This window comes from Sorex fumeus, unplaced genomic scaffold (assembly GCF_029834395.1).
Source record: "Sorex fumeus unplaced genomic scaffold, SorFum_2.1 ptg000006l, whole genome shotgun sequence".
In the NCBI taxonomy this organism is placed as follows: domain Eukaryota; kingdom Metazoa; phylum Chordata; class Mammalia; order Eulipotyphla; family Soricidae; genus Sorex; species Sorex fumeus.
This window is the reverse complement of record NW_026606063.1, coordinates 53,916,943-53,989,031: the sequence shown is the minus strand read 5'-3', so window position 1 is coordinate 53,989,031 and position 72,089 is coordinate 53,916,943. Positions and strand designations below refer to the sequence as shown.

General features: G+C 36.7%; 1 pseudogene; it reads left to right on the top strand.

Annotated features, from left to right (window-relative positions):
- The first annotated feature begins 35,642 nt into the window (after positions 1–35,642).
- LOC130038519 (uncharacterized) lies at positions 35,643–35,788 on the top strand (annotated as a pseudogene).
- Positions 35,789–72,089: the final 36,301 nt, after the last annotated feature.

Genomic DNA, 72,089 nt, shown 5'->3' with positions numbered 1-72,089 from the left:
TCTTCTGGGAATATGATGATGGTCACAAGGAGGAATTAGTACAGTACTGGTCAAGGAAGAGAGGCAAGAATGGGATGTGTGCATTATCTAGGTATGTGGATAGGTAATTTAAACTCCTGAAGGACTGAAATTTAACTATGAATGTTAAAAATAAATAATTATTCTAATCCTTACACAGCATCTGTTATGGTATTAATTATAATGAAAAACTATTCTGAAAAGGGTCAACTCAAGGAATTTACATTCTAGATGAAAAGAAGATATGTTTATGAATAATGACAATTTTAAGCATTACTTGAAATATGCTATGGCAGGGACAAACTACGAGGATTTAGAGAAGTCAGTATTTACTTTTGGTTCACTGTGTCTGAAGTTTATGGAAATAATGGATGAATTCAAAAAGTAGGGTAGGTTTCAGTTTAGAGGTAAGTTGGTAGAGAAAACATATTCAGGGTCAAACTTTTCGTGCAATGCTTATACATATAAATCCCTTAAATAGGTTTTCATAGACTCTGTTAAGAATCTACCTGTTCTTTCACTTGTTTTGCCATTGATCACATCTTGTTTCAGAGGCTTTCTAACCAGATGTATGTTTCATTTTTAATGCATTCTCTTGAGATAAGTAATCTGAGTCTATTTTGTTATTGTTGTTCTGCAGAAAATAAAAAAATCCCCCATCACTTTTTTGGGGGGGAGAGCATGGTGTGGTTGTAGCAAAGGACGTTAAGGAGAGGGTAAGATCTGGCAATAAGAAATCAATGCAGAAATATAATGTATTGGAAGTAAATTCTCACATTTCTCGCAAATATATGTAATAATACTTCTATGACTGTTTATATCTCCCAATTATAAGAGACATAAATCTAAGTTAATGACTATATGATGACACTAAGAGTTTCCACCTTGTTCCTTTCTCATCTTTCTTAGAATTCTCTGAAATCGACTGAGGTGGTTCATATTCTTCTGAAACATTTTTGTCACAGTGATACCCTACAAGGGGTTATACTTTCCAGTTTATTTACTGACAGAGAATAAACTTGGTTGTTTTTGTCTTTGCTGCCTATGAGAATAATGTAGAGAGATTAAGCACAATTCTGATGTGGATAACTGCTTTGCAGCTAAAGACAATAACAGCATCAGAGCTACATAGCATCTTTTCTCCCAAGCCTAAGACAAAAAAGGAGCATCTTGATCATGTTTTATAATACGGTCTTTCATTCTTTATTTACACAATAAAATGATTGGATTGGGCACTTGTTTCTAAACACTACTTTGTTAAAACATGAAACCTGTCATGGTGTTGTTGATGAAAGTAGGAATGACAAAATTAAAACGAAAAAAGTTTTTTATGATTTTTTTGGTAAATGATTTTGATACCTATTTTATATACCTACAAATTTAGAAAAGTATGAGTAAAATTTAATCAAGCACAAAGAAGTTGTGAGTAGAAAATTGCTAAGATGTGCTATATTTTAGATTGTAGAGACAGCATAGCAGATAAGACACTTGCCTTGCATACATCCTATCTAGGTTGATCCCTGAAACCACATACAGGCTTTTGAAAACTGCAGAAGTGATCCTTGATCACAGCCAAAGGTGGCCCCAACACCTTTACTAAAAGAAACAGAGATGCTACTCTCAGCAATGGTGTTTCTAAAAAAGAGTTACACATATCTATCTGGGTATAAAAGTGAGTGAAGAAGTGGGAATGATATGTTTGGAAGATGGTGGGTGCCAGAGATTATGCAAAATTCCTTTTCAAATTTTCATTTTATAAAAAGAAAACTTGCAAATTATAAATTAGAAAATGAATTTCACTTTTGTAAATTGTTTTTTGCTATTGGCATAAGGTATATATTGAATGATTTGCAAGTTTTGAGTGTATAGTACAGATTGTGAAAAGTAGCGCCCATGTAACCCACACTCTCATAAAAACAGAACATTTTTTATTTCCAATAGACACAATTCCCCATCACAAAGGTTAACACCATTTGGAATTTCTTTCAGAATAGATTAGACTTGCCTATTTCAAAGCTTCATAAAAATAGAATCATAAAATATGTACTCTTGTGTCTGTCTTCTTTCACTTAGCATAAATTTATATTCATCTCAGTTGCTGCAAATATCACTAGTTCTTCCCATTCTATTGTTGGATACTATTCTAGTTTAAGAAAACAACTTAATTTTATATCTATTTTTCAGGTGATAGAATTTTGCATCGCACCCAGTTTGGGATACTATGAAAAGTCTTTATGAAGATTCCTATGTAAGTTGAAGTTTTTGTTTTGTTTTTAGGCCACAAAGAGCTCTCATACCTGCAAAGCTTACTCCTGGTTCTATGCTCAGAGGTTTATAATACAAATACTGAGGGGTTATCATATTTGTTCCTTTACCAACTTTCAACACACAGTACTTTATCTGGAGTGATCATTTCCAATTATCTTTGTCATAGTGGTCCCTTCTCTATCCCACCTGTCCTCTTCCCCAGCACTTGTGGCAGGCTTCCAATTGTGGACCAATCCTCCTGGCCCTTTCTACTGTCCTTGGGTTTTAATGTATTTTTTTATATTCCACAAATGAGTGCAGTCATTCTGTCTGTTCCTCTCTTTCTGACTCATTTTACTCAGCTCAATACTCTCCATGTTTATCCATTTATAAGCAAAATTTATAACTTCATTTTACCTAATAGCTCCCATAATATTTTATTATATAGATGTACCATGTTTCTTTAACCACTATTCTGTTCTAGGACCCTCGGGTTGTTTTCAGGTTCTGGCTATTGTGAATACCGTTGTAGTAAACATAAAAGTGCAGATGGCATTTCTGATGTGTAATTTTGGGCCCCCGTGGGGTATACCCAGAAGTGATATCCCTGGGTCTTATGGAAGCTCCATTTCTAGCTTTTTGAGGAATACCCATATTGTTTTCCAAAAGGGGTGGACCAGTTGGCATTCCCACCAACAATGAAGAAAAGTCCCTTTCTCCCTGTATCCAGGCCAGCACTGGTTGCTTTTGTTCTTTATGATGTGTGCCAGTTTCTGTGGTCTGAGTTGATATCTTATTGTTGTTTTGATTTGCATCTCCCTGATGATTAGCGATGTAGAGCATTTTCTTTTCATGTGTCTTTTGGCCATTTGTTTTTCTTCTTTGAGGAAGTTTCTGTTTATTTCTTTTCCCCAATTTTGATGGGTTGTATGTTTTCTTTTTTTTTTTTTTGCAAAATTCTACCAGTTCCCTATATATCTTGAATACTAACTTCTTATCAGATGGGTTTTGTGTTAATAATTTTTCCCAATCTGTAGATTATATCTGTATCATGGTCACTGTTTCTTTTGAGGTGCAGAAGCTTTATAGTTTAATGTAGACTTTTGTTTATCTTTGCTTCCACTCGCTTGGTCAGTCATATTTTATCTTTGAAGATGCCTTTAGCTTCAAAGTCATGGAGTGTTCTGACCAAATTTTCCTTCATGTACCTTGTGGATTCAGGGTCTGATATTGAGGTCTTTAATCCACTCTGATCTGACTTTTGTGCCTGGAATTAGAAAGAGATTGAGTTCAAATTTTCTTCTTTTTTTTTCTTTTCCTGTATAACTATTATAGCTACATTTAAAATTAATTTTATTGCTTCTGATTTCAAATAATTCTTCCAATTCAAATGTGTTATTTAGATTGATGGCATATTTAAAACTAATTCTTCACTTAGTATGATTTTCTTATTAAAATTTAGAATTTTATCTCCCTTTTATATTTCCCTGATATTCATATTTCTTTGTAATACTTTATTTTTCTCACTAGGTATATGGAGCCCTATGTTTATAAGGTTTAAGTCTAGTTTAAAAGTATCTTATCCTCTTCCTTATCCTTCATTTCTTTCTTTTTCTCCTTCATTGTCTCTTGTTTCAGGGGTTCTTTAATTTCTTTCATATAGCTATGATATTTTTTAACTTATACACAAATTTACTAACTTTATCGGGGAAAATAAACAGTTTAAAATATTTATATCTTCCTCTAAACCATTTTACCTCTATCGATTTTGTTCATATTTGCTTATATTACTAGCCAGTAATATTAATGTATTTTTACTACATTTTATATTTAGTGCTTTTTATCTCCTTTGTTGACTGGTGATACACTCACTATGTAGGATCTCCTCTGGTAAGTTGTTTCTCTTATTTGCAACTTATCCTCAAACGTATATTACTTTATAATATATCGAGGAAACACACAATTATCATGAAGACAGTCACTCTGAATCTTTTATTACACAACTCCCTAGATAGACTTTTCCTGATTCATTTAATTTTTCCTGATTTTCTGTGATTCATTTGTGCATTTATTTCATTAAAAATACAATTCATGCTGAGTGAAACTTGTCAGAAGATGAGAGACAGATAAAGAATTATTTTTCTAATCTGTGGGATAAAAAGAAGCATAGTAAGAAAGTAACAAGTGACCAAAAGGAATGGAACCTAAAATCTGGTCTATTTAGCTGAGCTCACCACTGTATTGAGATATAGGTGAGTAGGAGGGGAGGAAAGGGGATCCCAGGGACAATGGTAAAAAAAAAAAAAAAACAACTAATTTACTAGTGGTTGGTGTGGTGGTGGAATATTGTATACATGCTACCTCATTATTGACAGTAGTGTAAAATTTTAAAACTCAATGACTTAAAAATATATGAAAATAAGAATATAGGAAATCTGACACTTTGTTGCAGGGTGTGGTTCATCACTGTTCACATGAAAACCTGTAAATCGCCGAGAATTTTCTGGACCCCCTACTGAGCCGATATCACTCGGAGGTCCCAGATGGGGTAGGTGCTGTCTCCCTGCCTGATCCTGATGGAATCCCAGTGACCATGAGCTTCTACAAGCATGGCTCTGGTATGAGGGCACCAGGACTATTTTCCGAATCACACAGCCATTTACATGACATTTTCTGATATGCAAAGTGATCAATGGAAAGTAAATGATCTAGAGTTTGTCCCTGTAAAACAGGCTTGAATGGTGGTGCAAAAATCTGAGCAAAATATAATGCCCGACCGAAGTACATCTGGACTATGCATCTAACTATCGTGCTATTCCTCCTTGGGAGTGGAAGGGTGTCTGTCCCTCCGCCTGTCCCCCCTTGTGGCAGCAACATAGTGGCCTGCATCTTTTAGAGCCTAATGAACAGCAAGGTATGAGACTGCATTGACAAGGCACGTGGGGCCTCATGGGATGAGGGATGGAATCGGCCCTGCTCCCCACCACAACAATGCTCCTGGTTGCCACTCTCAAATGCCTCCTCCGGTTTCTGAACGACCATGATCCCAGAGGCACACAAACCAACTTCGGAACCCAGGGACTTTTGGCAGTAATCCCTCTAGGTTTATTACTAAAATATTAGAAATTCAAATTTGCATGGCCGCTATTGTGGCCACACGATATCATATACTCTTTATAATTAGCAATAGAAAACAAATTATCTTATGATGTCTTTTTGGCAGGTCTGAATGTTGGGGAAAATTCCAAATAATAATGTTGGGTCATTTGTCATAATATTGAATGTACTCAACGTAGAGAGAGAGAATAAAGTGGAAATCTGCCACACAGGCGGTGGGGGGTGGGGGTGGGTGGGAGAGGTATATATTGGGGTTCTTGGTGGTGGAAAATGTGCACTGGTGAAGGGAGAGGTGTTTGAACATTGTATGACCGACTGAGACTTGAACTGAAAGGCTTTGTGACTGTTCTCACAGTGATTCAATAAAAAATAAAAAAATAAATAAAACCTGTAAATCAAAACACTTACGTTTTAAAAATTTGCCAAATTACTTTTAAAGGATATGAAGAATGTTATCACTGATAAGCACCAACTTCCAGATTATATTATAAGCAACAAGAGCAGAAGAGCAATTTCAGAACTTCTTCACTTTTACATTAAAAGAAAACAGACATAAAACAGTTCACAATGTGTGCTTCAATTTACATATGAATTACATATGAGAAATTCAGACAAAGCAAGTCTACAGTGGAACACATATGCTATTGTTTGAGATAAGGTGTGGGAGAAGGAACTGATATCAAACTGACACTTGGAAACTTATAAGAATGATAAAAATGTCATAAGACTGCCTTGTGGCAATGCAAAAGTTGTTAATAACTTACCAAAATCATTGAACTATGTTCATGGAATGGGGTGCGTTTTGTGGGATTTAAATTATGTTAATAGAGATATCAAAATAGAACTAGAAGGTTCAGAGAGGAAAATAAGTTGGAATATATTGGTAAGTATTGCAAGTATATCATGGTATTATGCTATTCTTCGCATTTGTGTACCTTTTAAATTATTTATAATGAAAATATTCTTTAATTTAACATTTGGTAGCACTTACAACACTAGCATCCAGTTTAATTGACAGTAATTCTCGAACATATACTATTCAAGAGGCATAAGGAGGTTTTAAAAAAATTTAACATATAGTAGCAACAACATTGGTAGCATTATACTACAAAGATTTTATAAAACTTATACATATTGATAGGAAAAATAGAGCATAATTAAACAACCAAAGAAATATTTATAGTAATATATTACTCAAATGTGGATTATTAAGGCAACTGATGTGACAATTTAAAGGCTCAATTATGGCAAGTGATAACATCGAGTTTAGACAAAAGCATGGAGAGATAAACATGAAGGACAATAAATAAGGACCTATCAAAGCACAGCTCCTGGTTCCCTGCTTGCTGTTCCACCATTCCGGGTGAAACCTGCAGCTGGCTGACGTTACTGTGCCTACTCTGAACAGGAGGTAGAGCCCCACCCTTCCAGCCAGGTCCCAGAAGCCTCCACACCTGACCTGTTGCATACATGGCTGTGCAGACAGACCTACCTGGCAAATGACAGCTTGCTCACAATTACATTTCTGTCATTTGGTGAAAATAGAAAGAGAAGAAAGAAAGCAACCTCCAGCTTACTCCTTTAATATTTCCAGGGAATCTGGAAAGATTACAAAGACTTGCACAAAACAGCACAGCATGAACATTAGAAAACCAACTGGGAAACAAATAGAAACACTTTCAGTTCAATGAGTAAAACACAAAAACAATCACCAAAGAGATAAATACTAAACAATTCAGTAAATCCTCAGACAGTGTCCTTAGTTTTATCATGAGGATGTTCAATAGGATCAAAGAAACAGTGGCACAGAGAGTCAGAAAAGCACAGGGGCTGGAGCAATAGTACAGCAGGTAGGGTGTTGCCTTGCACATGGCTGATCGGGGTTCAATTCCCAGCATCCCACCATATAGTTTCCCGAGCACCACCAGTAGTAATTCCTGAGTGCAGAGCCAGGAGTAATCCCTGTTCATCACTGGGTGTGACCCAAGTGCAGAAGAAAGAAAGAAAGAAAGAAAGAAAGAAAGAAAGAAAGAAAGAAAGAAAGAAAGGAAGGAAGGAAGAAAGAAGAGAGGGAGGGAGGGAGGGAGGGAGGGAGAGAGAGAGGAAGGAAGGAAGGAAGACAGAAAATATGAATATAAATGAGAAAACTACTACAATCAGAAATTACAAAAATGAGGAGCATGGTAAGTGCTATAAAATGAATAGAAAAATAACAGCAGCTGTGCAAAAGATCAAGGAATTCCTAGATGAGGAGGAAACCACTAAGGAGGAAACCACTAACAGAAGGCAGGCCTGGGGGACAATACACTGGATTGGGCACTTGCCTTTCACATGGCTGACCCAGGTTCAAAACCTGGTTCCTAGCACACCATCAGGAATAAGTCCTGAGTATCACCTCATAATTGCCCAAAACCAAATAAGCAACAACAACAGAAAACTAAGTATAAAATATTGTTTAAAAAAGCAGAAGGTGGGGGACGGGCACGGAGGCCCAGCTCTGGGCAACAAAGCTGATCGGCTCCAATTCCAACCAGGTACAGCCTGCCCCCAAGGGCCTGGGACCCTCTCTGGGCATGTGCAGCTAGATCCATCTCCTAGAAAGCCGGTTTTCTCCCCTGATCTGCGCGGAACTGGCACGGAGGCCCAGCTCTGGGCAACAAAGCTGAACGGCTCCTCATTCCAACCAGGAGACGTTCCCAACTCCTTGTCCAGTGCCAGGGATTCTTTCTGGAGCCGCGGGCGCATTAGCGCCCGCGAAATATTTTCCCACTGCATATGCCATAGGAACCATAAGCTACCTTCTTAGATGGAAACTTCTCTATTTTAGCTCAGCCACTAGAAACACAGTAGCCAATAACTCATAAGCCTATCTTAACTCACACTGCATATCAAGCAGAATAGTAACAGTGAACGTGAAGGACTAAACCACACTTGTCACAATGGTAAAGCAACGCAAAAGCCCACCAAACTTTCTTATTGAAGAGTCTAGCCCAGATGACACCAACAGTACTGTAGTGTTAGACAACCTCTCTGACAGGGAATTCAGAAGGGAGCTACTTAGGATGCTTAGGGAACTAAAAGAAACAATGGAAAGCAATGCCAATAGAAGACAAGAGGATTTGAAGGCAGAAATGAGGAAAATGCAATCGGAAATGTCAGACCTGAAAAACCTCATAGGCAAATTGAAAAACTCAGTGGAAGGCCTCAGCAGCAGAGTAAGAGCGGCTGAGAACAGAATCAGTGAGCTCAAAGATGAAGTTCAGAGACTCTCCAGAAAAGAGCAGAAAATGGAAAAGAGACTCACAATTCGGGAACAGATGGCAAGAGAAGATCGTGATGAAGCCAAGAGGGGTAACATAAGAATTATTGGAGTCCCAGAGGTACAGGAAGAAAACCTTGATGAAGAAGAAACTGTCAAAGACATCATTGCTACAATGTTTCCAGAGCTGAAGAAAACTTGTGACCACATTCAGGAGGCCCGAAGGGTACCAGCTAGAAGAAATCCGAATAAAAATACCCCAAGACACATTCTGATCAAAATGACCAAAACCTTAGACAGACAAAATTCTGAAAGCAGCAAAATCAAAGAAAGAAATCTCTTACAAAGGAGCATCTTTAAAATTCACAGCTGATTTTTCTGATGAAACCCTCATGGCCCAAAAACAGTGGTGGGACATAGTGAAAAAACTCAATGAAATAAATGCCTCCCCAAAAATACTTTACCCAGCGAGATTCTCATTCATAATAGAAGGAACAACACACAGTTTCACAGACAAACAACACCTCAGGAACTTCATAGACTCAAATCCATGGTTACAAGAACAACTAAATGGGCTAATTTAAGGCAAGACAGGCCCCTCAAATACACCAAATTTCAACAGAACAATGGGACAAAAACCCATAACAATAATCTGTCTCAATGTCAATGGGCTAAACGCACCAATTAAAAGACATAGATTGGCAGGATGGATTCGACAATTGAACCCAACATTCTGCTGCCTGCAAGAAACACATCTCAATAGTCAAAGCAAACACAGACTCAGAGTCAAAGGCTGGAAAACAATCCTACAGGCAAACAGCTCCCATAAAAAAGCTGGGGTAGCCATCCTAATATCAGACCACATCAATTTCAGAGTGAAGAAGGTCATAAGAGACAGTGAAGGCCATTTCTTATTGGTCAAAGGTTCTGTACACAGGAAAAACTTACAATAATAAATGTATATGCACCTAATGAGAGACCAGCAAAGTACTTAAAACAACTACTCATAGATTTGGAAAAAGACATCAATAGCAACACAATACTAGTGGGAGACTTCAACATTGCTTTGTCACCTCTTGATAGATCAACCAGAATCAAGCTTAGCAAGGACATAGTTCATCTGAGGGAAACAATGGAAGAAAGGGACTTAGTAGATATATACAGGACACTTCATCCACAAAAAGCTGAATACACATTCTTCTCAAGCGTACATGGAAGATTCTCTAAGATAGACCACATGCTGAGCCACAAAACATGCCTCCATAAAATTAAGAAGATAGAGATTGTATCAACAATCTTCTCAGACCATAATGCGCTGAAATTAGAAGTAAATCACACACAAAATCAGAAAACTAAATCAAACACCTGGAAATTGAACAGTGCGCTATTGAACAACGAGTGGATTAGACAGGAAATCAAAGAGGAAATCAAAAGATTCCTAGAAACGAATGAAAATGAAGACACGAGTTACCAAAACTTATGGGACACAGCAAAGACTGTGTTAAGAGGAAAGTTTATAGCTCTAAAAGCATTCCTCAGGAAGGAGGAGCGAGCACACATAAGTAACCTAACCTCACAGCTTAAGAGCTTGGAGAAGGACCAAAAAAAGGAGCACAACCCGAACAGGAGAAAGGAAATAATAAAACTCAGAGCAGAGATTAACGAGATGGAAACCCAGAAAACAATCCGAAAGATCAATGAAACCAAGAGCTGGTTCTTCGAGAAAATTAACAAGATCGATAAGCCTCTAGCAAAACTCACAAAGAAAGGGAGAGAGAAAACCCTAATAAACCGAATCAGAAATGAAAAGGGGGTCATTACAACAGAAACCACAGAAATTCAGAGGATCCTCAGGGAGTACTTTGAGAAGCTTTATGCCACGGAACATCAAAACCTCGAGGAAATGGATAAATTCCTAGACTCCTACAGACTCCCAAGGCTGAACCAAGAAGACCTGGAATACCTGAACCGACCTATCACCATCAAGGAAATTGAAATGGTAATAAAAAGTCTCCCCAAGCACAAAAGTCCTGGCCCGGATGGATTCACTAGTGAATTCTTCCAAATCTTTAAAGAGGACTTACTCCCGATGCTCTTTAAGCTTTTCCACGAAATTGAAATATCAAAAACACTTCTGAACAGTTTCTACGAAGCAAATATCACATTGATACCAAAAGCAGACAGAGATACCACAAAGAAAGAGAATTACAGGCCGATATCCCTGATGAACACAGATGCAAAGATCCTCAACAAACTACTAGCAAATAGAATCCAACTACTCATCAAAAAGATCATACACCATGACCAAGTAGGATTCATCCCAGGGATGCAAGGATGGTTTAACATTCGGAAATCAATCAACATAATCCACCATATCAACAAAAGAAAAGATAAAAAGCATATGATCATATCAATAGATGCAGAGAAAGCATTTGATAAGATCCAGCACCCCTTTATGATGAAAACCCTAGCCAAAATGGGTATAGAGGGGACCTTCCTCAACATAATTAAAGCCATCTACCACAAGCCTACAGCAAGCATCATCCTCAATGGGGAAAAACTGAGAGCCTTCCCTCTAAGATCAGGGACGAGACAGGGATGCCCACTCTCTCCACTGCTGTTCAATATAGTACTGGAAGTACTTGCAATAGCGATTAGGCAGGAAAAAGATATTAAGGGCATTCAGGTAGGAAAGGAAGAAATCAAGCTCTCACTATTCGCAGATGATATGATACTCTACTTAGAGAACCCAATAACTTCCACCAAAAAACTCCTAGAAACAATAGACTCGTATAGTAAAGTTGCAGGTTATAAAATCAATACCCAAAAGTCCATGGCTTTCCTATACGCAAACAGTGAGAGAGAAGAAAGCAACATGAAAAAAACAATCCCGTTCACAATTGTGCCCCAGAAAATCAAGTACCTAGGAATCAGCTTAACTAAGGAAGTAAAGGACCTGTACAAAGAAAACTACAAAACGCTACTTCAGGAAATAAAAGAGGACATGAGGAAATGGAAAGATATCTCCTGCTCATGGGTCAGGAGACTTAACATAGTCAAAATGGCAATACTACTGAAAGCATTGTATAAATTCAATGCAATCCCTATAAGGATACCCATGACATTCTTCAAAGAAATGGAGCAAACACTCCTGAAATTTATATGGAACAATAAGCCCCCACGAATAGCTAAAGCAATTCTTGGGAAAAAGAAAATGGGAGGAATCAACCTCCCGAACTTCAAACTGTACTACAAAGCAGTAATAATTAAAACAGCATGGTACTGGAACAAAGGCAGAACTGCAGACCAATGGAACAGGGTTGAATACACTGACATCTCTCCTCAATCATATGCTCATCTAATCTTTGATAAAGGTGCAAGTAATGTGAAGTGGAGTAAGGAATGCCTCTTTAATAAATTGTGTTGGCATCACTGGACGGCTACATGAAAAAAAATAGGCTCAGAACTCTGCCTAACACCATGTACAACAGTAAGATCAAAATGGATTAAAGACCTCAACATCAGACCAGAATCCATAATGTTTATTGAAGACAAAGTCGGCAAAACCCTCCATGACATTGAAGCTAATGGTATCTTCAAAGATGCCACGCCACTGGCCGAGTAAGAGAAAACAGAGATAGATAAATGGGACTATCTTAAACTAAGAAGCTTCTGCACCTCCAAAGAAACAGTGACCAAAATACAAAGACAGTCTACAGAATGGGAAAGGATATTCGCCGTATACACATCTGACAAGGGGTTGATATCCAGGATATACAAAATACTGGTTAAAATCCACAAGAAGAAAACATCCAACCCCATCAAAAAATGGAGCAATGAAATGAACAGAGACTTTCTCAAGGAAGAAATCCGAATGGCAAAAAAGCACATGAGAAAATGCTCTACATCATTAATCATCAGGGAGATGCAGATCAAAACCACAATGAGATACCATCTCACACCTCAGAGACTGGCACACATTCAAAAGAACAAAAGCAACCTATGCTGGCGCGGATGTGGTGAGAAAGGGACACTCCTTCACTGTTGGTGGGAATGTCGACTGGTTCAGCCCTTCTGGAAAACAGTATGGACGATTCTCAAAAAATTAGAAATTGAGCTCCCATTTGACCCAGCAATACCACTCCTGGGAATATATCCCAGAGAGCAAAAATGTATAGTCGAAGTGACATCTGCACTTGTTTGTTCATTGCAGCACTCTTTACAATAGCCAGAAACTGGAAGAAACCTGAATGCCCAAGAACAGATGACTGGTTAAAGATACTTTGGTACATCTACACAATGGAGTACTATGTACCTGTTAGAAAAGATGAAGTCATGAAATTTACATACAAGTGGTACAACATGGAAAGTATCATGCTAAGCAAAATGAGTCAGAAAGAGAGGGATAGACATAGAAAGATTGCATTCATCTGGGGGATATAAAGTAACAAAATATGAGATTAATACCCAAGAATAGCTGAGATCAGCACCAGGAGGATTACTCCATAACTGCTATAGAGGCCAGTCGGGTATTCTAGGGGAAAGGGCATTTCAATAGATAAGGGAGCACCAAATAAAGGGTGTTTGGAGGATCCTCCCAGGAGGGGAGATGCATGTCGAAAGTAGACTATGGACTGAACATGTTTGCCACTCAATGCCTCTTTTGCAGACCACAACACCCAAAAGGAGAGAGAGAACACAGGGGATTGCCCTGCCACAGAGGGAGGGGGGATGGGGGATGGGGGTGGGGGGAGTATTATCCATGGTGGTGGAAAATGGGCACTGGTGGAGGGATGGGTATCTGATCATTGTATAATCGAAACCCAAGCACAAAAAATTGTAAATCTACAACTGTACCTCATGGTGTTTCACTAATAAAAAAAAAAATTAAAATTTAAAAAAAAGCAGAAGGTGGAAAAGTGTCTAGAAAATGAACTGTATTCTGCAGAATATTTAAGGATGAATTTAAAAGGAATAATATGAGAAATATCAGTGTTCTTGAAGAATAGGAAGGGAAATTTGATGAAGAAATAATAGATAAAGAAATGATAGGTAAAACTTTTTCGGAGCCGTAGAATGCTAGAATTTCCTGGAGCTGAAGAATTTGGAGTTTCAAGAGGTTCAAAAAGTACCAGCAAAAATAGACTCAACAAGGAAAACTTTAAGACAGGTCAAAGATAGAGAATACTGAAAGCAGATAGATCAAAATAGGAACTTACAAAGGAAAGCTCATCAGATATACAGATATACATATATAAAATGAGATTAACAGCCAGGAAAGTATGGAAGAATACAGCACAAAAACTCAACAAAAGATAACCTCACAAAAAAATTCTCAATTTAATTTGATTATCTTTCAGATTTGAAGGAACGATACAGAGCTTCATGGATAGGAAATAGCTTAGGGAATTTATAGCCTTGAAACTAATTTTGTAAGAAGCATTAAAAGAGATTATGTATTTTATATTTTCAAAGGAGTTTCTTTTTAACGGATAGGACGAACTTCTCAACATGTGGCATTGAGTCTCACTCTCACTAATGGTCCATATGGCTGCCCAGTACTAGATTAAGAAAGGTACATTTACTCCTAGCTCGCTAAGAAATTTTATACATTTTCTTTTTCTTTCTTTCTTTTTTTTTTTTGCTCTTTGGGTCACACCTGGAGATGCACAGGGGTTACTCCTGGCTCTTCACTCAGGTATTACTCCTGGCGGTGCTCAGGGGACCATATGGGATGCCGGGAATTGAACTAGGTCGGCCATGTGCAAGGCAAACGCCCTACCTGCTGTTTTATTGCTCCAGCCCTATACATTTTTCTTAGATAAATTAATGCCTCATTTGTATTGATTGTTCTACTACTGATCAGCTGTTTTTTTTACATCTAGAGATTTTTCATCATAATCTTTTAATTACTAAGGCAGATACTTATGCAATATCTATAAAATAACATTTTCTGACATAAAAATATTACTTCCTTTCTCAGGATAAAACACTTTGTACTATTGTAGGCCTTTTATATTTTCCCATTCAATTTTCTAAGTTCTTCACTTGTACTAAATTTCACATGGATTTGCATATTTTATAAAAGCTCTAAAAGATATTAGCACAAACATTTCTTTTTTAAAAAAGGAAGCTTTATTTTTGACAGGGAAAGGCATAAAAATTACCACATAAGATTAAAGTATGAAGTAAAATTTAGTGCAATGTATTTTAGATGCAATGTATTTTATTTAGTGATGTTAATGAGAATAGGCAGTATTAAATATTGTATTAAATGATTTGAATTTCTTTATGTAGGTTAAATTAATAAAGCAATTATTCACCACAAATTTACTCTATTGAGTTATTTTCTGTTAATTTCATTTGCTCTCTAAATCTTGTTTGACCAACTAAGAAGAAACAAATTTGTTATATGCCTGCCAATGGGGGAGGGTGGGTGTGGGAGGGAACCTGGAACATGGGTGGAAAAAAGGGGAAGATTCGTGTTATGTCTGAAACAACTCTATTATGAACAATGTTGTAAATCATAGTGTCAGTGAAGGGCTGGAGTGATAACACAGAGGGTAGGGCTTTTGCCTTGCACACAGCCGACCTGGGTGTGATTCCTCCGCCCCTCTTAGAGAGACTGGCAAGTTACCAAGAGTATCTCGCCCGCATGGCAATGCCTGGCAAGCTCCCCATGACATTATTCGATATGTCAAAAACAGTAACTGTCACTGTCCTCACTGTCCTCCCGTTGTTCATTGATTTTGCTTGAGCGGGTCTAGTAAGTCTTCATTGTGACACTTGTTACTGTCTTTGGCATATCTAATATACTCTCGGTAGCTTGCTGGGCTCTCCGAGAGGGGCGGAGGAATCGAACTCGGGTTGGCCATGTTGGCTGCTTGCAGGGCAAAAGTCCTACCCGCTGTGCTAACAAGTCTCACAATTTGTTGTGAGACATTACTGGTGCCCACTCGAGCAAATTGATGAACAACAGGAGGACAGTGACAGTGTTAGTGAAAATTGAAATAAGATAAAATGACTCCAAAATTTTTAAAAAAATAAATAAAAGTCTATTTCATAGAAACCTTAATAAAATATATAAAAATTATATGGGCTGGAGCGATAGCACAGCGGGTAGGGCGTCTGCCTTGCACGCAGCCAACATGGCCGACCCGAGTTCGATTCCTCCGCCCCTCTCGGAGAGCCCGGCAAGCTACCGAGAGTATTCGATATGCCAGACACAGTAACAACAAAGTCTCCAATGGAGACGTTACTGGGCCCGCTCGAGCAAATCGACGATCAACGGGAGGGCCTTTACTTACTTACTTACTTTACTTATACTCTGAAGGTATTTGAAGTGTAGAAATAAACACATAAAAATAAAGTAGAATAACTATGTTCAAGATATTTTAATTGTTTAACTAGAGTCAAACTTAGTAAAGCTAAAAAATACCCACATGTGGAAAAGTGATTGAATTCTCTGTGCCAACAGGAAGAAATAAACTTGTTACTCTTTCCAATTAATGGAATTATGTGGAGTAGAATAAATGACACCCTGACTGATTTTATTCCTTGTGTTTCTTCCCAAAGATACTAAATGTGAATATTCATTCAGTGGAATGTTCATGAAAGTGATTAACATTTAAATAATGTAAAGGTCTTTAAAAGTATACATGTCTTAAAGTAAATGTCAACTTAGGTAGTGAGATTTCTTTCCTAGGTACCTCTATGATTATTTTTAAGAGTTTTTCCACTTTTAATTTTAAAGATAATATTCTCAATTTTGTATAATCATGTTCTACTTGCCTGATACTTAACTTTTCTAAGCCATTTTGATTATTTTTTTCACTATTCATACCATAATCCACTAAAAGTGAATTTTTTTACTTGGTCTTCTGAGTTTTGGAGGATTTTGTGGACATAGAGCTATAGCTTCTAATAATAATTTTATTATGTCTTCATTAATAAGTAAGAGGTATATTTTAATTCATTTTATTCTTCTAATTTCTTTAATAATAAAAAAGAAACCAATATAATAATGACATTACACATTGAATTGTTAACGTAAGTATTAGTACAGGTTTCTCAAAATATGTAGGCTGCTATCAAACATAGAAAACAATGTAGAAGCTTTCCTAATTCACCATTGGTTCTCCATTGCTTTTTTTCATTTCCTTTTTGTGCCCCATAATCTTTCTTTGATGTTTAATATTTTCTTTCAGATAAGCTTCATGAAAAACACTGAGCTAAATCTCAAAATAAGTAAACTAAATATATTTATTGGAAATAGATAAGTGATTGAAAGAATACTATGCAAAGGGCACATTTAAAAGGTCTAATAAAAATAAATAGCTTGCCTTAAACAAGAGTGATATCCATTTATTTTTCTCAGTATTAAGGTTATTGAAATACCAGAATACGTAGAGTCCTCTAATATATTTTTCTTTCTTGAAGTTTTCTGAAATATTTACACCATTTCTAAATCTCCAGAAGTCTGTTAACCACATACATTCCCTAAGTAAGTGAGAAATCACTTCATCATGGTAGTAATCCACTGATTCTTTCAATGTACAATCTTCACGAAATCCCTAATATTATATGAATGTAGTTTATTTAATTATTTACATTCATTTATAATAATATTCCTTAAAGCATGACATTTTAAATGAGCTGACTATAAAATTAGTCAGTGGAAATGAAGAAAAGGAAGTAATGATTGTTAGGCATCAATCTGTACCTAGCATAGTATATCCAGCACTATGCTGGGTGCTTTAAGTTATTTTACTTACTCTAAAAGTTAGGGATTATTTATAGGTATGCATAGTTAATATCAAACTTTTAAAAGTAAAATGACTGTATTCATTTAAAAGTTAGATTCAAATAATTTAATGAGAAGATTAAGACAGAGGTAGCATCTGTTAAAATACCTAAAAGAAACATTATTTTTAAATGGGAAGTAAGTTAAAGGTAGTATTAAGTGATGGATAATTACATGACCATTATAGGTTGATAGACCAATAGTGAAATCCAGTCTCTGCATATTCTGGTAGATTAATCTTGAAAAAGTTATTTAATTTGTCTCACGATGGGAGTCCAAATTTATAAAATAGATAATATGACATCAACTATAAAATCTATAAATCTCAAGCAAAGTAATATCTACAAAATTCTAACAAAGAATCTAGAATAGAATAAATGATATTATTAGGGGGCTAGAGTGATAGCACAGCAGGTAGGGCATATTTGATAGGGCATGGCCGACTAGAGTTCGATTCCTTCTCCCCTCTCGAAGAGCCCGGCAATCTACCGAGAGTATCACATCTGTATGGCAAAGTCTGGCAAGCTACCCATGACGTATTTGATATGCCAGACACAGTAACAATTGTCACAATGGAGACGTTACTGGGCCCGCTCGAGCAAATGGTTGAACAATGGGAGAACAGTGACAGTGACAGTGATATTATTAGTGCTGTCATCCTGTTGATCATCCATTTGCTCAAGTGGACACCAGTAACGTCTCCATTGTGAGACTCATTCTTACTGTTTTTGGCATATCTAATAGGCCATGGGGTAGTATATTCAGAAAAAAATGTACTTAAAATACCTTAATATTTTTATCTATCAGTCTTATTCCAAAGCAATAATCTAAAATATTCTCTGTGACTGTTTAACTTGAATTTGAATTCTCGTAGTTACAGGGCATTCAGAAACAGATTTGTCCATAATGTTTTGGAATACCAATAATAGTAATATATTCTTTCTTGTGTTGGAATTGAAATTATTTTTCTCTAAATAGCCTCAAAGACTAAGGGTGGCTTAGTTTCATTTCCAACATTTCTAGAACCTAGGGTTAAAAACAATTGATAATCCCATACTTTTTATCTTTAACTCACAATCAAAGTAGAATAATTGATAGTTACTACATTTTTTGTCTTGTTCTGGAAAATATGTATGTGTATTGGAAAAAATTATTAATATATCATTTATTAATAACTGGAGGATGTCAAAATATAAACTAAAACATTTCATTCTGTTTAATATCTAGCTTGAATGGCTTATTAATTTTTATATTATTAGTATTTTAATATTTATATTATTAGTAAATTAATATTGACATTTAAAATATTTTAAAATGACCAATATTAATGAAATTATTTGGTATTTCTCTAATTATAAGTTTTCACATGCTCCTTTTCAGACTGACAAATCCCATTCCTCAATAATCTTATTGAGTTATTATAGAGTTCTTAATTATTTAGTTATTTCAACATGAAAAATTATTTCCTACTGAGGTACTAGTACAACAATTGTCAATAACATTATTAATTACAAGTAAGAATAAAAAATAAATTATAGTTTTTATATAATGTGCCCAGATTTTATAATGAGTAAAATAGTCAAGTTACAAAGCATTTTAATTTCGCCTGTAAATTGCTATCAGATTGCTATTTTCACAATCCCATAAGAAATACACACAGTTCTATAGATTATTACATTCCTTTTTATTTTAATTTTTTCAATGTTAGAATATTATAAAAAAAAGTAACAGCATAGTGCCCAATTTGTTCTAATTTCTCTTAATATACGTTGATGTATGATTGTCAGAAAATGTTGTTCTCTATGGAAAACACTGTTGTGATTATTTGTTCATGAATCTTATCCCTCACAGCTAGTATTATGTTGTTCATTTCCTTGTTCTAATTGTCTTACTTTTACTGAAATTTTATTTATGATGTTTATAAGCTAAACTTTATAGATAGAAACAAAAAATTAATTTTTCAAAAAGCAACTCTTGAATATGGTATTTTTCTTATTTGCCATGCTTTCTAGATACAGCCCCTGTAGTATTAAAACGTTAATATTTACTCTTAAAAATGAGCTTTCCAGAGCCCAAGCAATTTCAGACACTAAAATTTCAGACATTGAGGTAAATTTTCTCTATTTCCTTGGTCTAGGTTACTGATTTTGAAATCTCCGAACAAATTAGCATAATGGAAATAGCAATTCCCTATTTCTATTATTTTAAGAATTGTAAATTACAAAAACTGGTAAGATATTTTCACATTTTATACACTTTCTTGTTCAAATAGAAGTATTAATTAAAATTTGGGGTGATCAATACAAGAATGTATGCAAAGCATGGTGAAAATGATTGAACACAAATGAAAATATAGATGTGTGCTAATAAAACTGTATATTCAGAGAAGAAAATAAGATATATTTTACCAGACTCCCAACAAAAGATAAGCATTTGTTAATATGAAGTGAGGTAAGGTGAGTTTACAGACTACTTAAAGAAGAAAGAAAAGATATAGGGGGAATTTGTGTATAATGAAGAAAGGCATTCTTGGGAGGAATGTAACTCAGACTTGAATAGTAAGTAGATACAAAGAGATAAGAAAACAAGACAGAAAGGGAAACTTTGGAAGAATCCAAGGTCCAGTGTGATTTTTACCTTAGGTTGGGGTACTAGAAAATTAAGAGGAAGGCTAATTACAACAGAAATAATATCAAGAAGGGAGGTACTTTTGAATAAACTTTTATATAAACTTTTGAAGAAACTTTTGAAATAAACCATTTCAACAGTCTATGGTAAAATGAAAATATTTTATATGCTCATTTATACCATATTTGCAATAGAGAATAATTAAGTCAACCCTTAATCAATATAAAATTTCATGTGAAATTCTACACTAAAGTATTTCATCTATAGATTTTGGGACCACACTCTGTGGTGCCTATGATCAAACTCTGGTTGGCCACATAAGAGGCAAAAACCTTACTCGCTCTGCTATCTCTCTAGTACCCCAAATTCTTTGGTAATATCGATGTTTATTATTATATCATTTCAAAAGGTGGGTAGATGTGTCAATTTTTATTTCATATTAAGCTTTATAGTATTTTTAATTTTGTCAAGATAATGTCACATAGGAATGAGGAAATAAAAGATGATAAAATAAAAAAAGTATTAAAATTATTCTAAACAGTATTGGTGATAGAGTGCATAAGACTTAAAACCACAACAAAGGAGACTGAGTATGATGACTAAGTACTTACCCTCTCTCCCCCTCTCCCCCCCTTCCTCCCTTCCTCCTCACCCCCTTCTTGGTTCTGCACCCAGGAATTATGCCTATTGGTGCTGGGGAGACCACATGGGATGCTGGCAATTGAACCCTGGTTTGGACATGTGCAAGGCTAACACCCTATCCACTGTACTATTGCTCCAGCCCCAAGTACTCCTGCATAATAGACTAGCCCCTTTTTTCCTATTTATACGCAGAAGGAAAATATATGCTTATTAGTGTTTCCTGTTACCCATGCAATGATACAACAGAGATAATTCAATAATCCATATGCAATTGAAAGGAAGAGCAATTTGGTTATTAAAAATAGACAATGGTGGTCTGTTGGAACATATTTTCCTAGTCAAAATAGGGGCTTTTTAATACTGGGACAGAAGAGTCTTCTTTCTAGTTCCATTGTATAGGATTGCAGCTATTTGTATTCACCACACGTCTTCCTATGTCTAGTCTCTAGAGTTTTAAATGATGCTACTTAAGTGTTTTCCTGTCAGATGGCACAAAAACTCATTCGTCAACAAAAAGAAAATAAACTACCTCTGCTCTGCCAAATACCAGGACATTCATCTAAATCCACTTCATAGAATATCTGTTCCTAATAATATATATAGTGGTAAAGATCTAGATATTATTAACATGTAAGCCAAAGAGGGCTTCTATGTTTTCAGGGAAAATAGAATCTCATAAACGGGGTTATAAATTAAAAAATTCAAATATCCATTTTACACTACCTAACACCTATTAGAATCTTATTCATTCATCCTGAATCTCTTTGAGAATTGTACTCTCCTTTTTGATATTTAAATATCATAAAAACTTTTTAAAAGGAAATATTTTATTTTAGTAAAGAAAATATTTTTTTTCTTTTTTTATTAGTGAAACACCATGAGGTACAGTTATAGGCTTACAATTTTTGTGCTTGGGTATCAGTTATACAATGATCAAGTGCCTATCCCTCCACCAGTGCCTGTCATCCATCACCACGGGTCCCAGCATCCCCCCACCCCCGTCCCATCCTGCCTCTGTGGCAGGGCATTCCCCCTTGTTCTCTCTCTCTTCTTTTGGGTACTGTGTTTTGCAAGAGAGGCATTGAGTGGCAATCATGTTTGGTCTATAGACTACTTTTAGCATGCTTCTCCCACCCTGGGAGGGTCCTCACAACACCCTTCATTTGGTGCTCTCTTCTCTATCTGAGCTTCCTTTTCACCTAGAACGTGTGGCTGGCCTTCCATTCATGGAGCAAAATTCCTGGTACTAATCTCAGCCATTCCTGGGTGTTAGTCTCCCTTTTCGTTGCTTTATGTTCCCCAGATGAATGCAATCTTTCTGTGTCTATCCTGCTCTTTCTGACTCATTTCGCTTAACATGATACTTTCCATGTAGTACCACTTGTATGTAAATTTCATAACTTCATCTTTTCTAACAGCTACATAGTACTCCATTGTGTAAATGTACCAAAGTTTCTTTAACCAGTCATTTTCTCTTGGGGCACTCAGGTTTTTTCCAGATTCTGGCTATCGTAAAGAGTGCTGCAATGAACAAACAATTGCAGATGTCACTTCGACTATACCTTTTTGCCTCTCTGGGATATATTCCCAGGAGTGCTATAGCTGGGTCAAATGGCAGATCAAATTCTAATTTTTTGAGAGTTGTTCATACTGTTTTCCAAAGGGGTTGGACCAGCCTGCATTCCCACCAGCAGTGAAGGAGGGTCCCTTTCTCGCCACATCCGCACCAGCACCTGTTGTGGATGTGGGCCAGTCTCTGTGGTGTGAAATGATATCTCATTGTGGTTTTGATCTGCATCTCTCTGATGATTAGTGATGTAGAGCATTTTCTCATGTGCCTTTTTGCCATTCGAATTTCTTCTTTGGGAAAGTTTCTGTTCATTTCCTCACCCCATTTTTTGATGGGGTTGGGTGATTTCTTCTTGTGGAGTTTAACCAGTATTTTGTATATCCTTGATATCAACCCCTTGTCGGATGTGTATTTGGTGAATATCCTTTCCCATTCTGTAGTCTGTCTTTGTATTTTGGTCACTGTTTCTTTTGAGGTGCAGAAACTTCTTAGTTTAAGATAGTCCCATTTGTCTATCTCTGTTTTCACTTGCTCGGCCAGTGGCGTGATATCTTTGAAGATACCATTAGCTTCAATATCATGGAGAGTTTTGCCGACTTTGTCTTCAATAAACATTATGGATTCTGGTCTGATGTTGAGGTCATAAATCCATTTTGATCTTACTTTTGTGCAGGGTGTTAGGCAGAGATCTGAGCCCACTTTTAAGCAAAATATTTTTTACTGAAAGAAATTTAGAGAACTGTGAGTGGAGAGGAAAAGAGAAATACAAAAGAGAACACAGGCTTCTCCAGGGTTGAAAAAAGTCTAAAAAGGAAATTTTATTCTGCCTTAGAGTATATGAGTCAACTAATGGCTTTATGTTCATATTCCAGCTACTACATATGGTATCCCAAAGACTACTGATCACAGAGTGTGCATAATCCCTAAGTACCATTGGGTATGGCAAAACAAAAAGACAAGCTCAGACCATTGTATACATTGGTGTTCATTTTTAACTTATCTTCTCCGAGTAATTATTAACCATGTGTGATTTACCATTAAAAGAACATTAGCACATGTCACCCCCTAAAAAGGTTTTGAATTTCACGCTCTGGGAAGTAGAGTACACACATCTAGTTGTATAGATACCAAAGATATTGCTCAACATTCCACAATGTATAGCACATTCACTCACATACTCAGAGTGAAAAATTATCTAGTCCAAGATGAAATAATGTAGCTGTTAGAAATCATACTATACACCTTTTAGATTTCTGCTCTGTATACCCACAAGACCATCTTTTTTTTGCCAACAACCAGTATGTATGTTTTACTTATTAAATTGTTGTAGCCTTCATATTTTGATTTGGTAAGAAGAATAAGTCAAAAGATGCTTGTCAAGATACTATTTTTGAATAATAATAAAGCTATTTGTTTGAATCAAGTGAGAAACTATTTCACTGGGATGACTCATTATCTTCACAGAATGGTAAAGCCTGCCACCAATCTAATCATCACTCATGGCAGAATACAGTGAGTTATCCTCCTACATGTGAAATCTTTGCTGATCACTGATGATAATTAGGATTTGCTCTAATGAACTTGCTGCAGATGGGAGTTCTCTGGGTGAGTTATGTGTAGTGGGGTGGAGAAGGGTGGCAGAAGAAACTCTACTATGTTGCCTCTATCCACCTGTCACCACAGAAATTTTTGGAAGATCTAAGGAGAGTCTGCTTTGAGGCCCTGTGCAGCACAGCATGGACTTCACGTCCCACCAGCTCTACGAGGCAGCCTTCAAGCTGTACCTGATGTCCACTTGTTTTTCCTTGCCACTGATTTCTCAGGGAGATACAAACTCAGACTGTAGTGAGAAATTGCTGTTGCAGGAAATGAAAGTCAGTCCAACCTATCCCTTATCAAGTTTTCAGGTCCATTGCTGTGCTTTCAAAAAATTAATTCACAAAATTATGAATTAAAAGCAGTTTTTATTTGGAAATTTTGAGGAAGGGGAGGGAAGGAGGAAGGGAGGGAGGGAGGGTAAGATAGTTAGGAGAGAACTTGGGCTTTTCCAGAGATGGAGAGAGCTGAGGGTACACATTTCGAAGAGAGGAGATGCAGGTAGCATGTGTGTGCAGGAAACATGTGCCCCGCAGTATGGACAGGGACAGCTTGAGCTGGTAACATACGTATGTTTTGTATGAATTAATTCTTATGTAGGAATTAGTTTATATACAGTTTTTGCAAACTGCCCCCACATGAGGCTTTCTACTTAAGTAGTCTCTGGCTATGGCGTTGTCAAAGAGCAGACTTCCAAACTTTTTTTTTAATTAGTGAATCACCATGGGGTACAGTTACAGACTTATAAACTTTCTTGCTTGCATTTCAGTCATACAACGATCAAGTACCCATCCCTCCACCAGTGCTCATTTTCTACTACCAATGGTCCAGCATTCCTCCTACCATTCCCACCACAGACTCCCAAACTTTTGATGGTCCTCCTTCATGTCCTCATCACAGATTTCTGTTCCTGCCAGAGCTTCTCTTGGAAGGGATTCAGTCTTTTCTGTGTCCCTGCTGGTGTCTGTTAAAAAGTCTAATCAGATCTCAGTTCCTGTGTCCACAAAGGGGGTCCTGGCAATAATGCTTTTAGAAGTTTGGGGTATTGACAGCGTAATTTCTTCAAATTCCATTTTTATTTTATTATATCCCACGAACTCATTGTAGACCTTCTCCCCCAACTACCTACTTGCCTGCTTCAAAATCAAGAAAAAGAAAATTAGTCATTAATATATTTAGCCCTTCATGGGATAGGGAGTAATTTTAATTTTATAAATGCTATAAATTTATTTATGCCTGACTACTTTAAATATTTTCTTTCACCTATCATTTCTTATTTAATCCATATCATAACAATTTCCAAAATTTTCTTCTTGTCCCTTTGATTGTTTTTTTCCCTTTTTCTGTAATTAGAGGGCTCTGCCGTTAAGCATTTCATCAGTTTAATCTACAGTTTTATGTTCAGCTCAAATATCACTAAACTCTCAAATTTGATACTTAGTCACCTCAACACAATTAAGATTTCATTCTCATGACACTGTTATAAAAATTCATCATTTGTACTTTAGGTTACTCTACTCCAGCATTGGTTCTGGTAGAGGGTTTTGCTTCTGGGTTTCTCCTCTGGAAAATCATGATAATCTGTATTCACGTGTTTGGTGACTCAGTTTAGGGGTACATATCTGGTTCTATGACCACACTGCTTTCTATATGTAAGAAGGGTTGACGATATTTTTCTTTATCCAACTTACTTGTTGCTTATATAGCTACTTGCATGCTGTGCCAGAAAGTGGAGGTCCTTTTATTTCTTATTTGCTTAAAGAAAAATATTTGCTCTGAGAAAAAAAGTTATTTACTTTAAAGAAAAATTATAAATTAAGACAAAGTATATTTTATAGGTGGGCTGGAGCAATAGCACAGCGGGGAGGGTGTTTGCCTTGCACGCAGCCAACATGGCATCCCGAGTTCAATTTTCCCGCCCCTCTCGGAGAGCCCCGTAAGCTACCGAGAGTATCTCGCCCACACAGCAAAGCCTGGCAAGCTACCCATGGCATATTCGATATGCCAAACACAGTAACAAGTCTCACAATGTTACTGGGCCTGCTCGAGCAAATCAATGAACAACGGGAGGACAGTGACGTGACAGTGACATTTTATAGAATATATATGTAATATAGAAATCCTAACTAAAAAATAGCAAAAATAACCAACATAGGGTATATTAAATTTGAAGCTATTTCCTAAACACCCTTTTATACCTCAAAGGGTAAAACAAATAAATCAACATAGTACTGCCTGTGCCAATTTAGCTCAAAAATTTGTTTCTTTATCAAGGATATTCATATATAAAAGATAAAAGTAAGTAATAAAAAACATGCCTTACATTGACATTCTGTTGCTTAGATTTATTATTGAGAGTGCCAGTAGGGTCTAAGAACTTGTAGATAACTCCAAGTGAAATAGATTTCTTTATATAGTTTGACCAAACCTACTTAGAAAGAATTGAGTTTGGTAGAATAGGGTATATATAATTGCCTTCTGAGCACAATTTATCTCACCTAATAGTGCAGTTTAGTCTTTAATATCCCCCTAGCAATAATCAGTGCTGACTATTCCAGAAATCTCAAACTCCTATGCATAATTCAAGAAAACAAATGAGCAGGCACTTTTTTAAAAAAAATTCCAGTGTAAAATATAGGTCTAGATTTACTCTTTTATAAACTTGGGTCTCTCAATTTTTATAAACTTGATGGCCTACACAGCTGTGTGAGAATTGTACATAATTTGAATCTAAGGCTGAGGAGCTTTATCTTATACCTTTTTGTTTTATAATTTAATATTATATACTTTAGAAGGCATAATTTGATCATAAAATTAAATGGTATCATTTAACAATATACTATGGAAAATAATTAAATAAGATATGCTAAACAAGGCAGATTCCATATCAGAAAATATTCATCTCTTCATTTAATAAAACATTTAAAATGAGAGAAATTATTTTTTTTAACACATGATGAATTGGGGCCAGAATGATAGTACAGCATGAAGAGTTCTTGCCTTGAAAATGACTAAATCAGGTTTGATTCCCAGGACCACATAGTGTTCCCTGAGCAGAAGTAATCCATGAGTGCAGAGCCAGGAGAAAGTACTGAACACTGCCAGGATTGGCTCCAAGCCAAAAATAACAACAATGATAACAAAAAAATAGTGAGATTGTTTATCATTTCCTTCACTGAAAAACTGGCTAGACAATAGGCTAAGGACTGGCTAAGAACATCTATTTTAAGTCCTACTTTTATAAAATGTTTTGAGTGTTTTACAATACTGTTAATGATAGGGTTTCATGCATTCAAAGATCCATCTCAATACACCTTCCACCAGTGTCCAGAAAGTGTATGGAACTATAAAAATCCCTGAAAAGGAGTCAATGTAGTGCTAAAAAAGAAAATGGGATGCAATGCATTCGCAGACTTTAATTTTGCTACAAAGCTATAGCAGTCCAACTTCATGATTCTGAAACAAGTAGAGCTCAATATATGGGCAGTTAATTTATAAAGCAGAGACTAGGTACATGAAATAGAGCATGAATGGTTCCTCTAACAAGTGGTATAGACATAAGAAAGAAAAAATAAATTAGCTCAGCAGGAAGGGTATTTTCCTTGCATGCGGCCAACCCGGGTTCAATTCCTCCATCCCTCTAGAGAGCCTGGCAAGCTACCAAGAGTATGCCACCCGCACAACAGAGCCTGGCAAGCTACCTGTGACGTATTCAGTATTCCAAAAACTGTAACAAGTTCCACAATGGAGACATTACTGGTGCCGCCTCAAGCAGCAAATCTGTGAATAATGGTAGGACAGTGCTACAGTGCTACAGATCTCTATCTGGCACTATAGACAGAGACTAATTTTAAATGTATAAAACCAAGTATCAAATCTGTTTCTATAAAACACATCTAGGAAAGCATAAGTAATACTTTAAAGATCTTGATTTTAAAAGAATCTTCAATTATGTGACTGCATTGGCAAAATAAACAAGAACAGAAACAACCAACAAGGCTGTATCAAACTAATGATTTTCTGCACTGAGGAAAATGTGAAGCCTACAATAAAAAGACAATAAAAATAAAAAGACAATAAAAAGACACTACTGATTGGAAGAAAATTTCTATGCATCACCCATTTGACATAAAATCAGGATAATATCCAAAATTTGTAAAGCACTTCCAAAACTCAAAAACATACAACTCCTATGTTTTTGAGGGGCTAAAGAGATAGTTCAGGGATTAAGATTCTTGATTCTAAGCATTTTATTCCAGTTCAATCCCATGACACTGAATATGGCCCCCATGCATTACAAAAGCTGGTCTCCGATCACAGAGACATGAGTAAATATCAAGTACTGCTTAATGTGGTTCAAGAACGAATACAAATACAAGAACAATCCCGTCCCAAAATTGGGATTAATCAGGAGCAGAGATCCACAATGATGACAACAATGACCAATAGACAGATGAGAAAAATATTTATCACTGGTTATCAGTGAAATGAAAATAAAATAATAATGAGATATCACATTACACTAACTTGAATGGTCTATATAAAAATTTGTAAATAGTAAGTACAAAAGAGAATATGATAACAAGAAACTCATTAATTGTTGGTGGAAGTGTTGCTTAGATTTTCTAAAAGTGTTTTTGAAAAGTTTTTGTAAACTTCTAAAAATATTCAGAATAGATGACTATGAGTTTCTAATTCTGGACATTTACTCCAAGAAAACATGAACATTCACTTAAAAAAACATATACACAACCATATTTATCACAGTATTATTTATAATAGACAAGATTTGGAAATGAATAAATTAAACGTCATTCAATTAAAAATTGTTTTCATCTTATAGCCAGCTCTTGGCCTATTCTTGCTTATTGATCACTGTTTACCCAAACATCCATTTTAGATGATACTATATTCCAGTTCCAGAATATAATTTCCTGGGAGCAGCAAAATTTCAGTAATTTTATTTCTTATTTAAATAGTCCTTAGCATATAAAAAACTTTTTATAAAAGCAGGAATGAACTGAACAGAAATTACCCTAGCTCCACTTTTATTTTTCAACCTAAATTAAATTATAGATTATCATTTATTCCTATAAAACTACGGATTATGGGTGCTTAAGAGTATCCTGCATTGCAGTCATTCCATAGACTCACCAGCATTTTGTTAACAAATGGATTTGCATCTATTAAATCAAGAAGACCTAATTCAAGTGACAGTATGTTTAAAAGCATGTAAACTAAAGGTCATGCATAATCGTTTGTCTTCTTATCACATTGATAGAAAAGAAAAATCATTTTTTCTGATATATAATATTTGATCTTAGTGTCAATTATTTTATATATTAAACATTTCTTTTTAATATTATTAAAAAGAAATTATTGATTGAAGCTGTTAGTATTCTGGAGCACAGTTTCTGTTAAATGCATGACACATTTTCATAATCAGCTAATGTGCTTCAATGAGTGATACTATTTTAATTAGGAAATTTTAAGTTTAAATTATTTTTTTGAAATTTTACTACTACTTTTTAAAGAAGCTACATGCTTGTTGGGTGCCAAAATTCTTCATAGCTACTGATTACGTGCTGTTTATAATCAATCTACAATTTTTCTAGCTGCTTCCAATAAAATATTAATGCAATCAAACTTAAACTGTTTTCTTTCAGAATGATTTTTCTCAACCTGGGCAAGAGTCAAAGCTCTTTTATTAAAATAAGCAAAGATGTTGAGCTAAACATAAATATGCTTCAAAAGAGCATATCTGAAGTTATCCAAGATATTTTGGGGGTTAACTTGAATTTTATCACAAATATATGTACATATAATTTGCAACTATTTGATATACAACTATATAATTTACAACTAAGTGTTTTATATTGTTATACTTTTATGTTCTAGCCTTGTGGTACTAGAAAAGACAGATAACTGTGGGATATAAAGTGTCTGGCATTGGTAGAATAATTTAGGAGAAAATAAAAGGTGTACAAAGATTGAGAATATAAAATAACATTTTCTAAAGAGTTCTGCAGGCCATATATCTAAGAAGTACTTGTTTTCTTCAAGAATCTGGGGAGTGGCAGATTGCATAAAGTTGAGAAATAAACCGAGAGATTAATGGCAGAAATGTATACTATCCTGTTCTATTTTTGTCACAGTGAAGGGACAAGGTGTACCAGGTAGTCTAGTTAATTTTGTTGAATGTATTATATTTTACCAAGATGAGGGATTGCCAGATAATGGAAATGGCTACTGAGAGAGATAGCGAGAGATAGCAAGCATATAGATAGCAATGCAGGAGAGCAATCTTTGACCTCTCACCTATGCACATGCAGATGGCAGGAAAGTAGCAGTTCTCAAAAACAGGTCCTGAAAACAAAAGAAAGCCTAGGGGACAAATTGCTTACAGGCAACAGACCTTGAAAGGAGGGTCAGAGCCCCAGTGAAAGACTAAGGAATAGCAGATTCAGCTCAGAACAGCAAAGGAGAGAGCACTCAGTGACATGGAACATAGAAAAGGACAAGTGATGAGCAACATTGGAAAGTCAGCTTGGGGACAGAACAAGTAATGCTGTCCATTGCAAAAGGGAGAGCAGATTGGAGACAGGACGAGTGATGTCAACACAGTTGAAATAGAGCAGCCTGGATATTAGGTTTTGTGTGTGTGTGTGTGTGTGTGTGTGTACATATACAAATATATATGAAATTTCATCCCCCAAAAGCCTAGAACTATTATTTTAAGTTGTGCAGTAAAGATAGTTTAATATCATAACTTCAAGAGTTTTCTATGCTAATTTTAAACAAAAAGTTCAAGCACTAACAAAATTCAAGTTTTGTGGTAACATGGGTGACCTTTCTTTCCTTTTCTCAAGTGAGACATCTTTATTTATTTTTATAGCACAGCGGTAGGGCGTTTGCCTTGCATGCAGCCAACATGGCCAACCTGAGTTCGATTCCTCCACCCCTCTTGGAGAGCCTGGCAAGCTACCGAGAGTATCTCGCCCGCACGGCAGAGCCTGGCAAGCCACCCGTGATGTATCCGATATGCCAAACACAGTAACAACAAAATCTCCAATGGAGACGTTACTGGGCCCGCTCAAGAAAATCGATGAACAATGGGAGGGCCTTTACTTTACTTTACTTTTAATTTTATTATTGAATCATCCTGAGATCCAGTTACAAAGCTTTCATGAGCAAGTTTTAGTCATATAATGGTAGAACAACCATCATTCCACCAGTGCCCGTTTTCTACCACCAATGTCCCTGGTATCCTTCCAGCCATTCCCCCCTCACTCTATTCCCTGCCTCTGCAGCAGGCACCTTCCTTCTTATGTTCTCTCTATTTTTGGGCATTGTGTTTTGCAATACAGATACTGAGAGGCCATCATGTTTGGTTCTAGTCTACTTTCAGCACGCATCTCCCATCTCAAGCAATCCCTCCAATCATCATTGACTTAGTGGTCCCTTCTCCAACCCAGCTGCCCTCTCTCCCAGCACATGAGGCTCTCCCAGTTTCCATGGAGCTTTGGAAGAGTATAGGAGTCCAGAAATGTATCTATTTCTTTGAGGTTCTCTTGTTTTGCGGCATAAAGAGTATCAAAGTAATTTCTGATTATTCTTTGAATTTCTATGGTTTCTGTTGTGATGTTACCCTTTTCATTTCTGTTTATGTTTATTAGGGGGTTTCTCACTCTTTCTTTGTGAGTCTTGCTAATGCTTTATCGATCTTGTTTATTTTCTCTAAGAACCAGCTCGGTTTCATTGATCTTTTGGATTGTCTTTTGGGTTTCCATGTCATTAATTTCTGCTCTAAGCTTTATTATTTCATTCCTTTTGCCTGATTTGGGATTCTTTTGTCCTTTTGTTATTTAATTTCCAAGATCTTAATCTGTTATTTATGTGGGCTTACTCTTTCTTCCTGAGGAATGCTTGTAAGGCTATAAACTTTCCTCTTACCACTGCTTTTGCCACGTCCCATAAGTTCTGGTAACTTGTGTCTTCATTCTCTTTTGTTTTCAGGAATCTTTTGATTTCCTCTTTGGTTTCCTTTATAAGTCACTAGTTGTTCAGTAGTGACTTTTTTAATTTCTAGGTGTTGTTTGATTTGAATTTCTGTTTCTGTGTGTGATTCACTTCTTTTTACAGTGTATCATGGCCTGAAAAGATCATTAATAACAATATCCATTCTCTTAATTTAAGGTGATATATATTATATATGTATATATACATATATTCACACACAGGCATGCATGTGTGAACACACACACACAAACACAAACTAAACCTCTCTCTTTCCGTTTTTTCCCTCTGATAAAGGTTGTCCAAGCTGAGCTTGAGGCTACTTGATCTCTTGAGAGATGATAAAGTGGTTTTGAAGTCTCCAACTTTGTATTGTGTTGCTATTGATATCTTTCTTCAAGTCTATGAACAATTGTTTTAAATATTTTGCTGGTTCCTCATTAGGTGCATATGCATTTAGGAGTGTGAATTCTTCCTGATGTACAGATCCTTTGATCATTAAGAAGTGACCTTCACTTTTTCTTGTAGTCTTTAGTCTGAAATCTATGTGGTCTGACAATAGTATGGCCACCACAGCCTTTTTGAGGGAGTTGTTTGCTTGTAGAATTGTTTTCCATTCTTTGACTTTGAGTCTTTGTTTGCTCTGACTGTTCAGATGTGTTTCTTGCAGGAAGCAGAATGTTGGCTTGATTTTTGGATCCATCCTGTCACTCTGTGTCTTTTAATTGGTGTATTTAGCCCATTGACCTTGAGATTATTGTTAAGAAGTTTTGTTCCGTGTTTTCAAGTAGTTTTGTGTGTTTGGGAACTTTCTAGTCTTAAAGTAGCCCATTTATTTAGTTTTTCCTATAGCTATGGTTTTGAGTCTATGAAGTTCTTAAGTTGTCTCTGAAGCTATGTCTTGTTCCTTCAAGTATGAATGAAATTCTAACTGGCTAGAGTATTCTTGGTGAGGCATTTATTTCTTTGAATTTCCCACTGTATCCCCCCGCCCACTGTCTTCAGGCCCAGAGAGTTTCCTCAGATAAGTCTACTGTAAATCTTATGGATGCTCCTTCATAAGAAATTTCCTTCTTTGATCTTGGTGTTTCCAGAATGTTATCTCTATCTATGGATTTCATCATTCTGATACAAATGTGTCTTGGAGTATTTTTATTTGAATTTCTTTTAGCAGGTACCCTTTAGACCTCCTGAATCTGCCTGCATGTGCTCTTCAGCTCTGGTAACATTTCAGCAATTATGTCTTTGACAGTTGCTTCTTCATCAGGGTTTTCTTAGTGTTCTCTGGAACTTCAATGATTCTTATGTTATTCCTCTTGGCTTCATCCTGATTTTCCCTTGATATCTATTTGGCTTATTTTGAGGCTCTTTTCCATTTTCTGTTGTCATCTAGAGATTCTCTGCATCTCCTCTTGGAGCTCACTGATTCTGTCCTCAACAGCGGTTACTCTGCTGTTGAGGCCTTCCACTGAGTTTTTCATGTCACCCACCAAATTTTCTAGGTCTGTCATTTCTGTTTGTATTTTTGTTTGCGTTTTCCTTATTCCTGCTCTTATATTGTCTTGCAATTTATCAGCAGTACATTCTATTGCTTCTTTGAGCTGCTTATGCATCTTTAACAGCTCCGTTCTAAATGTCTTATCTGAGAGGCTTAATCACTTAACTTCCCGTTAGTCATCGATTTGCTTGAGCAGGCGCCAGTAACGTCTCCATTTGTCCCTGTCGCGTGCTAGTGTAGCCCAATGACATCTGTTCGCTCTGGGAACATGAAGAGCCTAAAACCGATCGTTCATGATCTTCACAAAGAAGTCTGACCATCTGGTAGGTGGGCGGCCATGCGGTCTTTTGACATCCCGTGGAATCCAGTCAGTAACAGCTCTAGTCCAGCGGTCGTCTTGAAATCTCACTACGTGACCAGCGCATCTGAATTTTGACACCTTGGCAAATGAGACAGCGTCCCTGATTCTTGATCCTCAACGGATGTCTGAACTCCGGATTTTTTTCTCTCATTTGAGTGAAACGTGATATTCCAAGCATAGCTCTTTTTATTCTTCTTTGGGAGACCTGAATAGCGTTCTCATCCTGTTTGCATAGGGCCCAGGTCTCTGAGGCATATGATAATGCAGGAAGAACAGTGGAATCAAAGAGATGTTCCTGGAGCCGGAGGTTCTTCGTCCTCTTAGCTATTTCTTCTACGTTCTTGAAGGCGTTCCAAGCTGCTCTCTTCCTCCTGCGCAGCTCGGGTGCCAGGTCATTTGTCATGTTGACTTCTCGACCTAGGTACACATAGCTGTTGCATTCGGAGATGGTCGTTCCATTGAGAGCGAATGGGGCATCAGGAACGAGGCTATTAACTCACTAAGCCTGGTGAGTTTCTGCATTTTTTAACCATTTGTGACCTTTGCATTTTGTAGTTTTTTTCCCCCCTATGTGTTATTGTATGTTTTAGCCCCTGCAGTTGGGCTGTTTTTGTGTATTACCATGGGTTATGGATAGGTAAAGATATGTGAGGCCTGGGTTAATTAATACAAATGGGTTAACTAATTCAAATGTCAGGTATAGATGAAGGTAACTTCTGTTTTGAGATTAGAGATTTTATAGCTATGACATTAGGGGTGGGTCCGGGGGCAATGTCTGGCAGGGAAGGCCAGATCTCAGGCAAGATGCTGGGAAAGGAAGCTTCCTATTGGGTGGGGGGGCCTGGGTTTAGGCTGGGAGATGGGCGTCATTGGCCACCAGGGTCTACACTCCTGGTTTGAGAAGTTAGATCTGCGCATTGGGCTACTTTATACTTTTAAAAGTATAAAATATTTGTTAAAAATATAAAGACAAAGAAATAAAAATGCCTTGTGGTTTATGAATTGAAAAATAAATGTTACTGAAGTATCAATCTCACCAAAAGTAATCTCAGATTGAACACAATTCTTACAAAATGTCAATGGTATTTTCCAATGAGATATGATACACCTAAAATTTGTAAGTAAAGATGAACATCCTGAATATATAAGAAACACTGAGAAAAAACTAAATTACACTTTATAACAAAAATTATATACACATATATACACAATATTATTTCAAATATATAGTAATAATGAGTTTGTCCCTCCAGAAAGCCTGGCAAACTACCAAGAGTATCCTGCCCACATGGCACAGACTGGCAAGCTACCCATGATGTATTCGATATGCCAAAAACAGTAACAATAACAGGTCTCATTCCCCTACCCCTGAAAAAGCCCCCGATGTGCCATTGGGCTACTCTAGCTAGCACACAACAGGGACAAATGGAGATGTTAGTGGCGCCCACTTGAGCAAAGATGAACAACAGGAAGACAAGTGATATAAGTGATACAAATGATATAGTAATAATAACATTGTGACTTCAGAACACAAAAGAGTACATAAACCAATGAAAAAGATACAGAGTTCAGAAACAAATCTACATATATGTCATATATGTGGATGTCTTAGGACTCTAAATGTCTCAACACAATACTATAGAGAACAGGAAACTTTTCAGCAAATAGTACTTGGAAAACTAAACAATCATATGCAGAAAAGAAAACAGAAACTTGAAACAACAAAACTTAGTCACAATTTAACTTTGCTCACAAAATTATCTCGAAATAACTAAAGATTTTGACTCAAAACCCATAAAATGCACATTAAAAACCCCAGATGATGCATTATAGGACTTCAACATCAAAAATATATTTGGATATTCAATTAAAAAGAAAAAAGAAACAATACTTACCTGGCAGGGGAGATCCTATGATTATGAAGATAATTTTCCCCAGGCGAGGCTTATGCATTGACTTCAGATGTGCTGATCCCTGCAATTTCCCCAAATATGGGAAACTCACTGCATAATGTGTGGTAGTGGAGGTCTCCCCTGAAAGGAAAACAAAAGTCAGCATAAACAAATAAGACTACATCAAATTACAGTGTTATTACACAGCAAAAGTAATTACCATAAAAATAAAAGGGCAATCTAAAGATTGGAAGAAGGCATTTGCATGTCATATATCTGACAAAAATATTGGAAGAAGATATTTGCATGCCATATATCTGACAAATGGTTAATAGTTAAAAAATACAAATGATTCAAATGATTAAAAAAATTCAACAAAAAAATAAGCAATCCAGTTAAATTGGGACAAAAAATTAAATAGAAACTTCTCCAAAGAAGACATAGCAATGCCTAAAAACACATGAATAAATTATTAACATAACTTATTGTGAGGAAATGGAAATCAAAAGCACAATGAAACTTCACTTTACACTGTGAGATGACCTGAATTCTAATATAGACTGTCTTAGTCTCTGAGGATCTGAAACATATTTCTCATAACTCATATTTCTAGGTATTATTAGTTGTCCCTCTTGTGAGCAAAGTGAGGAATTTCCTATATTACTATCTAAAAGTAGTGGTATTTTATGCTAGAGAATAATTACTTTAAATATCAAATATAATAATTTGCTTCAAAGTACACATACTTTTCAACTGTTTGAATTTTAATATGACATTATGAGTTATCTAAAAATATTAGTAGATACATAAACTTTCTAATTATTTTTAAATACATTAAATAGGAGCCACCACCATGCTGAGACCACTCTCCACATGCATGAAGGTACCGGCAGAGGAACAAAGGCGTGCGGGTCCTGGGGCTGAGATCTCCAAGCCTGCTTGGATCGGGGCTGAGCATCCTTCACTCAGATCCTCCATATTCCAGTAGGCAGGGGTCACACTCACCAACTGGCCCCCTGGCACCGTGTAATCCCATCAATGGCCAAGACCCAGAGACGATAAAACCCAGCTCCTGGAAGTGTGTGTACAAATGCGGCCGCGAGGCATCTTATTATCTCATTCCTGCTTTGGAAAAACTGGCAGGCTACCGAATGTAACCTGCCCACACGGCAGAGTGTGGCAAACTCCCCGTGGCGTACCCAATATGCCAAATACCAGTAACAATGATGGATCTCATTCTTCTAACCCTGAAAAAGCCTTCATATGGCACTTTTTAAAAAATATCTCAGGGCTAGGACGAAGGAGACGTTACTGAGGCCTGCTCGAGACAATCAACGAACAACAGGATGGTCATGATCGTGATTAAATAGGAGATTGTAGATACACAGAACTTTGAGTAATGTGCCCCGAAAACTAGTTCATGAATCAACATAACGTTTACCCATAAATTTTCATAGAAAAAAATCATAATTTAAGCATGGCTAGCTGAGTTGATTAGCAGTGATTTGAAGTAAATATCAGTCTCACTTTACTCATCACTTTTGAATTTTTGCATCCATGTAGACACAGAATCTCTTTAATCCACCTAAAATTGAGATAGGGGCTGGAGCGATAGCACAGCAGGTAGGGCGTTTGCCTTACATGCGGCCGACCAGGGTTCGATTTCCAGCATCACATATGGTCTCCTGAGCACTGCCAGGAGTAATTACTGAGTGCATGAGCCAGGAATAACCCCTGTGCATCGCCAGGTGTGACCCAAAAAGCAAATAAATAAATAAATAAATAAAAATAAAAATAAAATTGAGATAAATAATAGGATAATTCTTCAGGAAATCCATTGTCTGCATGTTTTATGCTTTATAAAAGTTAGAAGTGAAAAGAATCGAATCAGGAATTATAGTTGGAGTAAATTTCAAAGTCTTGGCAGTTACGAAAGTTATTTTCTTGGTGAAAAATACATTTGGTAGGAAAACATTCATTTGGAGCCAAAGAGAATTTTTTTCTAGATTGTCCTAAAACTCTATGAACAGAAGTTAGAGTAAGAATGAAAACGAACAGAGCTCTCATGTTCTCCTTTGAAGAAAATTCTGTTCCATAATCATCATTTTGCTCGAGCGGGCCCAGTAACGTCTCCATTGGAGACTTTGTTGTTACTGTGTTTGGCATATCGAATACTCTCAGTAGCTTGCCGGGCTCTCCGAGAGGGGCGGAGGAATCGAACTCAGGTCGGCCATGTTGGCCGCGTGCAAGGCGAACGCCCTACCCACTGTGCTATCGCTCCAGCCCTAATGAAGGTACCGGCAGAGGGACAAAGCCACGCGGGTTCCGGGGCCGAGACCTCCAAGCCTACTCGGATTGGAGTCGAGCATCTTCCACCCAGATCCTCCAAATTCCAGTAGGCGGGGGTCACACCCACCACCTGGCCTCCTGGCGCTGTGTAATCCCATCAGCGGCCAAGACTCAGAGACTATAAAATCCAGATCCCGGAACATCTTATCAGGACATCTTTTTATGACATCTTATTATCTCATTCCTACTTTGGACAAACTTGCAGGCTATCGAATGTAGCCTGCCCACAGGGCAGAGTCTGCCAAACTCCCCGTGGCGTACCAAATATGCCAAATACCAGTAACAATGATGGGTCTCATTCTCCTAAAGAGCCTTGAATATAATCTCAGGGCTAGGATGAAAGAGATGTTACTGGGGCCTGCTCGAGGCAATCGACGAATAACAGGATGATGAAATGAAATGAAATGAAAATTATCATTTTATTATATTATATCCTGAATTCTCTTAAACCAAAGTGATAATGAAATTTAACATAATTGCTATAAAATCAGATTTATTTGATTGTACTTAACAATCAAGTTGTAAAAACTCAAGTATATGGATGTTTATCTTATTAACTTATACTAAGGAATAGAACTGTAGAAAATTAATCTTTATTATGTTCATGACTTTATTTTATCTCTCTAGTTCTTCAGTTAAAGTAATTATGGCAAAAGAATTAAGTCAAATAAAACTTATGATATATTTAAAAGCTTTATGTCAAATAAGGATATATACATATATATATTACAAATTCAAAAAACAAAAGGTTTTATTTTCAACATTCTTTTTTACTAAATACTGTGAGAAGTTCACTTAAAAAATCATTAACTCTACAGCACAACAAAATATTGCATCTCAATGTATTACTTTAGGTCATTGACTCAAAACTAATTCAATAACATTTTCAGAAGCAAGAAATCACTGTATCACTGCCCTCCCATTGTTCATCGATTTGCTCAAGTGGGTACCAGTAATGTCTCCATTATGAGACTTCTTGTTACTGTTTTTGGCATATTGAGTATGTCATGGGTAGCTTGTCAAGCTTTGCTATGGGGGCAGAATACTCTCAGTAACTTGCCGGGCTCTCCGAGAGGGGTGGAGAAATCGAATCCAGGTTTACTCAGATCAGCTGCGTGCAAAGCAAATGCCCTACCCACTGTGCTATTGCTCCAGCCCAAGCAAAAAATAGATATACATAAATTGATGGCAGCTTGGATTGATGGTTGGATGATAAATATACATATATATATTTTAAGCCAAATACTAATCAACGTATACCTATGACAATAACCAGATAATATTTATGCAAATATATGATTTTAAAATTAAACAATATTGTAAAACTGAATGAAATAATAAAATATCAAGATATTCAAATAAGCCCAAAGTATCCTCATTATAAAACTTGACATCCTGCAGATCTATTTTCTGCCTGTTTTTTTCCATGCATTGGGACTACACAAATTCTAATGTCAAGATCTCACTCATGCATAAAGATAAATGGGCTTAAACCAAGTATTTACTTTGTGGACAGATAAAGGTGTTCCATGGGAGAGGATTTATTTCAATGTTATAAGGAAATTGCAATTTAGTGGTGAATCTCTTATTGTTTTATTTATTTATTTATTTATTTTGGATATGGTCAAACTTCAAACACATATGCTCAGGATTAAATGACCAACTTGGATAATGCTGGACCTGGGCGCTTAAATGCATATGATGAAATAAATAATCATAATTTGGAAAATTGATTGTTTCTTTAGTCAGTTCTTCCAGAGTGAGAAGTACCAGAAATCTAACTTGAGAAATATCGGAAGGTAGATATGCCAAAAGAAAATTAGACATGTGGTTGAGTACGTGGCGATTCTATAGACAAAAGATTGTTTTTTAAATATGGAAGGCTATGTATATTCTAGGCAATAAGCACAAAATAAAAGAGACAGTCTGAAGAAGTAAAGATATCAACTAGCATAGATATTAACTAACAGTTGATATCTTGTGCAGTTAATTAGCATGTTAAGCATGCATATTAATTAGCACAGATCGAGAAAATTACATAATTATATATGTATTATTCACATTAGTCATAGTGACCTATGTGGTTTATAATTCATAAACAGTATAGATATGGAAAGTGAGTATTACATTATTTTTATATCCTACAGAAGAATTTTTCAAATACTTATAAAATTTAAATGGCACTCAAATGTTAAAATGGTTTAAAAAGGTAAATAATTGCAAGTACTGGGAACCATTAAAATTACTGATATAATCTTGAAACTTTCTGCTTAGATGTCATAATTTCATGCAGTAAATCATGCTACAAATAAATTCTTTTCACCCATAGTTAATTATGTTTTGTGTACATTGACTACACAACAACCAAAAACTAACATTAATCTCTGTATCAATGAAGTCACATCATGATGCACTGTAGATGTCTTAAAGGAACATGAACAATGCATCTATAATAAAATAAGCTGTAGCATTGTGAAGCCAAACAAAACATGTATGTACCAAAATTAAAGTTGGACAAAAATTTTTGATAGATTTATTACTAATTTACTATTTTTACAAAACTGGAAAATAAAATATGGAGGGATGTTTAGAGGTCATTACTGAACAGCAGAATGAATCAAACTTCTGATTTGTGGCTATTTTAGATAGATGATAGATAGATAGATAGATAGATAGATAGATAGATAGATATAGAGATATATACACACATATACACATATATTTATTTATTTATTTACTTATTTATAGACTTATTGGGAGAGTGGTAGTTGATACCACTCCAAAGGCTCTGGGGGGGGGTTCTCAGGTTATTACTGGCTCTGTGCTCAGAAATGATCCCTGGTGGAGTCAAGAATAACTGAAACAAGCATTTCTTTTACTATCTCTCCAGTCTTTTAGCTTGAGGCTCAGTCTGAATAATACCTTCCCCAGCCCAGAATTTAATTTTAAGAATCCTTTCTCAATAACAGAAAAGGGCTGGAAGAAAATGTACCCAAGAGCTAAAATGAGATAAACATCAAAATATCAGCATATTTATCAGTGACACCTGTTTACTATTAGATGTTCTAATATACAAGGAAAAAAAGGAAAGAAATTAGAATGTTATTCTTGTCCACAGCAGCCACTCACTTAAGTTTAAAAAGTGTAAAATAATGCACAACCTGACTAGTTCTGTTCCAAAAATTAAATAGACAATGCCATGTTGGAAAGTCAATGCTATGATAAAAATAATAGCATATTTCAATATGAAAATGTTTCCCAAAGAATATCCTGAGTGCTTCTCAATATGCCAAGCAACTATGTCTCTGTTGGAAGTGTCTGTAAAGTGAGAGGTTGAGAATCCAGAAGTTTGAAGAGGAGGTGCAAGAATCCTCAGCTCCATAAGCTGATACTTCTCAAGTGTAATCATTGTTCCGATCTGAGAAGAGCCAAATCATGTGGAGAGTTTATAAACAGATACCCAAACAGATGCCCAAACCATACTCTTAAGACTACAAACCTAGAATATCCAGGGTGAGAATCACATGCATGGGTTTCAAATAGCTCACAGACAAAGTTGGCTGCTGCAATCAGTTTTGTAAATCATTACTCTGGGGTGTTGGATAAAAATTGTTCATTGCTTTAAAATCATCTTAGCTTGACTCAGAGGAACAAATGTAAAGATGATAGCTAAGAGAGGTGGTTACCTTCTCTCTTACAAGCCCTTGGAGATGCTGCAAGGTTTTTGAATATTGTCAGACACCTAAAGTTTTAGCTATCAGCATGATCTAGTGCCTTTGACAGCAATTGCTGATTCACTGCTACTTTGATTTACATTCTGTTCCATGTTTAGAGTGAGGTGAGAACCAAACTACATTAAGCAGACAGACTAGGAAAGAATGTATTAGTTATTACTAGCAGAGCTCTTCCCTACTGTATGATTTAGTAACTTTAGACCTAACTAGGCTTCTGAGAATAATTGTTTCCATATGCTGATTTCACTCCCTCAGCTTTTATTCATGTTTATTGTTGAAATATTTCATTAATACATATTTCCCTAAGTACTTATTTTAAATCAAATCTACCCAGCAGAGTGCACATTTCTTAATTTAAAACTATAATTATGTAATTATGTTACACATCTGTATTTTATTATTCTGTTTAAACAAACCAACTCTATAGTTAACATTTACTGGGGCCTGAGCAACAGTACAGCAGTTATGGCACTTGCCTTGAGCCTTGAGCTAAAATATTTACCAAACTAGAAGAAGGATAGAAAAAAAGCAGGTTTTATATGTATATATTCATCTTTATCTCTTTACATCAAGTGTAAGAAGTAATTTCTAGAATTATTGTCTGATAATCTATATTGGATTTTCCCTTGTGTCCTCTTAGCAGAGTAACTTATTATTATAGCATTTATAAAAATACATGATGGTGCAGCTAGTATAATTTATTTAGCAGCTATCTTTTGGCCACACTGTAAACTCCATTTATTAAGGAATGTGTTCATATTTGATCCTCTCTATTTGATCTTAAGCCTGAGTATGGCATATAATCGATGTGAAAAAGGCATTTGTTGAATAACTATTTACCACTGTTATTTTAAAATTTGTCTTCAGTAATTTTATCAGATTGCTTATAGGAGATACTCTGATTGGAAAATATTTCCTTTTACCTCACAGTAAGAAAACTCACTGACTATTCTTACCCTATCTTTATGAGACTTAATGAGGGCTTACTGAATTTATTCCTATTTCAACAGGTGAGAGGCTGAAAATGGTCCAACCATAAAGGGCAAGGAGAAAGCTTTCTTCTTTCCTGAGAGAAATTTTCTTCTCTTTTTATCCCCAACAAAGTTAGCACAGTGCTTTTTCTGTTGACTCAGATTATTTCTGAATAACCTTATCTCCTTGAGATGCTGACTCTGATTAATTCCCTAAATACTTCTTTACTCTCTGTCTACTGTACATAGTAGCACAAAGTAAAATATGATAATACAGTGTCAGACTGGATAACTGAGAGAGTAATAGGGATGTTAGTGCAGTCACATAATTTTCTCATAATTAATATGTTATGCTCACTTTGTGTTGATGGCCCTAAATCCTTATGATGTCTTTATGGATGACTGATATTTCAAAATTACCTTTTTGCAATTACTGTGAAAAATTTAAGGATTGAGGAAATCACAGTCCTCATAAAACAAATAATTTAATGGCATTAATAGGAAGAAAGGGCTGGAGCGATAGCACAGCGGTAGGGCATTTGCCTTGCACGCAGCCAACATGGCCGACCTGAGTTCGATTCCTCTGCCCCTCTCGGAGAGCCCGGCAAGCTACCGATGGTATCTTGCCCACACGGCAGAGCCTGGCAAGCTCCCCGTGATGTATTTGATATGCCAAACACAGTAACAACAAAGTCTCCAATGGAAACGTTACTGGGCCCGCTCGAGCAAATCGATGATCAACGGGAGGGCCTTTTAATAGGAAGAATGGTAATTTACTATACGTTGTTTTCACAGAAACATTTTTTTTTCTATTCTTGATCTCCCTCAGTAAAAATGCTCCTAAGTTAGTTTATGGAATTCTTGCCTTCTTTCTTGGGTCATTTCCTGATTGTGACTGCCTAGATTTGTAAAGAACAACTTGGTGATGACGTGAAGAAGACAGGTTCTCCTCCATTTGGAAGAAGCATAATGGGACTATTTTGCCAGGGGTGGCACTCTTAACTGCGTTCATTAATTTCCCAGTGAGCAGCCAAGGAGGAGATTGTTAGAACCTCCGGTACATGGCTAGACAATCAAAATTATGGGTAATGAACTGGGTATGTGACTAGCATATAAAAGGTGACAGTCACCTTGTAAAATAAACCCTTAACCTGTAAAATATGTGTATTATCTAAGTAGAAATTGAGTCAGAGTTTTTATTAATAATCAAAATTGAGCTGAATTGAAGAACATTTAGCTGGTAGATAGAGAATTGCTTTATAGTATCTGGGAAATCTCTTCTATTTTGTGATCTAGCAATGCAAAATTAAGTATGAAATCAAGTGATATGTGTACCCCTCACTCAGATCATACTTCTTACTCATCACTGGTATTACTGAAGCCCTGATACCTGTTCACCCATTACTTCTTCTCTTCTTCCCATCTTGATTTACTTCCTTCTCTGTCCATCTCTTTTCTGGGTTCAATTCAAGAACCATTTAATGAGTAAGAAAAGTATGTCAAATTTGTTTCGTGTCCTCTAGCAGGTATTAATAGGGAAGATTATATCCCCCATTCATTTTGCTAAATATTATGTAGGCTCTTGCATACTTTTACCTGTGTTGTATTATTGCACACTTCCCACACTTTTTCATATGACAATTCCACATGTCAAGTGTCCAAGGTTGCAAATTCCTTAATGTACTAAGTAGAATTTCTGCAAAGCCAGTTTTATTATTTTAGAAGGATCTATATAACTGAAAATTATGATTGGATAGAAATTTTTTTTGTGTGTGTGTTCTGAGATTGGAATCCAGTTGGTAATTGCTCTAGCCCAGCGGTTGTCTCCAAATTGCATTATGTGTCCGGTCCGCCTTGGCAAACGAGGCATTACTGACTGAGCCATTACCGACTGGATTCCACGGGACTTCAAAAGAATGCCTGACCACCCACCTATGAGTTGGTCGAACTTCTTCGTCAAGACCCTGAACAAATGGTTTGATGCTTTTTGTGTTACTGGAGCGAGCAGACACCATTGGGTTATACTAGCGTGTGACAGAGATGAATGGAGACATTACTGGTGCCCACTCGAGCAAATCGATGAGCAACAGATGACAAGTGATACAAGTGACAAGTTCTTAGATTACTTTATCAAATAAAGTAATTGTATTTCTGCTGATTGTATTTCACCAATTCAGCTTTGTTGAGCTGTTGGGTTTTTGTTCTTGTTTTTGTGGTAGGAGAAGACTAATTTCTGTGGCAGTGTCTTTTGCTTTGACTAAGCCAGTAAATAAATTCTGTGTAGAGGAAGAGATTAAAAAAGATTAGGGAAAACAGAGAAAAATTGGAGGCAATCCTACTGTTCACAGATATAGAAGTTAAAATGAACTGGAAAAAATAGCTAAGGCTAAAAGTTGTATGTGATATTTAGAGCAGGTTTATTTGTGATCGCCAAAATTTTTAGGCATCATGTCTTCTGGTGGGTCAATGGATAAATTGTGGTGCATTGTGATAATAGATTACTCAGTGTTAAAGGTAAACAAACTATAAAACTGTGACAAAAAACTTTACTTTCTAAGCCGTAATTTAATTTTATAATAATCATACTTGCTATATGAAAGGTAAGGGTTGTTTGAAAATTTATACATAACATTTATAAATTTAATATTATTACAACAAGCTTTATTCAATAAGGAAAACTTGAAAAATAAAAGCTATCACTAACAATTTAGCTTTTAAATAAATATGGTGACATAAGCTGGAGCGATAGCACAGCGGTAGGGCATTTGCCTTGTGCACAGCCAGCCCGGCAGAGCCGGGTTTGATTCCTTCGTCCCTCTGGGAGAGCATGGCAAGCTACCAAGAGTATCTTGCTTGCAAGGCAAAAAGCCTAGCAAGCTACCCATGAAGTATTCAACATGCCAAGCACAATAATAACAAGTCTCAAAATGGAGACATTACTGGACCCACTTCAGCAAATCAATGAACAACGGGAGGATAGTGCTACAGTGCTATGGTGACATAATACGGGACTTTCTAGAATCTTTATCTCATAAGATGTTCACATAAATTGAGATATTTTTAAAAATATCTTAAAAGTCCTTATGTAAGCTATATGTAACATTTAAATATAATTTTAAAATATCTATTACATTATATACATTTATGTATATATGTACCTTTGTCTATATATAAAATATATTTATTAATCCTCTAAGATCTAGGAGCTCTCAGAGCTTATTGCAGGTCATTGATTTTCAGAGGAGCAGAATTTCCAGCAGAGTTTAATGTGTGGAATGATTAGGACGAAAAAAGAAGTCTGTTATGATGAAGGCCCTGTGACTTCCACCAACTATGCTGGAGTTGCTGAATCTTAAATGGTGGGTGCTGCATTGAGCCAAAAATTTAGTTTTCATATTTCTGAATGAAATTCCTATTGGTTGTGGTCTGCTCTTAGAGAGATGAATAATAAGCAAGACAGCAGCACCATGCAGTAAAGCAGATTTATTTTTTAGTCTGTTATACTGTAAAATAGCAAACATTGAAATATAAATTGAGTGACTTCATTAGAATCCCATTAAAGTATACAAGTCTCAACTACTTAAAAATATAAATTTTAATCATCCATGGAAATTTTCTTTTAATATAAGAGTTTATTGTCTTAAATAACAAAATATAAAATTGGTGTGCAAGTTAATATTAAACTTTAAATAATAACAAACTAAATAAATTATACATTTTTATGTTTGATTACTGAATAGTGCCAGAGAAATGTGTAATTTCTCATTTTTTTGTTTCTTAACGAAACTGAAAAAGGCATACCTGATTTTTATAAGATTATAAAACACTTTTTTTTAAGTGAAAGATATGTTATAGAAAGTTATGAGCATATTCAGAATAAATGTGTTCAGGGGGTAGCTGACCAAGGTTCTATCGCTGGCTCCCTATATGTTTCCCAGAATCATGGCAGGAGTGAGAAAGAGAGAGAGAGAGAGAGAGAGAGAGAGAGAGAGAGAGAGAGAGAGAGAGAGAGACAGTGCATACAGAGAGCATCATTCAAAGTATACAATTTTCAATAAATACAAGAAGTGCAATACAATTCAATATAGTACAGTACAGTATAGTACAGTACAATAAAATACAACACAGAGAAAATTTTACTTTATTTTATGACACAATATTTCTTGGATAGAATCAGAACAGCGATAATAGTACAAGCATTATGTCAGATAGACTTGTCACATACTGGCTAAAAAGAAAAATCCTGTAAAGAATTTGAGTTCTGGATCCATAGTGATAGTACAGAGAATACGGCATTGGCCTGGTATTTTGCTGATTTATATCCCCAGTACCTTATATAGTCTCCCAATCCCGCCAGGAAGCACAGAACCAGAAGTAAGCCCTGGGAAACTCCGTGTGTGACTCAAAAACTAACTAAAAAATCAAACAACAATGAAAACAACAACAATAAAAAAATTCCCAGAGAGGTAAGACAAGTTTAATAATAAAACACGAGGGCTGGAGCAATAGCACAGTAGGGAGGGCGTTTGCCTTGCATGCGGCAGGCAGGGTTTGATTCCCAGCATCCCATATGGTTCCCCGAGCACCAGCCAGGAGTACTTCCTGAGTGCATGAGCCAGGAGTAACCCTGTGCATCGCTAGGTGTGACCCAAAAAGTAAAAAATAAATAAAGATTTAAAAAAAACATGAACCATCTTATATGTTCCTTTCCAATGACATTTTTAGTTTCATTTGTTTATACAGATTTTCTAGTCATTTTTGAGTAAATGTATTGAAAATTCAGTGAAAAAGTAGTTTTAGTAACCACCAACCTAGCTATATTGTTTCCCTAATTCATGGGATATCAAGAATCATGCACAACATCTCATTTTTCTGTTTTATCAGTTGTCTTAACCATTAGATAAGGGCACAGGTAAGTAACTACAGGAACTTTAGAATTGTTCCTACATTGATTTATTTCAAAGGCAGTATTTTTACTCAAGAGCATAAAAGAATATAGAACCTGTACAAATTTCTGGTGATAAATACTAAGGTTCAGGAAATCTCTAAACAGTGTTAATATAATTCAAGTTGTACAGATACATATCTCAAAGGAAATAGAGCTTATATAAATGAGAAAAGTGAGCCCATATAAATAAATGTGTTTGGCTACGATCAAAGAGTTTTTAAGGGGCTTAGTCAGACCTAAACAAAGTCTCTCTCCTATAATCTACTTGAAAAGTCAGCGCTTATGAAGTTATGTCTTTCACAGTATTAGAAATAAGATAGGGCTCTGAAATAATATATATTACCACAGCTTTTCTGTATAAATATGTGTAAAATTCAAAATGTTGAACATTGCGATTATGGGATGTATTATTTTGGATCCTCCTCATAGAAGAGATACAATCACTGAAAATGCTATCAGATCACAACAGTCCGCTTGCAATTTCCTAATATAAAAGCCTGGGAATTTTCCACACTAGTTTGTATATTTGAAAGTAAACTAAAATATCAAGTTGTTTCTTTTGTTTCTATACTAGTGTTTTATCAATTATTTTACTGAAGCTATTTTTGTAATGTAATAAGATAAATATCAACATTGTACATAAGTAAATTAACCTAAATATAAGATAATTTATAAAACTTTACATGGTGAATACTTATAGTAATTGACACTAGGAATATTATATTATTACTATGAACATGCACCTACACCATATATTTATATCTGATCAAATATACTATTGAGACTATCTGACATAAAAAACTTGTATTCTTTATTTATTAGAAAAGAAGTTCATATTTAATTATGTTAAAAGATTCTTTCATATACAGTAGTACATTTAATTAGATGTTCTCTTAAGAAATGAACATTTAAATCACACTTGATTCTAGCATACAGGAAGAAGAAAAATATAGAAGAACAATTAAGAGGGGAGGTTAAAAGAGGTGGATGGGAAGTAACTGATCGGGGTGGGGTGGAGGTGGACGGGGGTCAAGGGCCTCAGATATATTGGATATATCTGTTTTGTAGAGGAGTGTTATGGCTAAATATTCTAACTTCAGGACAATAACAATGAAAGCGGGAGATCCAAATCACAACAACCAAACTTAAAAGTGTTCCTGTTAAGGAGGCAGGTTGGGGTTGGAGTTGGAAAAATCTGGAGACTGGTGGAGGGAAGTTGATACTGGTTGTGGGACTCCTGCTGAATATATATGTCTAAAATTTAACTATAAGAACTTTTGTAAATCACAGTGTCTCTTAATTAATTAAGGCCCTCCCGCTGATCATCGATTTGCTCAAGCGGGCCCAGTAATGTCTCCATTGGAGACTTTTTTGTTACTGTGTTTGGCATATCGAATACGTCACAGGGAGCTTGCCAGGCTCTGCCGTGCGGGCGAGATACTCTCAGTAGCTTGCCGGGCTCTCCGAGAGGGGCAGAGGAATCGAACTCGGGTCGGCCATGTTGGCTGCGTGCAAGGCAAATGCCATACCGCTGTGCTATCGCTCCAGTGTCTCTAAAAAATTAAAATTTAAAGGGAAAAACGATTTTAAAAGAAGCCAATATCTAGAATAGTCTTACAAATTATATGCTATCTATTTCTTTCTTTATTACTGAATTGGTGCCATACCTATTGATGCATAGAAGTTACTTCTGGCTCCATACTTAAATAGTACACAGGGCAGTGCTCAGGGGACTACATTGGATTTAATGATAAATTTGTATGGCATTTATTTTTCTTAGCCAGTGACTATGTGAACAGAATATATTTGATATCAAGTAAATGTCATTACAAATTTCAAAATAAATAAGAGTATACCAAAATACATGTATATGTGTATATATGTGTATATATGATCTACTATATAATATATAGTTGTATTATATATATTAAATTATATATTAGTATAAGTCATTATATCTATTAGTATAATAATCTATTAGTAAAAAATTATACATATATAATTTTTAAGTGCCAACATATATCCAATAACAGATTTCTCACTTTGAACTATATTTTTATTTAGAATTCATTTAATCTATTTAATCTCTATGATTGGGGCTGGAGCTATAGCACAGAGGGTAGGGCGTTTGTCTTGCATGTGGCCAACCCAGGTTTGATTCCTCCATTCCTCTCAGAGAGCCCCAAAAGCTATTAATAGTATTCCGCCAGCATGGCAGAGCCTGGCAATCTCCCCGTGGCTTATTAGATATGCCAAAAACAATAACAACAAGTCTCACAATGAAGACGTTACTGGTGTCTGCTTGAGCAAATCGATGAACAATGGGAGGACAGTGCTACAGTGCAATCTATATGATCAAACTAAAGTTTAAACTGATATAGAGATTTCCTATATTTGTATAAAGAATTTTAAACACAAAAATTCTGGCTGAGATTTGAGCAACAATATCTATTATGCCTTTTGGGCTCTAGAACTACTTTTATTTAATTTTTTTTTTTTACTAAAGCACTGTGTTTACAAAGTTATACGTAGTTGAGACTTAGACATACAATATTCTAGCACTGATCCCACCAGCACTATAAACTTCCCTCCACCAATGTTCACAGGTTACCTCCCATATCCCTCCCCTGACACACACACACACACACACACACACACACACACACACACACACACACACCTACCTGCCCTCTTTACAGGAACCTAAGTTTAATTGTTAAAGTTTGAGTCTCTTGATTTCAGGTATTGACTATGTGGTTTGGATATTTGGCTCTATTATTCCTTTCCAGAACTGGAAACAGAGATCCTCTGCCTGCTTGCACCAATGTCCAGCGCCCTAGAGGTCACACCCAGAAGCCCCACCCTACTGGTACCAGATAAATACCTCATTCGGCAGACCTCCACTACCTCCACTACCTCCACTACCCAGCTGCCACCACGCTCCAGGCCGCTTTCTGAACACATCATAAGACACTTAGTACCCATGTTCCAGAATTACTGCACCGTATTTGATGGGGTTCAAATATAGTTTGAACCATGGGAACACCTGCAAGGGTGATTATAGGCCGCCATAAAAGCCTCTATCCCTGTCAGAGAGCCTGATAAGCTACCGAAGTATCCCGCCCTCGCGACAGATCTGGCAAGCTATCCGTAGCACATTAGATATGCCAAAAACAGTAAATACAATGGGTCATATTCCCCTGACCCTGAAAGAGCCACCGATATACGGTTAAGAAAGAGAGGCTGATAAAATTTCAAGGCCGAACTAGGCTGCCAAAATGAAGGACTAAAATGACTGTCTGTACTTTCAATGCACCTCTGCTGGCATTGGATGCATCCATAGAGGACCTGATGATGCAAGCATGAAAGACCAAGTACACCATCATTGGTCTGACCGAGAAAAGAAGGCATTAACCACATCATGCCATTTTTGACACTGGAGAAGAACTGTTCCTTGGAACATGTGACAAAAGAGGTGTCAGTGGTGTCAGTATCCTTGTCAACATGAACTTGGCCATGAGCATTGATTCATTCAAATGCCTAACAAACCGAATTGGACAACTACACTTGAATAGATGTGGCTCACTGGTGGCAGTTTTTTGTTTATGCACCAACATCCAATTATGATGAAGAAGAAACTGAGACATTCTACATGGAGCAGGAGAAGTTATATAAAGATCACACCTTCTACAATATCATTGTCAGTGATTTTAATAGCAAGATAGGACTGAGAAGATCAGCCGAAGGACTCCATATAGGGACCCATGGCCTAGAATGGAACGAACAGGGTGAGAGACTATCTGAGTTCATCATGTCGACCAAGACCATCCATGATAACTCAGAGTTTCAGATGGCCAAATCCAAATGTTGGACAAGGGAGTCTCCCATTGGACGGTTCCACAACAAAATTGACCACATCATAGTCAGTCGATGGTTTTGCCTGACATATGTCAGTGTTGTCCCAAAATTTCAAACGAGATCGGACCACCGTTTCCTTCATGAAAAATTCTACTTCACAGAATGGGGAGAAAGGGCTTCAAAGTTTAAGAAAATAACTCCCAGAATGACCACTAACTGGGAGCTCTTTGGCAATATAACAGCAACATGGGAAGATGCCGTCGTTGACAACATGAAGAAGAATATGATCAACTGGTTCAGCACCTACGTGATTGTGCCAAGAACGCCGAGAGAGATAGCCACAAAAAGACGCCTGTCTTTGAAAACTCTCAAGCTCTTTTACCAATGTGACTTGGAGTGAGCCTCAGGCAACTGCAAGCGAATGTCCGAGATCGCAAAGCAGTGCAGTGAAGCTATCAAGGAAGACGTCAAAGAGAGAAGAGCAGCAGTACTGGCCAATGCGTCAGAAGCTCGGAAAAGCATTCACAATGCCCGCCTGTCCTTCGCCAACTACAAGACTAAGATGACTGCCCTCTGACGTCCTGATGGATCTATCACATCTTCCAGAATGGCAATGGAGAAGATTATCCATAACTTTACTTGGTACTCTTCAATAGCCATGTCCACCTGCCCACATACCAAATTCCACAGGATTGATATGTCATTCCTAATGTTCTCCCTTCCAAATTCCAGCATGCCATTTCATTGGTAAAGAAACAAACAGCATCCAGCCCAGACAAGGTCATACCTGAACACCGGAAGAACCTGCCGTTTGTACTCATCAATACACTGGTTCAGCTCTTCACATGCTACCTATCTGAATGCAAGGTTCTGTCCAAATGAAAACCAGCAGGACTGTACTACTATACAAGAAGGTAGACATCCATGACATTGGCAACTATCGCCCAATCTGCCTGCTGTCTGTTGTCTACAAGCTGTCCACTCAAGTCATCCTGAATAGGATTGGCAGAACACTAGATGAAGGACAACCATGCGAGCAAGCTGGGTTCCAAAAAGGTTTCAGCACGATCGACCATATCCACATGGTAACCAAGCTCATTGAGGTTTCTCAGGAGTTCAAGGTGCCGCTCCATCTAATGTTCATTGATTTAAAGAAGGCCTTTGATTCTGTTGAGACCGAAGTGGTCATCTAAGCTCTAGCCAAACAGGGCGTTCAAACTCAATACATCAGGATCCTCTGTGAGCTGTATTACGGATTCACAACCAGGATCTTACCATTCTACACGGAACTGATCATCGGCGTCAAGAGAGGGGTTTGAATGAGTAAAAGGCGATAAAATTTAGGTTAAGAAAACAGTAATTATGATATGTAGGAAAGTAAATTTAGGCTTGAAAAACAAGGTAAAACTAAATTCATAGGCCTTAGTGACAAGTCTAGAAGTTTATTATTAATAAATACATCATTGGGAAAACTAAGAGGAAAATAGTTATTGAAGTTAATTACTAAAAGATGATATCATTAGAAAGTAACCAAGAATGAAAGATTTGCACTAAGAAAATGGAGAAATTAAATTTTAAGATATAATATATAGTTTGTTTATTAATTCACTTATGTAAATATTCCAATAATTACTATTTTTGAGTGCCTACAATGTCTATATACTGGAAAATTCAGGTACAAAAAAATTAGGAGAAAAGCAAGAGCTGTGCTCTTCTCCTTATGATGTTTATATACTGATATGGATTAGACTTGATCACTTGATCACTTGACATCCTGTTACTCATCAATTTTCTCAAGCAGGCACCAGTAATGTCTTCATTCATCCCTGTCTCGTGCTAGTGTAGTCCAATGGCGTCTGCTCGTTCTAGGAACATGAACAGCTTCAAACTGATTGTTCAGAGTCTTGACGAAAAAGTCTGACCATCTGGTAAGTGGGCAGCCACATGATCTTTGGATGTCCCAAGTCAGTAATGGCTCTAGTCCAGCAGTCATCTCCAAATCTCATTACGTGTCCAGCCCATCTGATTATTGATGCCTTGGCAAACAAGACAGCATCCCTCATTCTTGATCATTGATTGAGGTCAGAATTCTGAATTCTTTCTCTCATTTCAGTGAAGCATGATACTCCAAGCATAGCTCTTTCAACTCCTCTTTGGCAGATCCAAATAGCGTTCTTATCCCATTTTTGTAGGGCCCAGGTTTCTGAAGCATATGTTAATGCAGGAAGAACCGTGGAATCGAAGAGATGTGCCCAGAGCCGGAGGTTCTTCCTCCTCTTAGCTATTTCTTTGACACCCTTGAAGGCGTTCCAAGCTACTTTCTTCCTTCTATGCAACTCAGGTGCTAGGTCATTTGTCATGTTGACTTCTTTCTTTCTTTCTTTCTTTCTTTCTTTCTTTCTTTCTTTCTTTCTTTCTTTCTCTTTCTTTCTTCCTTCCTTTCTTTCTTTCTTTCTTTCTTTCTTTCTTTCTTTCTTTCTTTCTTTCTTTATTATAATTTTATTTTTTGAATCACCATGAGAGCAGTTACAAAGTTTTTGGGTCTAAGTCTCAGTCATACAATGAAACACCCGTACCTTCACCAGTGTCCATTCTCCACCACCAAAAACCCCAGTATATCCCCATCCCACATGCTCCCCCTACCTGTGGGGCAGATGATTTCCACATTACTCTCTCTCTACTTTGAACACATTCAATATTTTGAAACCAGACCGATACCCCAACACTAGGATCTGCTGAAAAAGCAACAGTAGACAATTTGTGTTCTATTGCTGGTTATAAATAACACATGATGTTGCGTGGCTGCAGTAGTGGCCACAGGATTTTAAAATTCCGAAATTGTAACACTTAAATCTGGAGGGATTTCTACCAAAAGCCACTGGGTTTTGAGATTTGCTCCTGAGTCTCTGGGATCATGGCCGTTGAGCAGCTTGATCAGGAGCCAGAGAGGCCATTCGTGGGCAATGACTTGGGGTCTTGTTGGGGTGGGGAGGACAGGCCCGGCTCCACTCCCATCCCATGAGGCCCAACAAGTTTCGTCACTGCAGGCCCAAGTCTGACTGTCCAATGGCCTCTGGAAGATGAAGGCCACTGAGCCGCCAAAGGGGGAACAGGTGGAATGAAAACACCCTTTCCCCCTGGAGTGGCCCGGCGACAGTAACGTACTGTGGGGTCCGGATGCATTTCTACCAAAAGTCACTGAGTTTCGAGATTTGTTTCTGAGTCTCTGGGATTATGACCGTTAAGCAGCTTGATCAGGGACCAGAGAGGCCGTTCGTGGGCGATGACTTGGGTTCTCGTTGGGATGGGGAAGGCCCAGCTCCCCCCTCATCCCGTAAGGCCCAAAATGTCTCTTCGCTGAGGGCCCAGACCTGACTGTCCAATGGCCTCTGGATGATGACGGCCACTGAGCCGCCAAGGGGGAGCAGGCGGAGGGACAACACCCTTCCCCCCCGGGGAAGTAACCCAGTGACAGTAACCTACTGCGGGGTCCTGCCGCATTTCTGCCAAAAGCGGTTGGGTTTCGAGATTCGTTTCTGAGTCTCTGGGATCATGGCCGTTAAGCAGCTTGATCAGGGGCCAGAGAGGCTGTTCGTGGGCGATGACTTGGGGTCTCGTTGGGGTGGGGAGGACAGGCCCTGCTCCAACCCCATCCCATGAGGCCCAACAAGTTTCGTCGCTGCAGGCCCAAGCCTGATTGTCCAATGGCCTCTGGAGGATGATGGCCACCGAGCCGCCAAGGGGGAGCAGGTGGAGTGACAACACCCTTTCCCCCTGGGGTGGCCTGGTGACAGTAACGCATTGTGGGGTCCGGGTGCATTTCTACGAAAAGCCACTGGGTTTCGAGATTTGTTTCTGAGTCTCTGGGATCATGGCCGTTAAACAGCTTGATCAGGAGCCAGAGAGGCTGTTTGTGGGCGATGACTTGGGGTATCATTGGGTAGGGAGGACAGGACCCGCTCCACCCCATCCCATGAGGCCCTGCGTATTTCATCACTGGGGGCCCAAACCTGACTATCCAGTGACCTCTGAAGGATGGTTGTCACTGGGCTGCCAGGGGGAACAGGCCAAGGCACAAAACCTATTCCCACCTGGGTTGGCCCAGCACCGGTGACCTACTGCAGAGACCAGACGCATTTCTGCCACAAGCTGTTGGGTTTCAAGCGATTTGTTTCTGAGTCTCTGGGATCATGGCCGTTAAGCAGTTCAATCAGGAACCAGAGAGGCCATTCCTCCAAGTATATAGCTGAGCCAGAGGTGGTTTGTGGGTGTGTTTCCCACATACCTAACTTTTGGCCGTTTACTTTCTTGGTAAACTTTGCCCCAAGTTTTTGGAGTCTGGCCAAAGGCACAGCAGCAATTTTGGGGTATCTGGAAGTTTGAAGGCGCCATTAGGTTGCTGATTCACTCGCCTCACAGGTACAGATAGACCTGTTGGCAGCACCATACCCCCTCATGTTGACTTCTTGACCTAGGTACACATAACTGTTGCACTCGAAGATGTTCATTCTGTTGAGAGCAAATGGAACCTCAGGAACTAGACAATTTCTCATAAACATCGTCTTTGTGAGATTCGGGTGTAGTCCAACCTTTCCATACTCATGGTTGAACTTGGCCAGCATTTGTGTTGCTTGGCTAATGTTTGGTGTTATGAGAATGATGTCATCAGTGAAGAGGAGGTGGTATAGTTGCCAATTGTCTATCTTCACCCCTGTACCTTCCCCTTCCAGTCATTGCATGACGTTCTCGAGGGTGGCACTGAAGAGTTTTGGTGAAATGGTACCACCCTGCCCAACCCCTCTCTTGACATCGATTATCACTTCCTTGTAGAATGGTGAGATCCTGGTACTGAATCCATAATACAGCTCATGTAGTATCCTGATGTATTGAGTTTGAATGCCCTGTTTGGCTAGGGCTTCGATGACCATTCAGTATCAACAGAATCAAAGGCCTTCTTTAAATCAATGAACGTTAGACAGAGCGGCATCTTGAACTCCCGAGAAATCTCAATGAGATTGATTATCGCGTGGATATGGTTTAGACAGTCTTATTTTACTTTGGATTTTGGCCCATACCCTATGATGCTTTGGGCTTATTCTGATCTCAGGAGATCATATGTTTCATGCATCAAACCTGGGTTGGCTGTATGCATGACGAGTGCCTTCTCTGTTCCTCTCTCTTTCTGGACCCTGGATTCTTGATAATGACCTTATCACAAAATAGTGAAGCAATTAAGAAAAAATAATTTTAATGTATTTCCCCACATTACATCTACATGGAATTTACTATAAATGAACTCTTTATGCCTTTTTCATACATTTATCAAATGGTGACAAAGGATTTAAGTAGGTATTTTTATCGCTCCTATTCAAAATTATAATGTGACCTGTTTCTTATGTTGTGTGCTCACATACACATGCATTTACACACACATACACTTACATACACACAGCATTATAACTCTGTTGAAAGGAAAATATCAGTATCACCTGGCAAAAATCCAACTGTTAGAGAGATTTTATTTCTAGAACCTAGAGGAAAGTTTATCCATTTCCTGAACCACATTAGAGGTTGCTGAAGTCATCCTTTTCCAGGCAAGTACTCTATACTGATATTCTACAGTTGCATCACTCTGATCTCTGATCCTGTAGTTATGTTTTACCCCCTGTCCTTTATAAATATAGGTAGGCAACAAATATGGATGATCTCTTCAAAATCCCGAAGCAATCCATTTTATTGGCAAAAATACCTTCACTTTTTTTTGACAATCCTACTCCTGGCTTTTCCTGAGATGACAATCCATAATTCCTAGAACTAATTTATTCCCAAAATCTTCGGTGTGACTAAACAGTATGATCTTTTGATCACTTTCAGACACTAAATAGAAAATTCCTGACCTTAGCTTTCAGTCTTGAACATAACCTTCTTGACAATGAATCCTTTTGACATGAGCATCTTTTGAAATCTGAACAATTTAAGAATATCCTAAGCTACAGTTTACATCTGAATTCATCATCACTCTTACATTTTACTACAAGTTTCAAGAAAAACCTTCAATATTTTAATTGGCAATATCCTCAAGTATCTAAGTTTATCACTTTTTATTTTCTACACATATATGAGATGATTTTTTAAAACTTGTGGCCATTCTCAGTCATGTTCAGGGCTATCTTCTGCCTCTATGCTCGGGACTCACTCCTTACAGTGCTCAGAATACCATATAGATACCTGATATCAAACTGAAGTCATCCCTGTTCCAGGCAACTACTCTATCTGCTGTACTATCATTCTGGCTCCTAAAAAACAAAACTACAAGACATAATTCAGCTAAGTTTCCAGTTATGTCACAGTAATACTTTTCCTACCAGTTTCTTATTACATTTCTTTTCATTTCCTTTGAATTATCACTAGAACTGCCTTTACTTGCCCATAGTTTTATTTTATATTTTTTTTAATTTTTTGATCATACGCAGTGATTCTCAGGGGTTGTTCCTGGTTCTGCATTCAGGAATTACTCCTGGCAGTGCTTGGAGGACAATATGGAATGCTGGGAATCAAACCCGGGTAGGCAGTGTGCAAGGCAAATGCCCTACCTGCTGTGCTATTGCTCCAGCCCAGCTCTTCATTTTCTGATGCCTCAAAGCAACCCTTTAATGCATTTATCTTTCCTTCATTTTGTTTCTTCAATCACATGGATTGTTCTTGTGAATGCTTGTGTCCAAATTTCTCTCCATATAACTCAAGTCGTTGGGTTTAGAAACCACCGCAATCTAACATAACCCAATCTTCAATGTATTAGATTACATATACAAACATCCTATTTTTTAAAATTTTTTTGTCTGAGGACTCCACCTTTGCAGGACTCATGACTATATCTGTGATCAAGGGTCACTCACAGCAATGCTTAGTAATCTATTGGTACAGAGAATTAAAAATGGATCTCCTATATGCAAAGCATGCTTTCAGTCCGTTGATCTAACTCTCACTAATAGAACCATTTTAAAACTAGGTCACATTTATAGGCACCAGTAGTTAGGACTTGAACATGTTTTATGGGATTGGGGGGTGTGCATAATTCAACATACATGTCCTTTCTAACTTCCCTCAAAAATTGTTTTAGCCAAAATCTACTTCTCCAAAGAAAGAAAACTAACAGGGTAAGAAAAAAAATCATTACAGTGCTAACTATTAGGTATTGTAAACTTTTGATTTTAAGCAAGTTTCTGTGAGCATCAGATATTTATAGCAAGAACGTTATTTTCATAAGCAATGTGAGTTTGAAATTTAGCTGTTGTGACAAGTAGAGGTTGTATTGAGGACATCAATGGCTGGAGTCAGGGACATTTAGAAGGGTGTTGTTATTATCAGTAAAAGATGACTGTCTGAACATTTAGAATAAGTGTGAGAATAAAGAAAATTAAATAAATAAGAGATATTTTTATAAGTATGCAGTATACAAAGTACTGAATATCATTTTAAACCTCAGATACTAGATAAAGTTTCTCAAAACTTGTTGACAAAGAATATATGTATATCATTCAATCAATATTAAAGACCTTCTCCTTATAAACAAGTTTCCAATGACATAATCTGATAATGTAAAAGTATTAGAGCTAGAATCAATGCTAAGAGCAGAACAGTACAAGAGAGGTAAGGAAAAAATAAATATGATGTTTTGCTGACCTTACCTTTCAAATGGGTTTTCTTGAAAAGTGAATTAAAATAATTTTAATGTCTTTTAGTTAGTATGTAATATTTCAATAATATAAATGAATTATGCAGCCTCCAAAAACTACTTGTTCCATCAATTAAAAATCTGGTAATTGTTCGTTTATTCTATTTTGGGTTATATCTAGCTGTGCTCAGGGCTTATTTCTGGCTCTGTGCTCAGGGATCAACTCCTGGTAGATTGGGTTGCTATATGGAGTAGCAGAGATCTAATCCATGTCAACCATGTACAACATAAATGCTCTACCTATCTATTTGGCCTGAAAAATTGTGGTTATAATCAGAAAAATCATAAACTTCTAGCCTCTAAAATCTTTATTTTATTGATAATTCACTTTAATAACTCTTCAGTGTAATTTTCACTCTATTTTAAACAATTTAGTGAGAACTGAGAATTTTCAGCAATGATCTCTTAATTTTTTTTTTACTTCTCTAGATCTTCTGGCATGAAATTTCCATTTTAGTATTCTTATATTTTCAGATTTTTCTTTTTATTGAACTGTATGTCTTTGTCATCTATGAATATTTTAACCTTAATATTAGTATGCAGTCACATTTTTCTTTGCTGTCTTTTCTAATTAGTCCCTTTATTTAAATTTTAAACGTAGAATTCTATTATTCTTTTATTTAGTTAACTTTTAATATACACTGTAAAGCTCTACCAACTGTCTCTTCATTAAATAAAAGTGTCTTACTATATGTTGATGATGAATGTCTCATTATTTACTTTATTATTATTTATTACGTATTTAATATTTAGGAGCTTATGAAATATAGGAAATACATTTTAGAAATAAACTTGCAGTTTGTGTAATAACGACTGAAATGAGAAAAAATGTTAGTTTCTCTAATCTTTGTATGAAACATATTGAGGAATATATGAGACTAAATTGAAGAATTATTTTGAATATGCAGTCTTTAATTGGGCACTTTAAAATTATACATGAAGATTGTAGGTGCCAAGATTCAAGAAGCATGAAAGATCCCAGCTGAAACAGACACAAATAGAAAATAAAATCTAAGACACATATATTATAATCTGGGTCAATAATAGGCATAGATTATTGAAAGCAGCAAGATCAATATAATGGAACTTACATGATCTCACTCACTCACGTTCAGGATACAATGAAATACAATATTGTAGTACTAGTCACAGTAGCCAGAATTTGGAAACAACCTGAGTGTCCAGATGATTGGAAAAAGAAATTATGGTGCTTCTACACAATGCAATACTATGCAGCCACCTGGAAAAATTAAGTCTTGAAATTAGCATATAAATGGATGGCATATAAATGGATGCACATGGAGAAAGTCAGATGGAGTAAAATGAGTCAGAGAGTGAAACAGATATAGAATGATTGGACTCGTTTGTGGGATATAAAAGAATAATAGTATGAGACTGACACCAAAGAACAATGAAAGCAAGGGCCAAGAGGAATGGCCCATGGTTTAAATCATGGCACAAGTGGTAGTGGAGAAAGGCTGCTAGGATAGAGAAGAGCTCTACCACTATGCCAAAGGTAGTTGGGAATGATGACTCTGGACAAGAACTGAGCGCTGAAATTAGGTAAAATGACAAACATGATAATCTTTTAGTATCTGTATTGCAGATCATAATGCCCAAAATGAGAGAGAGAGAGAGAGAGAGAGAGAGAAATACTTTGGGGAAGGAGCAGGAGGGCGAAAGTGGGGACATTGGTGGCGGGAAATGTACACTGGTGAAGAAAGTTCAGGGATTGCTACTTAAATATCTTAAGTCATTAACTCTTTCATTATTTTCCTCAATGCTCACAGTCATGGTCACGGTCCTCCTGTTGTTCATCGATTTGCTTAAGCGGGCCCAGTAACGTCTCCGTCATGAGACTTGTTGTTACTGTGTTTGGCGTATCGAATACATCACAGGTAGCTTGCCAGGCTCTGCCGTGCGGGCAAAATACTCTCGGTAGCTTGCCGGGCTCTCCGAGAGGGGCAGAGGAATCGAACTCGGGTCGACAATGTTGGCCGCTTGTAAGGCAAACGCCCTACCACTGTGCTATCGCTCCAGCCCCATTTTCCTCAATAGTTCTAACAAATTACCACAATTTCATTTTTTAAATCCCAGGAATTAATTTTCTCACAATAAATATAAATCCAAAGTGTCAGAAAAGTCTTCTTTTGAAGACTCTAAGGGAAAGTCTGTTTTGCTCCTTTCCCCTAGTTCCTGACAGTGTCTGGCTTTCTCACATCTGTTTTAGATTAGTTTTCTTTTTTTTTTGACGATACCTAAGCAAATGCATGATGTATTTTTCCTTCTTAGGAATTGATCATAGAAAAAGTTGCCAGTTCTAATCTATAATGTTCTCGCATCATTTAACAGTGATAAAGCTTCCTTTTGCCTCAATCCCTGACTTTTTCCCAGGAATATTCTATAATACTCCATATCCAAATTATTTACCCTAGTTATAAGGAGGGGGCTGGAGCAATAGCACAGTGGGTAGGGCATTTGCCTTGCACGCAGCTGACCCGGGTTTGATTGCTCTGTCCCCCTCGGAGAGTCCAGCAATCTACTGAGAGTACCCTGCCTGCACGACAGAGCCTGGAAAGCTCCCTTTGGCATATTCAATATGCCAAAAACAGTAACAAGTCTTACAATGGAGACATTACTGGTGCCCACTCGAGCAAATTGATGAACAACGGGAAGACAGTGCTACAGTATGCTACAGTTATATGAAGATTTTGACAAAAATTGGAATCATAAAAACTTTTGGGAGGCCCGTTTCATTCCACACTAAAATCTCTTTTTAGACATTTATTGGTTAGATAACACCAATTTATAATCAATTAGCTTTGATGGTCACAATCCCAGGTGGTGTATGACTAGGTTCTTTGTTCGAAATATTTTGAGATTAAAATTATTTGATTTGAGTACTAATCCTTGGAAAATCACCTTTAAGATTCATTATTCAGATTGTTAGCAGTATTCATTTTATCTGTGAAAGTGAAGTTTGTCTTTTAATCTGAATATTTGCTACAGATTGTATTTTCTCTGAGCTCTTCTCTAGTCTTTACCTCTTTATCACTCAATGAAGGATCTTTCTCACAATGAATCTCTCTCATCCTTTGAATCTTTTAGTTTTTTAAACAAAGAAACACTCTGTTTATCAAAAGGGTTCAGATGATTAGAATAGGACCACCAGAATTATTTTCCTTTTTATTAAGAGTCAACTGATTAAAAACTTCGATTAAGAGAACCCTTTAGCCTGTAGTATAACATAGTCAGGAGTTTACTTGAAGGAATAAAAAGTTGAATTATTTGTTATAACTTATAATTTTGATTAAATGGGAACAATAGACATTTTGTGATCGATATTTGCATATAACATAAACGTCATTGAGGGTCAAGGAAATTAATAGGATAATCATATAAAGCATTATGTGCATGGACTATAACTGAAAACATTTTAAAAACCTTCAGCAATAGCACAGTGGTAGGGCGTTTGCCTTACAAGCGGCCAACATGGCCGACCCGAGTTTGATTCCTCCGCCCCTCTCTGAGAGCCCGGCAAGCTACCGAGAGTATCTTGCCCACACAGCAGAGCTACCATGCCGTATTCGATATGCCAAACACAGTAACAAGAAGTCTCACGATGGAGACGTTACTGGGCCCGCTCGAGCAAATCGATGAACAACGGGAGGACCGTGCTTGCTTGATCATGCAGAAATGTGATGATTTATCAAATAGCAATATGTATGCTTTAAACTATAATCTCACAGATTTTAGAAGGCATTATTATTCATATATTTTAACAATTTGGTATATTAGATCTCAATTTAAGTAAGTTTGAAATATAATTTTATTATTCTAAATTTGAAAGTAGATACCATTCTTGATGCTTTCCTAAGCACAATTATATACCTCAAATTCAATGACATACTCGGTGACTCTAGTGCTTTCTGCTTGTCTATTTTAATTTTTCTATAAATCATAGCAATTGTTCAAATGTAACAGCATATGTTCTTTAGTGTGAAGGTAGTTATTTTAATGCAATTTTTCTGTGGAAAAAATTACTGCATTAACTACTTGACTAGATAGAAAAAATTTGCTGAACTTATTTAATGTCCAAAAGAAGTCATAACAAATTTACAAGAATGCATACTCATTTTATAAAAAATTGTGTACTTTGTACCTAGACTTGTCAGAAAAACTAATTGGTTTTGTGTCTGCTTTCACTTTATTTATTTATTTGTTTTTGTTTTGTTTACTTTTGGGTCATGCCTAGTGGTGCTCCTAGCTTGCTCCTGGCTCTGTGCTCAGGAATCACTCCTTGAGGGGTTAGGGCACCATATGGGGTGCTGGGAATCCAACCTGGGTCAGCCTTGCCAGGCAGTGTTGTGCTGATTTACTGTTATAATGTTATATTGTACTTTTGCTCTGGCTCCTACGTCTACTTTTAATAAATAATTTATTTTGTATTTTCATACAATCCATTAATGTAAAATGCAAATTTGATTAAATATGCCTAATAAAAATTTCTTTCTTAAAGCAGATGTGGAATATCTGCAAAAATATAAAAAGAATTCTAAATCCAATGTAGTTTGATATAATTAAAAATAAAATTTCACTTAAAATATATTCATATATAGCATATATATGAGAACTAAAATTCATAAAAGAAATATTCACATAGATAAAAGCACACTTTCAGGGGATGGAGTGTTGTTGGCCCACATTCTACTCTGTGTGGGGCTTACTTCCTGTCATACCTGGCTCTACTAAGTGATCAATTCTGGCAGTACTCTGGAAATCGAATTGGGTTATTTCTGTGTAAGGCAAGTGTTTTTTAACCCAGTACTATCTTTCATTCCCCTGAAAGATTTACAAATACATTCTTCTCTGTACTTAAAGACAAATAATTGTCATAGATTTGGAAATGACATTTACATCTATTTTATGAGTTTGGTTTAAATCACATAACAAAATTTGAAAAACGTTGTGTATCTTTCTCAAACAGTGGCAAAATTTTACTTGGCAATATTAATGCACTTCACCACATAAACACAATAAAAGAATAATGATACTATTTTAATAGAAAGGGAAAATAAATTTAGAAAAAATAATTTTTCCACATAAAACACTCTTACCAAATTACATATACATAAAAACATTTTAGTTAATAAAATTACGTAGAGTTACAAAGACTAAAACATATAAGTAATATCACAATACTATTTATCAGTCTGCAGGTCATTGTAAATCAATATATATACATTTTATTGGCTGGGAGACAGCATTATTAAAACTGTTAAGGGAGTTGAAGTAAAAAGTAAACTCAAGACAAAATTGTCAAGGAACTTTTTAGTTATACCTAAAGGAAATCATAAAAATCTTCTAAGAAGCACTTTCACTTAATATGATTGGGAAAATGTTCAAAATACAAACTGTATGTAAAATTGTGTTGAACGCAGCAAAATTTTGAAATTAATGGAAAAAAGTTTGTACCTTGAATACAAAGTATTAACAATGTCTGCACAATTTAATCCTAAATTATACAGAGTAATGCACTATATTCATAATGCAGTATTTTAATATGGTATCTAAAAGGTATATTACTTTCGCTTAAATGTTCTTAAAGCCTGATAATAGAGATGAACATAGAAAAATTAACACATAGATAAGTTTTAAAAGAACTGACATATATCTACTAAATCCTATGAAGATGCCAAGTAGAAAAATAAATGACAAGAACTTGTTACATGTTGATAAAAAACTGTCACCCTGGTGCTTTGGGGGTATTCAGGACTATACCTTGAGATGCAGGAGTTATTCCTGTGCTGTTTTTCTGGTTCTGCTAAAACTCTTGTAAAAGTCTTCAAACTAAATGGTGAGTTATAAAAATGTAATAAAATGAAAAATAAACTGTTTAGTCTATTTTTTTCAGTAAAATAAAACCAAGTCAAATGCTTATTTTTCTTTTTAACATCTATCATTTTAACATATCTGTGTAGACTCCTTTTGTTTGGGTGACACTAGGAGTGCTCACACATTATAGAATGTTCCAGGGCCCTCCAGGTGGCTCTTGAACTGCTTGAAACCGATTCCCCACCCATTGCCTTGGGCTGATGAAGGAGGAACAAAGGCCCACTTGGTTGGTGATCATTTCATTTCATTTCATCATCCTGTTAATCGTCGATTGCCTCGAGCAGGCCCCAGTAACGTCTCTTTCATCCTAGCCCTGAGATTATATTCACGGCTCTTTAGGAGAATGAGACCCATCATTGTTACTGGTATTTGGCATATTTGGTAGGCCACGGGGAGTTTGCCAGACTCTGCCCTGTGGGCAGGCTACATTCGATAGCCTGCAAGTTTGTCCAAAGTAGGAATGAGATAATAAGATGTCATAAAAAGATGTCCTGATAAGATGTCCCGGGTTCCGGGAGCTGGATTTTATAGTCTCTGAGTCTTGGCCGCTGATGGGATTACACGGCGCCAGGGGGCCAGGTGGTGGGTGTGACCCCCGCCTACTGGAATTTGGAGGATCTGGGTGGAAGATGCTCGACTCCAATTCGAGTAGGCTTGGAGGTCTCGGCCCCGGAACCCGCGTGGCTTTGTCCCTCTGCCAGTACCTTCAGGTGTGCGGAGAGTGGTCTCAGCATGGTGGTGGCTGGTCCTGGAGGTCTCCGGCTGCCGTAGCCCTGGCCGGGGCGGGGAGGAAAGCTCAACCCGCTCCCCTCCAAGGGACTCCGGGAAGGAACACCGAGGCGCGGGGGCAGAGACTGCACTGCTCTCGTCCGGGATCTGGATTTTATAGTCTCTGAGTCTTGGCCGCTGATGGGATTACACGGCGCCAGGGGGCCAGGTGGTAGGTGTGACCCCCGCCTACTGGAATTTGGAGGATCTGGGTGGAAGATGCTCGACTCCAAATCGAGTAGGCTTGGAGGTCTCGGCCCCGGAACCCGCGTGGCTTTGTCCCTCTGCCAGTACCTTCACGTGTGTGGAGAGTGGTCTCAGCATGGTGGTGGCTGGTCCTGGAGGTCTTCGGCTGCCGTAGCCCTGGTCGGGGCGGGGAGGAAAGCTCAACCCGCTCCCCTCCAAGGGACTCCGGGAAGGAATACCCAGGCGCGGGGGCAGAGACTGCGGTGGGTGATCATTTGTGGTTTATTTCATCCATTGTCTCTCCCAAACTCTCTCCAAAGCTCACAACTCTCTCCAACTCTCTCCCAGCTCTCTCCAAACCTCTGCTGTGTAATCTCCTTGCAACTCTTGTCTCTTGCTCTCTAACTCTGTCACCACCACCTTATTCACCTCTTCCCTAATCACGCTTCCCAAAACCATGCCCCTTCCCCACCTAGGAAGTGCTATCAACATGTTTATCAAGCCTTCCTGACCACCTTAAGCCCATGAGGACGAAACAGCACTTAAGGTGTGTTTCTCCTCTCCTTTAGACCAGTAACTTAATTAACATCTTAATTCTACTTTCTAATATTTGCCATTCTGTATGGTCATAGTGATAGACACATTTAGGCTTGTAGGTTACTCTCCTGGGGAGATCCCACCACAGACTCAGACTACAGTGCTCAGGCCAGACTAATCATTCCTTACCCTAGTAGGGTCAGAATCTAGTTATTACTTTTTGGATCACGATAGAATTTGTCCATGACCATGCTCTTAACTTATAGTTAAGTATAATGGCATTTTGGCCTGGCCCATTTTGATGTTAGGGCAGCTCACAGCTTACTCTTGGTTCATCCAGTCCCTCGTCGGGATCCTGCTTTTGGGGATCTAAGAAGTAAGGGCAACTGAGACTGAAATCGAGAGAGCAGATATCCAGGAGGTAATCGTATCTGGAGTCAATTAACTCCCAAGTTACAGATTTGTCTTTTTAACTGTCTTTCTGTGTCCCTACAAAAATTTATTGCTCTGAAGTAACTAACTATGCAACGGACATTAAGGAGAAGAGAAAAACAATATTTACAAGTCAACAGAGTCTGATCAGGAAGCAAAGATAATTGACATATTGGGGGAGTAATCAACAAAACCAAGTTCCCTGCTGCTAGGGAGGAAGGGCAAACCAATGTTATCCTACATCTATCCAATTAGGGTTTTCTTTCCCCAAAAAATTAAATTTTATTTTCATAAGGTTGTTCACATTAATTGATTACATTCAGTATTTCAACACCAGTCCCAGCACCATTACACCTTCCCACCACCATTACTTTGAATTTTCCCACCACCATTCAAGCTTGTCTGCCGCTAGATAATTTGTTTTCTACTGCTTATTATGAATATCATGAGAGGTCGTGCACTCTTGGAATTCTAAAATTGTAAATAATTAAGGTCCAGAGACCTCTCTATAGGAGCAAATCCATTTTGAGATTTATTTGTGAGTCTCTGGATCAAGGCTGGTGATGCACTTAAGTATCGCCCAGAGGCAGTTCATGAGCGTGACAGCCAGAACCTGAAAGGGGCAAGCAGATGGGAAGGGACGACCCTTCTCCACCACCTTGTGGGCTGGAGTCTTCAGTCCCTGTTCCTGTGTACCTGGGTTTTGTTTCTGGAAGTTTGTGGCCACCGGAGGTTCATCTGGAGTGGGCAGAGAGGGAACACCCGCTCTATCTGAGGTGTCCTGGTGGAGTTGGCTCTGCAAGGGGTCTGGAGAGATCTCTGGAGAGGTCTCCTGGAATCCACTGCTGAGTCTCTCCCAATTAGAATTTTCTAGTAGAATATTTTGTGTATAATAATCTTAAATCACAAAAGCAACATACAATTCAGAAATTATTTAGTCCTGAATAAAACTGGATGTAGAACTGTTGGAAAGGGCAAAGAAGATGTCATAAAGGAATCTTTAGACAAAACTAGCACAAAGTGCATTGTACTACAATTGATTTAAAAGCAAAATGGATATTATAGATAACATTGTTAATATGTTTTGTTTGAGTAACATCTGGTGTTTGGGACCAGAGAAATTATAGAGAGATAATGTGTTTACCTCGCATACAGTCAACCCTAGTTAGATGCAAATACAATATAGAATTTTGACAGGAATGAGACCTGATCACATGGCCAGAACACCCCAGAGCACCACAGAGTATGGCTCTAAAACAAAATCAAACAAAACCTGACATTTGCCTCTTTCATATCCTATAAGATATGAAATATAAATAACTTATATTATGTCACTTATCACTTGGTAGGACATAACAGGTCTTTCCATAAAAAAATTAGAAATAGTACTAGTACTAGTATGTATCTTTGATGTCACATTATTGCATTGTCTGGTGATTTTTATAATAAATTGATACTGGATTACAAAACTTAAATGATCTCAGTAAATACTAAATACTAAATACTAAATTACCACTATCTTATAAAAGAAAACAATGAGAATATTGTAAATGAATGTATCACATTTCTCCCAGGTTTGTCAAGAACTTTATGCATTCAAAATTGTCAAAACATAAAATTTATTTATTATTTATTAATAGTGACTGTATATAAATAGCTAATATTGAAAAATATAAATGTCTAATATATAATAAAATATATAATAATAATAAAATAAAATATAATAAAATATAAATAGCTAATATTGAAAAATATAAAGGATTATGAATTCTCATTGTTTGTATAAATGCATTTACTGTTAAATTTTTGTCTACTCAACAGTTTATTATCTCTTCCTTAAACAATAACTTTGTTTCCAACTAACATTCTAAATAGTGTATTTTTAAAGAATCTTCCTAATTACAGACATTTTGTGTTCCCACATTTTAATTTTACTATTCTCCTGTCTCTTAGAAATAGGGGAACCAATTTAAGCTAAATTTGAATTAGCAAATAAGGCACTCCCAAGCTTAATCCCCATGAGCTGCTTTGCTGTCTCAAAGTTTGCTTTATAGTTGAATTATAGTGCTGAAGAAGATCTATAACAGAGCCTGGACAACCTCATTTTGTAACTGAAAGTAATAGTCACCATCAGTGTAGAATATATCGTGCTTTAAGTCACCTCTTTACATTTCTAAAGTAGTGAATTTGCAGTTTAAAAAATTATCATCTATATATTTTGCTTCACGAGAAAATTTTTGTAAAGTGATATATTTCCATCATAACATGGAATGGAAGTCTAATTTTTCAATAAAAAGAGGTAAGCAGGAATCAGTAGACAACTAATAGATTTTCCTTGGAATACATTGAATGTTTTTTAATTTATGAAGAATGTACAAAGAGGAAAGTGGGGAATCTAATAATTATGTGTGCATGTAAATCTGAAAATTATGAAAATAAAATTCAAAATTTATAATCTTTATATAGGCCAGGTATGTAGGAGATAAAATAAATATCGTAAAGTACAACTTAAATATATAAGTTATGAGAAGTCTAGGTGTAAGTACTATGGTCATATTCTAAAGTGATATAAGAAATTAATTTTTGCATAATTTTTAAAATAAAAATATAAGAATTTTATTTTATTTAATAGCCAGATTTTATATATTCTTAACTGATACAAATATTATAAAATCTGCAGTGTGTATTTCAATTTTTATTGATCACCTACTAATAGGTAGACATTATTCTGAATCTATTGATACAAATTATATAATTAAATTTGTATGTTCTCTTTTATGTTGAAATATCACAATATAATTTCTTTTTATATAGTAAATTACTCAATCTACCTCTAACAGTTTGTTTCATATAATTTTAGAGTTTAATTTCCTAGCAGAAATATGCATTTGCATTGAGTTTTTATTTCAAATAATAGAGTAAATTGCAGTACTTTCCTCTTCCTAATGCTAATTATGGGAAATAAGTGAAAAACTCTTCCTATTACTTCACAAAAAAACACATCATAATAATGAATTTATAAATCCTCAAGCAATAAAAACTAATGCTATTTAACATTTGTAATTGAAATAATATATGATATGAAATAGTTGTTGCATGATTTCATTATACTTGCCATTCAATAAAATTATGTTTAATATGTGTGTTTAACTTGACCAAAGTAATTGATTTTTCACTAAATGCAGACTTTCATTGACATTAAATTTTACTTCAAAATCCATTCAACCATTTGGTTATGTTGTAAAAGAAGCTTCAATTGACATATGAAAGGCATTCTCCTTTATAAAAGAGAAAAATTGAGGGGAAACAAAACATGCTATTTGTTAAGATCTTTTATGGTTTCAGTTATGATAAAAATGAAATAGTCCAGGTGGAAAAAAACAAAGAATTGTACATTTAAGAAAGACGAATGTATACATGCAATCGTATTTCAGTTTTTAAATATACAGAACTAGGGCCAGAGAGTTAATATAGTAGAGAGGGCACTTCCCTTGAACAAGGTCTACCCAGAGTTCTAACTCTGGCACTACCTATGGTCACCCAAGAACTTCCAGGAGTGATCCCTTAGGACAGAGCCAGGAGTAAGCCCTGAGCACAACTGGTGTGACCCAAAAATTTAAAAACAAAAATAAAAGACTAGAAAGATTAGTGATTAGTTTCTATTCACCTTAATATTCATGCTACCTTTAAAATTCTATCTGCACACAACACTCCAAGAGGCCTCAAAGTCTTACCTCCCTTGGATCAGTCATGGAGTGTCACAAATAGCAACTTATTTGCAAATGTTAATCGTATATTCTGTCATTAGTTTCTCTCAGAAATTACTAATGCAACATTAGATGCCTATGACTGAAGATTATTGTTTTTAAAATGAGTTTTGAATTAATGAAATAAATCACTGGTGTGATTTTTTTTATCTAATACACAAATTAGCCATTAATTAGAACACACATATCTTCTCAGTTTAAGTTAGTAAACCTACACTTTGGAAGCAAAAAAGATGGTGGGTTTTAATTTCGGTGATTATAATCAATAATTAGATCAAACAGATGGTAAGAGTCATCTTTTAAAATAGCAATGATTCTGATTCAATTTAAAACTCAGGGTCAGATAAGTATTTAACTTACTTTGAGAAAGGTGACTTAAAAATACTGGGACTTGGGGCTGGAGTGATAGCACAGCAGGTAGGGCGTTTGCCTTGCACACTGCCAACCTGGGTTTGATTCACAGCATCCCATATGGTCCCCTGAGCACCACCAGGAGTAATTACTGAGTGCAGAGCCAGGAGTAAGCCCTGTGCATCACCAGGTGTAACCCCCCCCCCCAAAAAAAATACTGGGACTTTATCATATTTCACTTTTCTTATTTTAGTAAAATTAATTTTATTTTTATATTTCTATTCATGTTTATCAAATGTGGTGGGTACATGAGATGATTTTCATTTTCTGTGCATTTGTGTAAACTATTCCTCAATCTTACAGTTGAGACTGAATCTCTTAAAAATGCAAATGCCCTGAGGCTTTTTGATAATCTATGACAGTCCTTCCGTAAGAGCAGCAATATTGTTATATTCTTTGGGTTTTGACTAGACCCACCCAAAGGTTCACAAATATCTTTGGATTGATAAAGAGTCCCAACTCTATTGCTGGGCAGTCAACTGAACAATGAACACTTCCTTGTTCATTTCTTTCAAATACTCAAAAAAGCACAACTTTGATAATATTTGTCCATCAATTTCTGTTCATATAGTATATCATTATTTATGTTTATTGTGTTTCACAAATATGCATGCTCACTATTCTGTTTTATGCATAAGTATCTCTGGAAAACCCCTAAAGATATAAATATATATATATGTATAAGCAGTTAAATCACTTTATTTTACATAGAGACTAACCATCTCTTACTCTTTCTGAAGCTTGCTCTATAGCCTGTACTGGTCAGATATCATTCATGCTTCCCAATTTAAAACAAAGTACTTTTTTTCTATTTTGCTGGTCCTGTCATATTGTGACAATAATAATTTAGA